Source organism: Dermacentor silvarum, chromosome 11, assembly GCF_013339745.2.
Source record: "Dermacentor silvarum isolate Dsil-2018 chromosome 11, BIME_Dsil_1.4, whole genome shotgun sequence".
NCBI lineage: Eukaryota > Metazoa > Arthropoda > Arachnida > Ixodida > Ixodidae > Dermacentor > Dermacentor silvarum.
Window position 1 is genome coordinate 99,058,029 of NC_051164.1, and position 71,186 is coordinate 99,129,214.

Below are 71,186 nucleotides of genomic sequence, written 5' to 3' on the forward strand. Positions count from 1 at the left end.
TTTTCGCAAATATTCAACTGCCTTCACGTATAAACCGTGCCCGTAGAAAGAATTTACCGCACATGCAAGGTCATTTCTTGCCAAACAACGATTCATTACAGCATTGTACCCATGGCAGCGGGTCAGTGAGTGTGACGTGATGCTGCCGACCACGTGGTCCCGAGTTCCATTCCCGGAGACGGCGGCCGTCACAGCTAAACCCAGCGCTGTGTGCTGAAAGATAAGAAAGAAAAAAGTTCGTTTGAGCGCAAATATAGCGGCTGAAAGATGCGACTACGAATGACCTCGTAGTTTTTTTTTTTTTTTTTTTTTTTTTAACCGTTGCCGGAACAGCTAAAGCCCCTTTAGGAACAGCGTAAACAATTACACGCTGACTATAATCCTGTTAAATATAGCAGCCTGTAGCACTAGACATACGAGCAACCTACATTTTAATCTCCTTGCCGCTCGTGATGTCGACGGTAAGCGGTTGTCGCAATTTTGTGTTGCGAAAAGTTGGAATGCATTGTCACATTGACACTAGACTGGCTAGCATTTTTGTAATTGCTGTTAAAATACTTTTTGTTCGCAAGGATACAATTCCACATGTACTACGTCCTTCATCGTGCTTCGCTTCTATTATTTCTTATTCTGCGTCATTTCTAATGAGATGAGCTGCCAGTGTATGGAAGTAGTGGTCTCCACTAGCCTAGGCTATTGGCCCAACAGTTTTGTGATGTACTATTTTCTTAGAAATCATTAAAAAATCTTACACGTTGTGAGAAAAAAAAAGTGTGCGCGCGCTACTATAGCACAAAAACGTACTGAAGGGAACCACAGAAATTATCGCGTTTTATCGCAGATCTCCTGGGTCTTCGCTAAAACAGCCAACTTTCTTATCTTACGGCACGCGTGCTTTATGCTATTAAGACGCGCATTTACACTCAAAATCGTTTATTTTCTTTGAATTATGGGGTTTGCATGACGTGCCTAAACCACCATCCGATTATGAGACACGCCGAAGTGGGAGACTCTGGATTAATTTGGACCACCTGGGATTCTTTAACGTGCACCTAAATTTAAGCACACGGGTGATTTCTGCATTTCGCCCCCATCGAAATGCGGCCGCCTTGGCCGGGATTCGATCTCTCGATCTAGTGCCCAGCAGCCCAGCACCATAACCACTGAGCAACCACGGTGGGTCACTCGAAAGTGGGTCTTCAAAAGTGAAATAGCGTTGAAATAAAAGGCGAAATAAGTTTAAAGCAGCAAGCACAAGCAGACACGTACGTTCGAAGCGCGAGGCACAGTGAAGTTACCAGGCAACTGTTATGTAATAAATTAAGGTTTGTACTTTTCCATGACGTTTATACTAATAATTCAAATTAAAATAAATTACGACGTTTACACCCGGAAGTTGTTGAGCACAATGAGTGATGGGTGGGGGAGGCTTGTGGTGAGGGAAAAGGCGCTCTTTCCTGCAGCCCTAGAGGAGAGCAGGGCGTTAGTATTGGGCTCAGCACCTGTGGGGAAGGGAGAAGAGAGAGTGAAAGAAAAGGTAGCTTCCTTTCTTCGAGACTGCGCAACCGACGTCATCCAGTGGGCGATTACGCGATTGGGCCCTGAGCTACCCTTTCCCCTATTTTTGTTGTTCCCCTTCCACGAAAGAACGCCTACAAAAGATAGCACCTTTGTCCCGACGCACCAGTGCTCGGTGGCTCCTGTGTTGCGCACGACGTAGTTAAGGCCGCGCGGTTATGAGGCGCCAGGATCAGCGGTGTCAGACAAGCGGCGGCGGAGAACGTTCAGCTTAGGCCGAACATCGTCGCGCGGAGGGCCTACAGTTGCGAGCAATGGTGCCCGGCTTGTCGCGTGGAAGCCATAGGTGCGTCACGTACGCGGAGATAGTCCGAGGCGCCTGCGGTTAAATCAGGCGTCTGGAGGAGACGCTCGAAGCTAGCGACAACGTTCCGGACACGGCCGAGTGCCGTCAGCGTCCCGCCAAAGTGGGCCGGACCGGAGAGCACGCCAAGCTTGCTCTACCGTCCGACAACCACGTGACCAGCTTTCCGTCAACTTGTCCGGTGAGTGTGCAGCTATATGTTGCCGTTGCCGGTCCACGCGGGATCGCCTTTTAACCTGGCCACGTGAAATCTCTGCAGTGTGCTCCCTTCTTGGGCTACGACAGATAGCTCCTTCGTATCCCGACGCACCAGTGCTCGGTGGCTCTTGTGTTGCGCACCCGAGAATTACGGCGTAGTTAAGGCCACGTGGCTATGGGGCGCCAGGACCAGCGGTGTCGGACAAGCGGTGGCCGAGAACGTTCAGCCACGGCCGAACGTCGTCGCGCCGAGGGCCTTCAGATGCGGTCGATGTACCACAGGTTGCGAGCAATGGTGCCAGGCTTGTCACCTGGAAGCCATAGGTGCGTCACGTTCGCGGAGATAGTCCGAGGCGCCTGCGGCTACATCAGGCATCTGGAGGAGACGCTCGAAGGTAGCGACAACGTTTCGGACACGGACAACCACGTGACCAGCTGTCCGCCAACTTCTCCGGTGAGTGTGCAGCTATATGTGTATTACGACTTTGACACTGATTTACATATTGTTACTTCCGTATCCTAACTATTGCAGGCGGGCAAAGCGGACGTATTACAGGTTAGGTTCAGGAATCCGATAGTCGACGGTAATAGTTGATTATTTCTACAGCGCGAGATACGACTGCGAGAGGCCAGAAAAAACGACAAAAAAAAACGACGTGGCTATGGCGGCGCGCCGCTCAGCTCGACGTCGCGGGTTCGTTCCAGGTAGCATTTTCGATGGGGGCAAAATGCAGAAGCGTTTGTGACCTCTTAGTAGTTTAGGTGCGCGTCCACCACTGCGGTGTGCATATCGTGGTTCTGGCAGCGTCGAAAACCTGTCTCGAGCTAAACCAATCCTCCAGAGTGTAATCATCGTTTATGCGCTTAGGTTTAGCGCAGGTTCATGAATGTAACTTTCATAGTTTAGACAAGAGGCGAAGCTTCTCCCTTGGCTCTAATGCAGCCGTGTTTTGTCTATGCGGTCAGGCGAAGTTCGCGTTCAGCAATGTGACTTTCTTAATTTCAGCTATTTTGTTAATTTAAATTAACGGCTGGACCACGCCTTTGAAGCAAACGAAGTGGGCGCTATTTATCGACCGTGAACTGTCGTCCCTAAGCCACTTAGCTTAGCAGGACTGTGGTGCGAGTTAGCCGGTTCATAATCTTGAAGCAAAACATTTACCATCGCGAAGAAAACGAGACGGAAGGCAAGGAACACGAAGAAACAGCTCTCGTATTCGTGCTCCACGTCTTTCGCCTCGTTTTCTTCGCGCTGGTCAGTTTGCTTCAAGACCACATTGCTTCTTCTCAGTTCACTCACCTCAGCGCGAAGGGAGAGTGTCATGACGTCATTCGCCGAGTGACATGTCCACAAACTAGCGACAAGCGTTTGAATGTGACCCCGCGGTCACCTTCAAAAAGAAAGACCATGCACGCATGGAAATATTTCATTTGTAAAATACCGCCGGCTTGAGTGTGGGAATGTAAGGAAAAAAAACTGATCAAACGCAAAATTCAAGAATTAAAATTAAATCATGAGGAATCATCCGAGAATGTAGAAGAGAACAATCCTGGTGTCGACGCAAGTAAAAAGAGCAACCAAAGAAATACAAAAACCACTACGAACAACGTGCTCAATGACACATCTTAAGCAACAGAATTGTGGTACGCATTGTTCCTTGAGTGTTTCTTTTTATTATGTGATACCGATGTTCACATTATATCGCTGTAGAGCCGCTTTGTGATCTCGTGATATCTTTACTTGTGACAACACAACTTCGTTGTATCTATATTGTTATATGTTGGAACATAGCCTCCTCTAAAAGTTATAGAGGAGGCTATGGTTGGAACGATGTTTTGTGTGCCACATATTCAAGAGGCAATAAGTAGCCAGGGCCGTATTCGTGCGCCATCATCGACCCGGCGCCTACTATTCGCCAAATTTTAGGTTAACGTTAGCGCAATAGCATTACCGTTCCGCAAACGAACTTTTCAGCAATTGCAGTTTTAGTATAGGGCGTGGTCGCGTAGTTTACATGCCAGGCGCTATTCCGTTACTCTTTGAATGTCCCATACATAGTGCACCCAAGTGATTCCGTCTTCACCGAGCACTGTGTGCCCATCCGGAAAGTGTGAGAGGCAGCGCAAAGGAAGGCGGGATCGTGTTGTATTTTGAAAGTCCGCGGGCGAAGTTGTTTTATTGTCATTTTTGTCAACTGCTATTGTCACTGAAAAATTGTCACAGGTTGAAGGTGACCAACTACTCGATCAAAAAGGAAGCTGGTGACAAAGTGGCCTTATCGTACGACAAGCTAAGTTAACGGTGAACTCTACTGTTGGGGTGACCAAAAGGATGGCCTGGTGCCCTTTAAGAGCAACCGCTCCCCCTCCTCTCCCTTTCGAAAAAATGAATGAACGTGAAGCTTTCAGGCGAGTTGCTGCGAAGAGTGACACCTAAATGCTTATATAGTTAGTAACTAAGTGCAGAGAAGCCTAGCATATAACTACAAAGGAGAGATGCTTTCTTGGGAGAAATAAAAAAAAAAAGGGGGGGGGGGGACTTTCTTCAACATTCAGGGTCGTCCCCCATTGAATGCACCAATAGAAAATTTCACTGAGGCTATTATTCGGATTATCTTCGTCACTAGTGTAGGAAATTTCTTTAAACACGATACAATGATCTGCAAATAGTCTTATTTGAACATTCGGCTTTACTACATCAACACTGTCATCCACGTACAGGAGGAACAACAAAGGATTCAATACACTTCCCTGTGGTACACCAGATGTGACTGGAGGACAGGCCGAGTGATGCCGAGTAGTTCTGGCTAATATGAACGAGTAGTTCTGGTATGCCGTAGTTTTTTAGCTTAAATATTAGTTTGGAATCAGGTACCTTAACGAAAGATTTACTAAAATCCAGAAAAGTAAATCAATTTGGTGGTTATTTTCAACAGAAGAAAGAAATGTGTGAATGAACGTGACTAGTTGTGTTACTGTAGAATATCCCTTTCTGAAACCATGTTGAGAGTTGATTAGAATTCAGTTCAAAAGACTCATTGAGGGCTTTTGAAGTAATATGCTCAATAAGTTTACAGCAACTTGACGTTAATCAGATCGGGCGCTACGCTGGGACTTGTAAGGACGATTACAAGTTACCCTTCTCCCTAGCCATGCATTTTCTCCTCAAATGGTTACGCAGTACCCTCCCTTTTTCCATTTCCCCAGTGCAGGGTAGCCTACCGGGCTCAGCCTGGTTAACTTCCCTGCCTTTCCCTTATGACTTTTTCTCTCTCTCCTTGTACATGTGAGCCACATTGTTCATGTTGCGAGCCACTTGTTGCACATAAGAGATAACCCGCGTCACATGTTGCTTTCAGCCCACCGGGCAGTCTTCAGACCATCATGTGCCTGTACGCAACCAAGTGCCGGTCCCGTCCCCCCACCATCATCAGGCAGTACGCAACCAGATGCCCGTCCAGTCCTCCGACGTGCATCCGACTGCATACAGCCAGATGCCCGTCCAGTCCTCCGACGTGCATCCGACTGCATACAGCCAGATGCCCGCCATGTCGGTGAGTGTACAACATGCGTACCGCTCTAATGTAACTTTAATGTCTACATATTACAGCCCACGGACGACTTCTCTGGCAGTAGTATACAGAGGGTTAGGCTGATTTGTACACAGTTACAACAGATGTAATGGCTCAAAATAAGCGATGACACAAAAAATGCAAGGTCAGTTCACATAGTCGTGAAGGCGTGGCTGAAATACGGTTCCAAGCCAATTGATCAGCGACATCAATTATGGTCGTGCGATTGAAGCGTACATCTCGCGGGGCAAAACACTAGTTGAGCAAAATTATGCATCGAATACGTCTCCAATGAATACATTTGAAAAAGTGCAGAGAACTCAATTAGAATGGAAAAATGTGAAGTCACAGTCTGTTTGCTTGCATCCACGAATAATTATGAATACGAAACTTTGCGAGTTTCTGAAATTTGCTCGTGGCGATGCGTGCTGAGATATACCGAGATTGTATTACCGTATTTTACACTAATGCCGTCAAAACTCTCTTATGCGTAGCCATACAAAGTAATGGCTGCAAGTATCTCCCCGGTTACTTAAAAGCAAACACCTTCCTTTACTGCTTTTCCTCTGTTAGAATTTCAATATACGCCACCGGGGAGAGGGAGAGGCGCCGGACGTCGCTGGTTGGTTGGAGAGGCAGTGGCGTCTCGCCGGATGTGGGTGAACCTTGTCAGTCGAATGAACAGAAGTTGGAATAGCGACGCGAGGATCTGCATCAGCGGAGGCGGCCATGACCCGCAATAGAACGAGAGCAAACCTTGCGCCAACTACTTTCTCAGATACTTCAATCAGTGGATTCAGAACACTACTCGCTTATTTTGGCACACGTTTTCGATGGTTTCTACACAGCTTTTTTTTTTCTTTCTTTTCCTGTACAGGTAACCAGTGCCGACGACGCCATTCCGACCTTCCCGGGATTTACCTACGAGCAACATCCTGTTGGAGGCGTCGTTTTGGAATCCTGGACCCTGCCGCCGTACAACTGGAGTGACAGTTGTTGTTCTAGATATACACCAGGCCGCGCGGCACCCGATGGCACTAAGTGAAGCGTCATCGGTCCAAAAGCGTAGCAGTTTGGGCAAGCTGGAATGTCGTGACTTTTAGGCTTGCAGCGCACCTCAGAACGAGCGAAAAAAGGAAGGCGCTCTCACCCTGTTCTCCGGTCCTTTCCATTTCCCCTTCCGCCTTCCTTCTTGCTCGTTCTGAGCTGCGCTACAAGCCTAGACGTCATCATTTCAATGTGTGAAACATTCATATAAATTTCATTTCATTGTCTTTTCATTTCGTTCTAAGAATTTCCTTTTACTCAAATCATTGTCATTTCTTATATAATGTTGATTTCATTGTCATTCCGCAGCGTATGAACGCTCATTGTTGGGACATTCATAAAACCTCTGTATAAAGCATTTCCTTTCTTTCAAGATCTGTCATTCTAGGATTCTAGTCAATTATACTGCGATATTGCCACGCGCGAAAAATGTGACAGACCCTGGGTCATGCTGCTGCTACAGCTTCTTGCCCTGTGTCCCTTCATTTCACTTTATTCTGGAAAATAAAATGTCATTACCGGCTTTTTCACCCGATTTGGATTTGCACCTCTCTTCCCTATACTGACCCAATGTCTCCCTAAAAATGACCACGGTCATTCCCGGGATGCACTGTGCTGTTTGTGAACGTCAACTCGTCCTATGGGTACCGCTGTCAACTGTCCCGTATTAGCTGCCTATGCACGTGTTTTGACTAGGGTGCCGGAATAGCGCATCGGAGGCACCGAATGCAGCGGCGACGAGTGTACAAGGCCGCATTTTCAAGCAGACGGCTAAAAGCTTTGTTGCGCTATGCTGCCGCCGCAGATTCGTTTGCGAGTGTTATGAAGGTGCCTCGACTGCCGCACTGAATACGACGACGCCAGTAATAGGGGTCGTATGCATGGCCTCTGAGGTCGGTGCTGAGGCCTGCCCGCAAAGTCACGTAGATGGCATCTGAGGCCATGCAAAATACTCCCATGATCGTTTATGCATACGTGGCGGCGCTGGGAGGTGCTGAAACCTACCTGAAACCCGGCCAGCATTGGTTACTGCATATAAACCTGGGGGAGACATATACAGTAACTCTAGCCGGCACCACTGGCTGCGGCCCTGTTCAAAAAAGAGCCGTTGACGATCGCACACTTTTGTTATCGCTTAATTGGCTTTCCGTTCGTCGTAATGTCACACACGGAAAAAAAAAATAGGCTGGTATCTGCGGTGTCTGGGTCCACTGTAAATCTGTTTCCTTTACCACATACCAAAGAAAGCCTAGCTGCCTATTTACTTTCATTCGTTTTATTCGGGTGTCCTTTGAAGCAGTTTTTCTACGCCTCTAGGACTAGAGCCTTATTTCCGAGGTCCAGTGACCATGAGCTTTCATGTTGTTGAAAACATTCGCATAAGGGTGGCGGACAAAAAAAAAAAAAAATTGGGTGTGTTTGTGGAATGGGGGTTGGGGGCTACCCACGGTAAAATTGAGATCTACGTGAAAGCATTTGTGGTTTCCCCCTTGGTGACGTATTCTCGGACGATCACTTTCGGAGATGTCACTTTCAGTGCCTGCTGACTGGCTGCTTGAGCAAAACCGCTCGAATCGTACATAACGCACCGTGAACTACGTCACGCGTAAGTGACTCGCCGACAGTAGTCATCCGATAATACGTACGGCCCCTTTGTGTGTCGTGTTTTGCTTTTTTGTTTGTCCTGGTCGGTGTCTTACGTCCAGTCATTGGAGTGCGCTGTCAAGTGCGTAATGAAGGACGGCCTGGTGCGCGTAAGAACACCTTGTAAATTAAGCATGGGGAATGTTCCATTCACAGTTCTATGATGCCCAATAAGACGGCATGGTTTCTTCAGCCCTCTGTTTTCGGTGACAACCTAAGAATAAAAGGTTATACGCTGTCCAACCCAAAGTTTGCACACATGCGCCAGCCAATTATATAGCCGGACTCCTGCTTCAAAGGTGAAGGGAAAGGGGAGTGTTTCTGTGGGTGGAACTTGCTCTGAATTTGGAATTTAGCACTACTATAGATTGGACATAGCGACTAATTAACCTCTGCCGGAGCCAACTTCCAATCAGCATGGTAGCCATAACGTAGCTGTCTTAACCGGAGCCTACGATCTCGTCTTCTCCACTCTTGTGCTTAAAATATCTCTTCTATTAACAGCGGATTAAGTCGGCCGTAAGTCTGTTGCGCGTAAACAGAAAATGTGGGCCGATCCTGGCAGTATATAGAGCAGAAAGGGTCCAAGCGCAATGGCACATATACCCCTGTGAACTAGCGAAGCTGAGCCTAAGTCTGGCTATAAGCATGGTAAAGACTAACTTTAGTTATCGATAGCCAATCAATAGCTAAACGATTGATAATCAATAAATCCTGCCAAATGCTGGGGATGACTTCGTAGTGCTTAGCCTAGCCTGTGGCCATTAGTGCTTAGTCTAGCCCAGGTATTAGCCTTGCGATAGCCAATCGATAGATAATCGATAACTTTATTAAAACCAACAAGAGGTGGTGGCTGGGCCTCCCACGTGGGGACGTCGAGGTGTTGCCTCTTCGCCGCCTCGCAGGCTTGCTGGGTCGCCCAGAGTTGGTCGTCGAGGTTGGAGCTAGGCAGGGCAGCGTGCCATCTCGACGAGAGGGTCGTGGAGTTAGTGTCTGGGTATTGTTTTGTACAGTCCCAAAGCATGTGTGCAAGCTAGGCTAATTGTTTTTCTTGGGAACTAAAGAGAAACGTGATTGTGATTAATTGTGCGTCTTGCTCGGCGTGCAATATATAATAACGCCGCGCGCGTTCTGTGAGAACGCGAGAAAACGCCGACGGCGTCGACAGTTCTGCGCGTTGCTGGTACTGCTGCATGCCCAAGTTTATACAGCTCATAAAACTACTATCCTTACTCCGTATAGCTCTCTGCTAATTTGCTATCGCAATTGATGCTTCGCCTTTCGGGTGAAACTGCGACAATTTTGTCTTTCTTTACTTTATTTCCTTCCTTCCTTCCTTCCTTCCTTCCTTCCTTCCTTCCTTCCTTCCTTCTTTCTTTCTTGTCCCTGGTTCATACCTACATGTCCCTGGCTCGCACCCGCATATCCGATGCGGGTATGCGGGTGAGCCACACGTGATTTTATTATCGTTAATCGTGATATAACTGACGAGCATGTGATGTTATTGATGTCGTGACCTATCAGTCATGTCAGTCATCTGCTTTGACACCTGGGCTAAGTCACAACTGGCGGAAAACCGCCACGCACATGGAGCCTGAATACTGATTATGATAGTTTTTTTTCTACACGCAGCAGCAACAAAATAACATCAGTTATTTTGTTGCTGCTGCGTACCTGTTTTTTTATTATTATTTAATACTGTGTTTTGTGTATGTGCTGTGCCGTAACAGTTCACAGTATCGCTTCAAAAGAGTAATTTCACAGCAGGAGGGAACACCACAAAGCAACGTGCACGCGAATTCCAACTTTAGTAAAGACGTACGCGCTAGATATGTGTGCTGCCTTCGGTTACACAGCACTCACGGTTATGCGACTTCAGCAGGGCGAAGCTTATTCTCTCAGGCCTGTGAGCGGAAGGCGCCTGATAATTTATTCAGCCAATAAATTACAGGCCGACCATATTGACCGCCTGGGCGGCAAGTCTACGCGCTGTCCTTCCCCTTCAGCGCCAAGCCATTACGTCCGAGGCACGAACTTGCCGGTTCACGCAAGCGAACCGAAGAAGTGTAGCCTGTATTTAAATCTAATCAGAATGGTTGGAACCATTTTTATCTTATTGCGGCTGTTCGCGCTGCGTTTCAAGCGCCTATTCTATCACAAGCGAGAGGGTAATTGCTTGTTATCACAAATTTTCTGTAGTAAATTGTTATGCGTAAACAAGGCCGTCCTTTGTAAGCAGCGCTGTTCTCAGGCATCTGCCTCCGAATTCAAAATTGACTTTTTGTTTCATACTACCATCCTTGGGTCAGCTTTTCGGCGCTCTTGGGGGGACAAAGGGTGGGCAGGCGCAATCTCTCTCTCTCTCTTTTTTTTTTTTTTTTTTGGGGGGGGGGGGGGTACGGGTAGCTGTTTCAAAACTTAACACTGTCTTTCGCACTTCCGTCAATTCGTCAAATACGGGAGGGATAGTTACAAAAACCGACTATCTCGAGTGCAAATGTTTCGTTCTCGAAGAGCATACTTATTTTTTAGATCTGCAGCTACGGCACTAGCCTGACATTTATTTATGTTCCCTTTTGAGCCATTATCAGATAATGAGGACCGTATCTGCTTTTAAATTGTGCATTTGGGTATCTCTATAGCTGCTGGTTGGTAGTGAAGAAAACTGAAACAAGAACTACTGTTTCTTTATTCAGGTGGGCATGTTCGTTAGTGTGTACTTTTGCATAAAAGTGAATCTGTAAATAAAGTACGGTGTCTAAATTCACGCACCAGCGACGGCTCTCTGTTGGAGTAACGTTGTCTCTTGGCAACAAAAATGAATCTCAAAGAGAATCTCGAAGGCCATGCTTGTGCTGTCTGAATGCGCAAAAGCGATCTGAGAAGCCAGAAATACGTCATGGCCGCCATATTGTTAACATCAACTCGACCGCGCGTGGAATCAAGTCGAGCCGATCCGTAGCCTTTGAAAGTTTTGTTTTGGGAAAACGCGCGTGTGTTCTGTTGGTTGTCTTTACGCGTTGTAGTTAAGCGCGAACCCTGCAGTTTTTGTTGCCGTAGTTTCTTCTCTTTAGAAGAATAGGCACCAGAAATTCTAGGGTGACAACGCCGAGCGTTTGACACAGTAATTTGCGATATTACCAAGGTTGACAAGCGGGACGTCTGTGAAATCCAGACAACCGAAACTCTATGGATCATGGTAAGCAAGCGCTCGCGTCTTTCGTTACCGCATTTGTAGCGTAAATTGCGTAAACCAATTTGACGTTAGGCTTGCCCAGGCAGTTCAGCTTGCTGATGTACTGGAACAGCTGTCTGTCGCTGCTTGCAGACTACACTCCGCTACTCGACATCCCAAAAGAACAAGGGGCCTCTCCGCCACTTAACACCAAAGGAGAATGTGGCTCCGAGATTGTCAACGGCGATCAGGACGGGGTCGCTGCATTTGAACAAGGTACTTACTTTAGTTAGCAGCGGATTTGGTGACTTGCCGGCCTGCTCGTGTTACCGATTAAGCTTTTGTAGCCTGTCAAAACATAATCGCCCCCGTCAATCTGGTTAGAGAACCAATGTGTACGCTGCAAGTGTTCTGTTTACGATGCTGTGTATTATATGACTTAACAAGCAGGCCTATTATTGCTTACGCCAGGCTAGAGGGCACTGTTGCAGTTCGGCCACAGCTCCCGTGTTCCAATTACTTGTGTCTGTAGGTGCGCATGCGCAAATGCTTGCCCCAAAACTCTGTAGAAACATTGTGACCGAGGCAAGGTAGCAAAATGTTGGTTTCCTGTTTTTTAGCTCTGTTAGCTGCACAGGTCATGCCTGTGCAGGTCATCATACCCTCCTGCTTTCTGCGAGTTGCCTTTTCTAACTGTTCTGGCATTATTAAAGTGAAGCGTTCTTAGCCTCTTCCAACTTTGGTGCCGGTTTCTAACGGCTATCGAATTTCTGCCAGTGCACTCCACATGTGCACACTGACACACTTGTTAAGTGTGCTCGCTCAGAAAAAAAGAAAGAAATTACATGTTCGATGGCTGGCTTCAACCCTGGTTGCCCCAACACAGAAGCCCAACGCTTTAACCATTAGGTCGTGGACAAATGCCTGAAAAGTAGAAATGAAGCCCCCTGACGAATTTCTCTCGTGCAGTCCAGCGCTTTCGGATGCCTGCTGCGCTAGCTGCGTGGCGTAGCAACAATTGAATTTTAAGATATGGGCGCACACATCTTTCAGCTGACGATGTCAACAGAAGTTTGTCACTGAAACCTGCAGCATGTCTCTTGTTATGCGCTATGTTGCCTTGCTGGCTCACGAAAGCTTTGCGTACACTCTCTCAGAGTGCGTGGCATCTGCATAATTCTTTGCGTACACATTGTCATACGATGACTACCATCCGACCATAATTGTTATATATTAAAGAAGTGCTGGCACAACATTTATTACTTGTATTTTTTTTCTTTTTGCTAAATTATCGTCAACCCTTGAAACCTATAAAGAATACTGGCATACGTCGGGTCACCCTAAATAATTTGCCATACTGTGTGTTTCTGTGAGCTAGTTTTGATTTAGGTACCGGGAAGGTGGACGCATTCCAACCTTTTGATGCACTTGCTCAATCCGTTCCTGTCATCGCTGAGGCTGCCATGAGGTTGCACGGCCTGAAGAAATGTGCATAGTGCTCTTGCTTATTTTTTGTGCAAAGCTATCATACTTAACCCTAAAGCTACATGGTGTCGACAAATTTATCTGCTAGTCATGACGTCACGAGAGTGTCAGTGACGCCAGGCCAGGAATTTGGAGACCAATTTTTTAATATAGCTACGGCTTTTTTTTATACTGTGCAGAATTTGAAAAAAAATTGGTTGTGGAAGATAACATAATTCTAGTCGTATTGCTCGATTACTCGAGCAGGCAGACAGCACGAGAAATCGATATGCGTAATTGACTAATGATCAAAAACTGACTAATTACATTCCTAACTAATTAATTTACAGCATACATTGCAATTTAGTCATTGTGGCCGGTTTGATTGCAAAACGTAACCCGCCGTGCTTGCTTAGTGGCTGTGGTATTGGGCTGCTAAGCACGAGGTCGCGGGATCAAATCCTGGCAACGGCGGCCACATTCAGATGAGGGCGAAATGTGAAGACACCCGTGTACTTAGATTTAGGTGCATGTTAAAGAACTCCAGGTGGTCCACATTTTTCCGGAGTCCCCCATTACGGCGTGCCTCATGATCAGATTGTGGTTTTCACGCATGAAACACCTTAACTTTTTAATTGCAAATCATACCCACTTGGAACAAATTATGATGATGGCATTGGTTTTTAGATATGTGCCAAGAAACTTGTGATGAAAATGAACTATTGTTCCAGTTACTTTATTAAGAAAGTGCCGTTATGCATTGAAATGTAAAAGTAACTGGAATGCCAATGTATTTCGTCACACTTTGCAAATGCGAATATCGAATATCTTGCGAATATATCTTTTCGAATATGTAGAAAATGGTGTCATCCTGAGAGTTCGTTCCAAGTTTGGCCTTGGGAATGCACCTGTTAAAATATCTAAAGTGCCACATAGCCATAGAATAATTATAAAAAAGTGAATGAGTAAATCATTAGTTGGTTGATTATTCATTTCAATTTCGCATGCAAGTAATGTCTGATTATTTGTGTAATCTAATCCAAAGTTAGAATTGTGCTATCTACCAAAGGCAGTCTTTGAAAATTCTGTACATAGTTTAAAAACAGAACACCTGATATAAGTGTTTCCCAGCCTTCACACTTACTGAGTGTCATCCTTCTACTTATAAGAAGTATGTGGCACAGTTGATAGAACTTCGTAAATATGTGTCAGTGTGCAGCTGTGACCTAGTTGTAGAGCACTCGCCTCGGCTGTGGTAGGTGGTGGGTTCGATTCCCACCGCCGCCGGGCACCCACCGGTTCAAATGGGCACAAGTGTGCCCCGGCCTGGCGTTTGGCTCCCTTCAGGGGTTATACGCTTGGTAAAGAAGCCTGTGCCCTAAATTCCTGTCGAAACCCTTGTGAGCTCAAAAAAAGTGATGTTTGGGCCGCTCCCATCACCGCCATTTCCCATGTGGCATGCCAAATGCACCTGTTAAGGTGGGGACGCCTTCGTGTTGGAGACAAACACCCCTTTCCAAGCATTGAGGTCCCATAATATATTGCCAACCACCAGGCCGGGAGTGTGCTTGTACCTATTTTACTGGTAGGGTACCAGGCGGCAGCACTTGCCTCTGACAGCCACAATGGATGCTCTTTAAGTCTGTGGTTGGACGGCCTAGTTGAAGTCAGCGCTCGTATTGTCTACTTCCTTTGTCCTTCATCCGCGTAAGTGCTGCCCATCCCTAAGAACGTGTCTTTAAGAGCTGTGTACATGATTGGAGGCACGCACCTTTCATTTGTAGGCTTCGTGGGTTGCGAGTGTGTGTTTTTTTTTTTTTTTCTATGCACTTACCTTTCTTGATGAGCCCTGTGTAGTAGGGATGAGCACCCATTTTTTGACAAACATGTCATGTTCTTGGCAGCAGAGGGAGCAGTGAAACCGAAGAAGCGCAAGGTGTCAAGTTCAGTGCGCTGCGACCCGACCGTCATGGAATTGTGTGAAATTCTTTCCGACCTGGTGCGTCTCGAAGCTTTCCTCTGTGAATATGGCCTTGGCATTGCACCACCTCCTCCTCCATCAGAGGCTCTGTGAGTGTGCTCATAATATGTTTTCAAGTGTTATTACAGCTACAGATCTTTACCCATTCCCGTTGCACAGTGCCTGTGATGTTCTGCTGTAGAGCAGGAGGTTGCGGGTTCGATTCCCAGCCCCGACAACCGCATTCTGATGGGGCAGAATGCAAAAATGATCATGTGCTTTGATCTGAGAGCAAGTTGAAGAATCCCTGGTGGATCAAAATTAATCTGGAGCTCTCTGCAGTAGCGTCCCTGGCAAGCAGTTTTGGGATGTTACAACTCCATCATTTAATAGCTATGCCTTTGAACCTGGTTAGTCTACATGATGCTCTACATGATGCTCAGTCGGTTGCATTTGTTTGCGTTGTTGGCCTTTATTAATGTCTGAAAAATGGCGAAACACCATTTTGCATCAGACCATTTTGCATCCGTCATGTACATTGCAGTAGCATTTGCTTATAAACGGTACCTCTTGTAACAGTATTTTTTGCAGTAGTCATTGGCCATGACAGTCAACTTTACTCTTTCTTTCACCGTAGAATCACTTGGTTACTGTGCTGACACCATGGCATTATTTATAAGAGTTAAATCTGACTAAGAGTGACTTTTTGCAAAAGTCCATCACTTGTCGCTGTCGCTCAAAAATCGCAAGCATGTTTTTGCGGCTTGTAAACCTGAAACAAATGGGAGTGCTGCACTCGCAGCAATTTCTATTTAATAGAATTTGCACATAAATACATGAATACAGCAGGTGCACTAATTGATTAAGGCTAGGATTAAAAATAACCCAATAAATCAGTAAACAAAAGCTACCACAACTGCATTTCCTTTGTCTTAATGTCATGGTGCTCTACTGTATGTGCAGGCCATGCCATGGTTGTAACCATTTATTGTGGGATTTTTTTTTTTTTTTTATTGCGACAGCAATTATATGGACACTTCAAGCGGATTTTCGCCGTCGGCGTCGCCGCCCTGAGGATCCATACAAAGTCCAAGGGCGATAAAATCATCGCCGCGCGCCCGCCGTATGTGCGAGTGACAGCGCGCGGGGTACGCGCGCTTTCATGGAGAGCGAACGCACGGCAGAGGCGACTTCCTCCCTTGTGCGAAAGGCCGGGAGGGGGGGGGGGGGGGGGACTTCTACTCTTCTAACAACTGCGTACTTAGCGCCGGAGCGGTTTCTCGCGCGCAGCGTATCTTGAAAGCGATCTCCAGACGGCTCTGACCTTTCGTATGGGCTGTGCTCTCGCCGCTCGCAGCGATAGACCGCGCGAACCTTCGCTCGCTGTGGGCTGCGGCGGCCGCGCTCGCTCGTGCGCGCTGACACCACGCGTGTTATTTCAGTGAGTTTTTTTTGTTTTTTTCTCTCAAGTTTCGGTTGCTATTTTGAACGTGGCGTGTACACCGAGCAGGTGTCTCGGAGACCCATGTCTCAGTGATCGGCGCTACCTCCTGTACCTTCGCGAGAGCTAAGCGGTGCGAAGCTCGTTTCTTGGGCGAACTCCGTTGGCGGAGATCGCCAACGCGGTGGCGTTCGTGTCGACTGTACACGGAGACGACGTCATTGCTGCGCAAATCCAAGCAAGTCGATCCTCTCCAAGCGTAGTATGAGGCAGGGCATTATTAAAGTAGGATTAAAAATAACCCAATAAATCAGTAAACAAAAGCTACCACAACTGCATTTCCTTTGTCTTAATGTCATGGTGCTCTACTGTATGTGCACTGGCCTTGTGGTGTGCTGCATGGGACGGTCAAACGTTTAAACATTAACTATATTCTTGCACATTGTAGATGCAAGAAATTGCAGTTAGTGGGTAAGTGGAGTCAATGTTATTGCAGTTTTGCTGCATTGTTTATGCAGTCTTGCATTGTGGCCAAAATTTTCACCTCTCCTCATTATAATGATTGGGATGCCCAGGCTGACACAGCCAAAGCTCCTGGGTCGACCTTGCAGAGCAACCCAGATCTGGGGCACCTGCTCGGTGCTCAAGTTTAACCCTCTGCTGCCAGATTGCAAAGGCCGCATCACTACTTGCATACGAAAAGGTGTCAAGGGTGGTCGCCCCGCCTATCGCTGCAGTTGCTGTGGAAAGCAGGTGAATGCTGTTCTATGTTTCATCTTGCCACCATTGTGCTGTCCAGTGAAAGCTACATACAGGGTATTTCATTTCAGTTGAGCCAAACTTTAAAAATATGCAAATGCCACATAGCTGGACAGAACCAAGGTAATGTTGTCTGCCATCGCTTGGAGATACATTATTTTTGCATTCAGCCTAATTAGATAATTAGTCTTAATTAATGAATCAACTAACTTATTGTAATTTGATGAAAAGTGTCAATGAGAATATTATAAAGCAACATGAAAAGCTTCCTATACAGCTTTCTGTAACTCAATATGTGCGACATAAAAGTGTTTTTCTGTTTTTCGCAAAATTGCGGCTGCTCGAGGCACTTTGTGTGTATTTGCGGGCTTCTTCCACGCTCGGAAAAACACTTTTATGTAGCACATGTTGAGCAACAGAAAGCCTTATCGGGAGTTTTTCATGTTGCTTTATAATAATCTCATTGACACTTTTCATTGACTTATATTTGAGAAGTTGATAAATTAAGACGAATTATGTAATTACGCGGAATGCAAAAAATAATCTGAGTATCTCCAAGCGATGGAAAACAACATTACCTTGGTTCTGTCCAGCTACGTGACATTTGCATATTTTTAAAGTTTGGCTCTAGTGAAATGAAACACCCTGTACGTATAATATTAGCCAGTAAGGAATGAGAACTGGCCGTGTACCACAGAAATGGGAAGGCCTTGGCAATTGTTAACTGCTAATCTTTCTACGAGACTTCTAATGAGCTGGCTTAGCGTGTGAGGAGAAGGTTAGTAAAGGGTGTGGAGGAAGGAAGACTTAGGAGAGGCCACAGTCAGATTGTCTGCGTAGGAGAAATGGTGGTGGAAGTCTCCTTCTTTACAAAGGAGCACTGGGACTTGTGGGGCCAAACTGCCAAGTTGTCATAGCAACCGCTTGAGGGTCACATTGTTGCGAGAAGTGAGCGAACACAGGCTGTGTTTACAGTTGCGCAATGTTTGACGAGCCTTTGTTCAGCAGAGTGCGCAGAGTTGACCGAATGCATGGATGTTAAGTGCGCGTGGAGCTGGTCCATCATATCTTTCATAAACGAAGTGCAGATGTATTGTCCCCTAATATTCTGTCACTCTGCTCCATTCGTCTTGGCATCCAGATCTCACAGCTGAATGGTCCGGCACCTTGGGATCGCAAGTCTGCTCCGTTACCAGCATCATTCTTCTGCCAGATGGACAGTAGAGGTCGTCCAACCGTGAGGCTTTCCAAACGTGAGATTATATGGATAGTGTACTGCATGGCCAAGGAGCTGACAGCTGCCAAAACGACAGAGCTTGGGTATTCTGTGAGAACACCGACCATCAGCTACTGGAGACGGCTAGTGCGTCAGGCTGTGTCGCGGAGCCTCTCTGATCATCCCCGCATGGGCGGCAGTTCAGAGAGGGTGCAGGTATGGCCACAACATGTTGTTTCTAAATTTGGCTGCGAGTTTTTGTATAGTACTCAGTGGCAGGGAAAGAGTGCTGCAGAGGCTCTTCCCACACAAGTTGGCAGCTTCTGCTCTTTATCTCACCATTCTGAGATTTAGCCCCCTTATGAATTTGCACAGGTATAAAGAGAAGGTGCAGCTTTTCAGCCATAACAGACATGTTGCAATTGAGGCCGAACCACAAGGAGCACGGGATATGTGTCTCACTACGTGTATGCGTTAGCATATGCAGCTCCGAGTTGGTACGCGTGTGAAGTTAAAGTTGACCAGTCACACGATATACACACAGTGTGTGCTTCTTTGTACATAGCACAGTGATGGTAGGTCACACTCAGCAGAACCGTTCGTTATTGGGTTTGAAGAAGGCTTATTCTTAATGTTGGTATGCAGAATGTCTTCAATTTCTTTAAATCAAAATTACTTGTAATACATTGTTTTAAAATTGAGAAACACAGTAAGTTTGTAAGTACACATTTTCAAAGCCAAAACCTACTTGCTTCAATACCTATGCCGAAATTTTATGTGCCAGCCACATGATGCTGGCGTACAGCTTGCCAGTTCTTGTGTAATGCCATATCTGGCATGGTCAGGTAGCTACACCTCCCACATGTCTACCCTTGCAGGACTGTCGTGTGTAGTGCGCAACACAGTGCGGTGGATGGAGGAAGAAAAGAAGCAGACGACAAAGAGTGCGCGCGTGGAGGCGAATTCCATGCTGAATGGGAGACGACGACGTCGAAAAGCATCCAGCACGAGAACATGTTGCGCAAGACAAAATAAAAGGCGAAAAAAAATCCAATCAGAAGAAAACGCGGAGCTTCCAGCGGCCAATCAAGAAAGGACAAATCGGCCAGAGCTAGTTTCCCTTTAGGGAAATCGGCCAGGGCCAGTTTTCCCTTTAGGTAATATCGTGAGAAACTCAATGGCTGTCAGGTTCCGGACCGGAGCCACCAGGGCTTCACCCAATTGGGGTCTGCTGCCATCTTGTTCTTGGGTGTCGCCACTCCACCCGATCATGGACTGCTGCTCGACGCCGGCGAACGCCTCCGCCCGTAGGCAAAGCGCGAGCAGTTGGCCTACGACCCAGAGTTTGTGCCCAACTGCCTGGCCAGAACGCCGCCTCCGACTGCACGTGCTGCCAAGCCGCCTGCGTTCTCTCTCCAAGCCAGAGATGCAGTGCTTTGGTCGCCCGTTCGAAGGTCAACCACATCGACATTTGTTGAGATCAACGTCGTTTCTTTCGTCACGTCGTCTCCGCTTCTCCACGTCGAACTGGTGCACGCACTCACACGCGTGATCTGCCTTAACTTATGTGCTGTTGCTACTTTTATAGCTCATCGTATTTGTTGTTTCTTGTGAATTTTTCATTTTTTTTTTCTTTTTGCACTAGTTCTGTGTGCGTTTTGAAACAAACGGCTTTGTCCTCAATTGGTTTCTCGGATGCTCCGCCTCAGGTCTTCAGACGATAAAGGCTCAGTCTTTATTGTCTGAAGTGATAAAAAAAGAACCTGCATCACAAATTTGTGATGCAGGTTTTTTTTATGGTTCACCCATTGGCACTAAGCGAAATGTGCATTCAGGCACATATCTTGTAAAGAGTACTTCAGGCACGCTGACGTGTCGCTTGGACCTATCGCACAAACAGGTACTCAGCATCTCAGCGGAAATGCTTCCTGCTTCTGCAGACAACAAAGAGGACTGATCTGTTTCCTCATTACTCAAATAGGAAATCAGTCTCTTTGCTAACGACTTTGAGATTACCCTGTGAGATGACCCCACTGTTTTCCTTAGTGGAATCACATTGCGATGTCTCTAACTCCTCAAGTAAGCTATCACACCAAACTTGCCTACACATATCATCAGATGCTGACGTGATTGGTGACTTGCTGTGCAAGTCATGAGTCTCATTCCTTCAGTCTTTACTAGACTCTTCGCCAAGGAGCTCTGTATTGGTATCCTTGTTGAGTACCTCTGTATTCATCATTCCATCTTGGCCTATCTGGCCTTCACGGATGCAGGCAAGCAAGCTCACCCTCTCTTGAGGTGAGCCATCGGAGTGGTCCTCATACCTGATGAGGCCACCTGTCACCACTATAGGCGGTACACCGGAAGAATGGGTGACTGTCTCATCGCTCGCCTTGCACTCTTCGAGGTCATTGGCAATGCGAACTTTTGCCCAGTCCGTCGGGCTTTCTAGAGGTATCTGTGCCTCATTATCTGATGTGCTTTTATCTGCACCAGTTCGCATGCATACCTCCTTGGTGATCTTACCCTCTTCGAGGTCACTGCCCATACGCCCTATTGCCCAGTCTGTCGGGCTTTCTGAATGCATCTTAGCCTCTTTCTTCAATGTGCATTTACTAGCACAGATGTGCATGCGTGCCCCGATTTCATTTGACCTTGCCTGTTCTCTGCTGCTTAAGCTATCCTCAGCCTCCCTGTAACTCTCTCGCTGAGCGCCTAACTGTAACGAAAGACTGTGACGGTGTTCAAGGCAGTCACTGGACACAGACTCTGAAACGCTCCAGCTGCAAGTGCTTTCGGAGCACGCATCAAATGCTTGCCCAGCAGAGCTTACATACGACTCATGCTTGTGAGTCTGTTCCAGTGCACGTGCCCTTTTCGCCGCCACGACCTTGAGGTGCAATTGCGAAACACGTGCCTCCAGTTCATGCAGCTCTTTTTCCGCATCTCATTCCGCAGCCCTTTCCTTGTACTTGCGCTTCCTGCTCCTCGCACCATGCGTCCAACTCCGCTCCCTTGAGCCCCATACGTTCTCATAAGGCCACTAACTCTGGTGTGCTGGTATTTGGCTCAAGCTCATAAATATAACGAGAAAAAACAAACGAACGGCTTTGTCCTGTCGCGGAAGCCAATTTGTGATGCAGGCTCTTTCTTTATTCTTTCAGACGGTTCCCTGAGGCAGAGCCTGCGAGAACCCAATTGAGGACAAAGCCGTTTGTTTCAAAACGCACACAGAACTTTTAATAGAACTAGTGTAAAAAGAAACACAAAACAAACAAACAATGAAAAATTCACAACAAGAAACAACAAATACTATGAGCTATAAAAGTACCGCCAGCATGTAAGTAAGGGGAGATCACACGTGTGAGTGCACGCAACAGTTCGACGTGGAGAAGCGGCATTGGTCTCACCAAAGGTTGATGTGGTTGACAGTTGCACGGGCGACCAGAGCGCGGCAGCTCTGGCTTGGAGTGGGAACGCAGGCGGCTTGGCGGCACGTGCATTTGGAGGCGGCGTTCTGGCCAGGCAGCTGGGCACAAACTCTGGCCCGTAGCCCGACTGCTCGTGCTTTGCCTACGGGTGCAGGAGTTTGCCGGCCTCGGGCAGCAGTCCGTGATTGGATGGAGTGGCGATGCCCGAGAACGGGATGGCAGCAGACCCCGGTCGGGTGAAGTCCTGGTGGCTCGGGTCCGGTGGCCAACCTTCTCCTGGCGTCGCTTCCTGGAACTCCCCCTTCTTTCTGCCAGTGCGCCTCACTTTTCTGTTGCCCTGGCCGATTTGTCCTTTCCTGATTGGCTGCTGGAAGCTCCGTGTTTTCTTCTGATTGGATATTTTTTTTCCTTTTATTTTGTCTTGCACCACGTGTTTTCGTGCCGGATGCTCTTTGACATCGTCTTCCATTGAGCACGGAATTCGCCTCTGTGCATGCACTCTTTGTCGTCTGCTTCTTTTCTTCCTCCATCCACCGCATTGTGTTGCGACCTACACACATGACAAGGACGCATAGGACAGGTGTGTATGGCCTCGCAGACCCGTGATGCATAGCCAGGCACTCGTGATGAGCCCTGTGTGTGTGTGCCAACGACACACTTGGTACCAGATTGGCCGATACCATGAAGACAGCTCCCAGCCCACCTACAGGCAGAGTCAAATGTTTACGTAATGCAGAATCCAAGAAAAAGCAGAATAGTGCTTCCTGAGCCTGGGCACGAAGATTGGATTTCAAATGTGCTATGTGTACTAGTGTATGTGGCCAACACTGTATTGTCCTGTTTTAATGGGTGCAAGCTGAAACTGGGCTGACATTAGCCTTTTTTGCCGAACCTGCTTCTCGGGAACTTTTGACCCTGCCTGTACATGCAAACTAAGCAAGGGGTTAGAAGAGACCTTATTGTGACCATGGTGTCCGAATAATCTCTTCGTCATTGCACTCGTAGAAAAAAACAAGCTTGCGAGATTTTCTACACTTACATATGCTCCTCTAAACGCTTACAAGTTAAACAACACAGTTATAGAGAGAGTGCGAAGTTTCAAATACCTGGGGTGTCTATTTAACTACAGATCCAACTTGGCCTACACACATAGAATACATATCAAAGAAGGCATTTAAGAAGTTAGGACTAATCAGAAGTAGTTTGTATCTTTCGAAATGACAAATGAAGCTTCACACTTACACATCTCTCACCAACTCTTTGTTAGAATATGCATCGAAAATATGGCTCCAAGTACTGTTGCTTTACAGAACTGCATCGAGTACATACAGAGTAATACCCCTGTCACACTGGACGATTTAATGTCATTCGAACTGAATTGCATTAGCATCGAATTACATTATTCATCTGCTACACAGCGATATTTAGTGCCATTCGAATCGAATTACTTCCGCAAAAGAATGAGTTCGAGAAACTCATTCGGCTTCGCACTCGAAGCAAATGTGTACTCTCTACCCCAGAGACAAGGTAAAATATGACATTGAGCGTTCGTAATTTGAGAAGTGTTCATATAAAAAAGGCAATTATTTTGTGTGTTTTAGGGCATCTGTAATTTTAACGAAAGAAAAGCTGTAAGGCAGGCTATCACAAAGTGTTTTTACTCTCCACCTCGGGGACGTCTGGCCGCAGTCGCTTTACGAGTCGGCCATACTGTAAACAAACGGGTGCCTGTGTGCACGTACAAAGCAAGGTACATAGCAACTATCTGCTTCACCTGTTAAAACTGAGCGTCATCGTTCAGCACTGCCATGTCGGTCGTATCGTTTGTGTTCAATTTATCGGCTATGGCTACCAAGCTGGCTAAGCCTTGTCTTGGCTTATTGTGGCCAGACATTCTGAAACAGGAGCTTAAATGCATGTTATTTCAGTGAAGTGACGCCTCATATTTATTTTAAAATAAATGGATTGACTTTTCAAACATTCAACAATACCTTGTTGTACTGTTCTTGCCAATTGTATTGGAAATATCGCTATAGATATCACGACCAAATGACATTATTTTTTTCTGTGTAGCACCACCACGGGTCGAATGGCATTTGCTACATCGAATGTCATTCGAATCTAATGACATTAGAATGTCCAGTGTGACAGGGGTACTAGTTGGTAATTTTTATACTTTCTTCGTAATCACCCATGTGAGTGTATCATTGTTAAAACGCAGCATAAACATTTCCGAACTTAACATTCGACACAAATATTCGTGTTTAACATTGTTTCATTCTTTATATTACGGCAAGAAAACATTTGCAACCAATCGCATTAAGCCGCTACATCACTTTCCGTCAAGGCACAATTATGAACATAGTGTCGCCTATATTTGCTCAAACATTAAAATATCAATGTTCACCTTTAGTGCAATCCAAAACGAGTGGAACGCATTACCAGAAAATATTGTCACTTGCACGAAGTGGCTATCTTTCAAAGGGAACTTCTGAAATATCTGCAGGAATAACGGCTGTTTTTATGTCGGATGTGTTTCTTAACATTGTATAACCCTTCTTTTCTTTCCTGCTGTTTTTACTCGTGTACATTTGAATATGTCATTTGACCTTCATTCTAATACAGTATTTACCGTTTCTTGAATTCATAAGAGTGTTTTTCTTTTATTTTGTATCCTTGTTATTTATATACATTTAGAATTGTGTAATATTTTCTTTCGTGCCTGCTTTAAATATGTATTTACCTTTTGCAAAATGTAGATGTTTTTCTTCCTTTTTCTTTTGCTCAAGCGTTTCTATGAATGGCGTAATAATTTTGTATTGCTCCACCGTATATAATAGACAGTTTTAGTTTAGCGTTAGCGTAATAGCGGGGTTACGGGAAATAGCGTTACCGTTCCACAAACGAACTTTGCAGAAAGAGAGTTTTAGTATAGTGTGATAGCGTAGTTTACGTGCGGGACGCTATTCCATTACGCTTTGAATTTCGCATACATAGGGCACCTAAGTCTATGTGTGTGTGCGTCCGGAAAGTGCGAGAGGCAGCGCAATGGAAGCCAGGAGCGCGTTGTATTTTTACTTCACATGTCCGTCGATCTGCAACGAAACAGACAAACAGTACAAGCTGTCTACCATAGCCTCCGAAATCCTCCCGTCTCAGAGGCCATATGCCGTCGTCGCGCCTTTCTCCCGACTTTAGCAACAGATGGCGCTCGCATCTCAGAAAAAAATTTCTCTGGTTAGGCTTAGGCGCGTTCGAAACGAGAAGCGATCTCGAAAATTCCTCAAGATTAGCCATAACACTCTCGGCGAAGCGGCATGAGACTAAGCAAAAGCCGTTTACGCAGTCATTGTCTACGAACGAAGTGAATTCTACAAAAACAACGCCAAATTCAGTTCGAAGCGGGCGACCGGGACAGCCGCCATGTTTTACGTACACTACGTACACCACGCTAACACGGTAACGTTAACTCTGAGAAATAGCGTGCGCACGGTAAACGGTATGGGGCGGTTAGCGTTCTGCGCATGCGCACTTCGATCCCGCTATTCCGGTACGCCCGCTATTCCGGTAGCCACGCTAAACTAAAACTGTCTAATGCCATCTACGGCCTTCAGGGTACTTAAATGAGTAAAATTAATAAATAAAGCAGAATGAACCATGATTGGGGGTGTTATGTGCAGTAGCTCATAAGGCACACCACGAAATGCCTAGGTAATTTTCTCCACAGACATGCACATTGTTTATACCTCATGTACAAACAAACCCTGCCTTGCAAGGTTTGCACGACGGCAGTGCTTGAGCAAAGTGGAGGCAAGTGTTCGTGAATGCTTTGCAATAATAAAGGGACACTTAATCGGTGTTAAAAGAGCAATTCCTGTAAATTTATAAACCCAAATGTTGCTCGTTGGTATTTGCCAAGCTCACATCTTGATGTATCGCCCCTGACACAACTTCTTTCGTTTAAGCACAGAAGCAAGAAACGATTGCTGGCCTTAAATGAAAATCACGTGTTTCCTTTCATATTATGACATGCTGTGTACAGCAGAGACGGTGAAGGGTATGGAGAATCAGCAGAGATAACTTGCTGGTGCATGCATGCATGCATATTTCGTCTGGAAGGTGTTTGTGGCTGCATTCTTGACCTATCACTGACTCTAGTTCATGACAGTGTGGTACACAAATTCACACAGAGTGGCTACTGTTCACATCATTTGAGTGTGGCATAGCACACCTTTCATTGCAGGGCATTAGGGGACACTAAATGCACATGAAGTCAAGCTAAAATGATCGTTTAGCGCTCTAGAACGTCTAAGGCGCCAATATTATCACAAACAGAGCTTTATTGATCGAGAAATTGAGGTAAATGCAGGACATAATTTGAGACTCCCCTGGGACGTTCAAGTACTAGCCTGATGACACAGCGACTCCTTATTATAATTTTGTCACTAGTGCTCAACCACTCGTAATAAAAAAAGATAATTTTATTGCATTATAAGATGAAAGAAAATGCTACTTGTCCAATTCTATTTGATTTCTCAAAAAAAAAAAGGGCTCATTGACGTTACCTTTGATAACGACGCGGGTGGTCAAAAGGTTTTGTTTGCTCCATTCTGCACCTCCCACGCTTTCAGCAGTTTCGTCATCGCGTAGTGCTTGCGCTGGTTTCGCTTGCTCGCGAAACGCACAAGAACTGCTAGTAGCAGAGAATTCCATGTCTATGTGATGTCGCGGGATTCCGGAACGGTTCAAGCCGCTTGACCAAAAGCAGCTGCAGTTGCAAATCCAACACTCTATCTTTGCACGGTTTTTCCATGGCTGCGCAGTTGGCGTTTCGCGCAGAAAACTGTAGCACCATCTGTTGGGCACAATTTTAATCGGCGATGGCAGTAAGGGGCGGTGATGGCGATTGCAACGTCACCACTCCCTGCTTGGGGGCTAAAGGTATGCAGAACCTTCAGACGCAATTTTCTCGTAAACTAAGTCTTTTTCTTGGCACGAAACAAGTGCTGCGAGGTTTCTGGAATGGTATTATTACAGTCCATGTTGACTTGGTCATTTGCCTTTAATGTCCTTTCAAGGGGATAAGCGATGCAGTGCATATAACGAGATAGTTATTGCCAATTCAAACTTGTGTGTGCAGGTTGGTGTCTTCAAGCTGAAGTTCAAGGGCTCAGACAGGGATCCATTTTTGATCTTGGGTCTACTGGCCGAATCAACGGGTGAACTTCGGCTCTTGCACATTGCCGATAACGACCCCGACTGTGTCGCTCAGATTGTCGCAAAAGGAGTGCTTCCTGAAACCAAAATCTTCTCAAGTGGTGGCAAAGAGTTTAGCCACATTGAAGCAGCTAAAGACGAGGACGGTCCGATGCGTCTAGTCCACAACACTGGCTCCCAGAATGATGGTGCTACCACAAAATCACGCTCAAAGAGGCCGAATTCTTTTTGCAACACCCAGAAGATTCTCTGCCTGTGGAGGCGAGTGCGTTCGAAACTGGTTATGATTGGCAGCTCTAAAGACCCCACTGCACTCCAGGGTTACCTGGACTGGTTTTGGTGGCTGTCATTGAATGGTATCGGGCACTGCAAAGACCCATTCTTACGGCTACTCGAGGCAATAGCGAAGGCTTATGGAGAATAGCGAAGCAAGGCTGTGTAGTCTCTCTGGAACAGCAGTTGTTTGCCTTTGTACATTTCAGGAGCTCCAGCTGTGACTGTTTTAAGTTATGGTTCCCCGCTGTCATAATGTTATTCTGCAGTGGATTCTGTTTTCTGAAATGATCAAGTATAGCATTCTGACTGGCTCTTCAGGCAAAGAGCATGTATGGAAAAAAATTTCTAAAGCTGATTCTGAATGCTCTTGCTAGCCAATAAACCAAGAGCTTATTGAACCTGTCTGTCTTTGCTGGTGTGTGTACCATGAAACCAGAATGAAACATAGATGTGGTAAAAATGAAGATCAAGTGCTTTTCCGGAAGCTGAGATTTGGGGCCACATTGCATTTTCAAGTTGTAGTAAAATGCATGAGGAAGAAATTTGCATGAACAAATTCTATTTTCTGACGTGGCCTGGTGCACTACATTATCTTGTTTACTTTTTAATGCCAATGGGTCTGTGTGCGTCCTCGACTTGGAGAAGGATTCTCCAGAAGGTTGCCACGATTAGGTTTTGGCCATTGGCACTTCATTTTGTACTACTGGGGATTGCAAGAGTAACCTTTCAAGCGTTCATTTGCAGTGATGGGAAAGCTGCTACAATTGCACCAAGCTGCTACATTTTGTTACAGGTGCTACATCCATGCTACAAATGAGCGAAACTGCAACAAGGCTGCGCCAAGGGGTGGCCTCCGAGATTACCTGGCACCGTGCCGCTTAATGTCGGAGGCCCACAACCGAGAAGTCTTGTCGCCGACGCCAAGCGGCAGTTACCTATGCGCAGAGTGCATTTGCATCTCTTGCCATTCAAAACCTAAGCTAATCCAATACAATCCAGTGCATGGGTTGGGCCAGGCTAGAGTGGCGCTGTTTATTACGAAGACAAATTGTACATGCGCTCGGCCCATTCTGCGTTTTCCCTTTGCCGTGTGGCCTTGCATTCGCGCCGGCGGTGTGACCTTTGTGAGCAGAGTATTTTGAGGAGTGCCTTGCAGTTGAACAGAGAGCGCCTTTGTACAAATGCAGAGCAAAGCTCAAATAATGCGAACGTTAGCTAAAAAGTCAGTTTTGCCCGAAAGTCTAAGCATCACTTGTGATAGCAAATTAGTAGACAGCTATGCAAAGTAAGGATATTAGTTTTATTGGCTCTATGCAAACGTTTGCTTACTAACTAAATTAACAAGCGCGGTGTCACGCGTGCACAGGTAAAAATGAACACATCTCACTCGATGACTGTGGAAATTCGCTGTCAAAATTCTGGAGTTGGGAAGCGCGGTAGCAGCGATGAGGGAATTGACCTTCGTGCTGGCTCTCGCTTCACGAACTAAGTGTCGAAAGCACAGCAAATATGAAGCTACCAGCACTTGCCGCATTTTGTGCGCATTGCAGATCGCTTTGAAGATGAAGCCCGCGTGACCGCACACTTTGTCCGGATCGCAGATCGCTTTCAAGATACGGCGGCCGCCGCCAAAGTAGAATGCGCCCTTCCCCTTCCTCCGAAATGTTGCTTTCGACGGAAGACGGCGCGCTTCCTTCCTGATTTCCTCCCATGTGCATGCGAGACTGAGCCGCCATCGTCGGCTGACCCTTGCAAGCTTTCACTCGCAAGCTTTCACAGCGCGCGGCGACAATGTTATCGGGCTTGGACTTTATAAGGAACATAATGGCAACGACAGAAATGCGTTTGTAGTGTCCATATAATTGATATCTCAATATAATTGAGAAGGAAGTGGCTGGGGTAGCACGAACGTTCATAAAGCTGAAGAACTTCTTGGACATTGAGGCTGGCCAGGCAATACTTGCTCAAGCAAGACAAAAAAAGATGAGTTAAAGTACTCGCTTGGATGCTGCAGATAAGGGGAAGAAAGCGTAGTGATGTTTCGTGCAGCTGACATTCATGTTTTGCGTTTTTGTTCCCATCACGTGTCATACTTTGGTGCTCCTTTGATAAACACTTGCATTAATTATGTTGTCAGTGAACTCATGCTCGCACAATATTTAGCACTTCATTTTATTGCAATGCTAAGGCTAGTCATTTATTAAAGGGCACGTATGATACATTTAATAGGTAACCATGTAATAAAAGCAATAAATACTGCTTTCTCCTGTTCTTTTTTGCAACTTGCTACAAAACTGAGGGCAGCTGCTGCAAATTGGCATTTTTTCTGCTACAAAACCTGCTACAAAACGCTGTTGGCCATTCCTATCACTGCATTTGTTACGAAACAGCTCTTAGCGTCTTCAAAACAGACAGCTTGTGCTTATACATGGCCTGACTTCGGAAGATATTTGAAGTTGTTAGAAGAATCGAAGTTCTACCATGGAGGTCTTCAGAGGAAGATATAGCTTGGGTCCAACTCGATTTTCCTGTTCAAATACATAAAAAACGCAGAAATGCTTTTATAAGGCAACCGCTGGGCTGATCTGAATGAAATTTGTTGCATTTGAAAAAGAAAGTTAAATTCTACCACTTGTATGAAGCAGAATTTTTGTTTAAAACCTCATATCATGAAAAAATTGCCAGAAATGAGCAATTAAAAAAATTGAAGCACGAAGTTTACAGTCATAACTCCACCAAAAATATACAGCGTAATTCTATAAACTGAATCTCTTAAACTCCTTAGCAATCAAATAATTAGTAGCTCAAGCTTCTTAGTAGTCAGAAGGTTCAATTGTAAGTGGTTTTGTACATACGTGTGTCAAATAATGTTACGTGTAAGCTTGATTTTTATTTTGCCAAATAGACTCCACGCAAACATTCTAGTTCAGTTGGTTTACAAATGAAAAAAATATTTTATATTCGGAGGGCATCTTTCTTGAATATTCGTAATTCAGTTTACAGCTCATGCATTAAAATTGTTACAGTCCTTACAATGGTTTTGCAAATGTTGTATTCACAAATTAGTGATATATTTGAGAGCTGTGTATAATGCAACAATTTTGTTGCATTAGATATATTTTTAGATATATTAAGAGTAGATATGTTAGATTAGATAGGTTTTTATATATGAGCTCCCAAGCTAGAGTTCTTAAAAGAAAAACACTGAGTCAGTTTAGACGAATAAATTATCCTTCCGACTCTATTTATGGGTTATTGACTTCGGCGCCAATACAACGTTGCCACTACATAAATGTGACATAGCAGATTTCAAAGTACTTTTCACATTGACGCGAAATAAGTTTCTTGCTGTTTTTTTTTTCTGTTTTCTTTAATGTTAGCACTCTTGGCTATAGTGCTCGCCTGCTGCCCTTGAAGCGACCGGGTTGGTCGCTTTTGAGAGGGGAGAAATGACGTGAAATAAGTTGGCACGTGAGGACACTGGCCCCTTGAGGCGAGAATGATGAAGTTCGTGGTTGCGCGTGCACTCTCCGAGGATCAGCCATTGCTAAAGGCAGACGTTTTTTGCCAATCTTTAGCTGGTGAACTGTTTTTAGCTTACACTAGCTGGGTGACAACATTTTAGATGTGGCTCAGTTCTCAAAACAAACTAAGCTCAGTCTTTTGCTCTTTTAAAATACAATGTTGTTGATCTTTACTGATGAGATTTAACTAGGCCTGAGAAGACATCATCAAAACCCACGTCACGGCAGACTGGTTTGAGAACTTCAAGGTGGCGTCGCAATCAATCTTATCCCTTTGCATCTTTTCAAGCATACCATGCTTCTTCTCTTTATAAGAGTGACCTCGTTTGGTATTCTTGAAGAGTAGTTTAAAAAGTATGGCTGAAATAATTTTTCTGCTTAGCATACCTCGAAAGGACTTAATTTGCTCTCCTAACTCTGCATGCGTGATATGCAGACACATGCTTCCACAATGGACAAAATACAGGAGAGAAGTCCTGGTGAGCTATTCATAGGCTTCCTTGCTGAAATAAACGTAAAGCATCCACACTAAACTGGATGCTTTTTCAAGAGCGATTCCCTGACCTTTGAATTAAAATTTCCATTTCCATGATGCTACATGGTCAGCAGGGACTAAGAATTCACAAGGATCCTGTTTAGTCCGAGTGGTTCCAGCATGAGGCAGTCGTGACTTGCTGCATTCAATCAGTCGTTCCCTAGTTCTGCTGCAGAACATGATAACAGTTTAAATATTGCTTCAGTATCTATAGTTTAACAATGATGGAATGAAAAAAAGCTCACTTGAAGGCACCTGGCACACGCTAAAGAAGCTTTGGGTTGTCCGCGCAAGAGTAACCGAAAGTGATTCACAGTGGTCCACCGCGGCATTTCGTACAGTCCAGGTAAATGCACCTTTCAGGTATTGAACTCAGTCATTCAATCAGATCACGCCCTGGTTAGGTTCAGCAAGTAACTGAACCTAACAAGTGAAAATGGGAACAGTGATAACCTTACGGTAATGACAAGAATAATGGTTCTGAATGTAAAGAGTTTTCGCTGGTCAAGTACTGCTGCTAAGCAACATTACTTTTAGAATGGTTGATTTCTCCCGCTGCCCCCCACAATTTATTTGTCACATTTTGAAAGTGTACAGCGTGACGCAGCGAAGCAAAATGGCAAGTGCCAAGGCAGTTGCAGCCGTTGGAACGGCCATCAGGGGCGCTGCTCCATAGTAGACTGGTCTGCGAGTGAAGGTCTCCCGATAGGACTTGTAGCGCTGGTCACCAATGGTCACTCTGCAGCCGCGAACCCTTTGGCAGTTGGGGCTGTTGTAACGCGTGCAGCAGGTGGACTCCACTCGTGTCCAGAGGCTGTTGTAGCCATGCTGGATGAGGCAACAGGTGTCAATATCCCAGCAGTATGTCCCAGTGGGGCAGTTGTCTGTGAACGAATGCAGAAGAATGTTCCTAATTAATACTTGCTAAATTGTTCCTTTTACTCTGTGTCTTTCAGTGCAATTAGAGGCACAGAGTAAAGTTTGGGAAGGAAATCGCGCAGCGTTGCGCTATGTGCAGCTATATTCCGAACTTATTAATCGTTAGTGAACAAGGGAAGCCTCAGCATGGTGCTAACGTTTTCATGAGAGAACTTGTTTACACAGAAGCCTAGACATGTTAACTACAAGTTAGACAGCCACCTTGTTAAACATTGGCGCTGTGTTGAGGCTTTTCTTGTTTGCCTGCTGTTGATCAATTCAAATCTGCACCTTCCTGTGACCCCTCGTGCTTGTTCTGACATTCTTGTCTTGACAGGCAATGCTGGTTCGGAGCATTGACTTTTTTAATGCAAAGGTTTTTGGTCTGCCTGAGTCATGCAAAAGACCTGCATACTGAGCCTCTTACCAGTGAGGTAGACAAAGGTATGAAAGGTCTGCTTGATGCTTCAAGCCATGCCTTTCCACTCACATTGTCGAACAGTAAATCATTGAAGAAAATGTTTGTGTTTGTAACTACCGTACTATAGCGTAATGGTATTGGGCTGGTAAGCACGAGGTCGCGGGATCAAATCTCGGCCGCGGCGGCCGCATTGGGGGCGACATGCGAAACACCCGTGTACTTAGATTCAGGTGCACGTTAAGGAACCCCAGCTGGTCCAAATTATTCCAGAGTTCCCCCACTACGGCGTGCCTCATAATCGGATGGTGGTTTTTGGCACGTAAAACACCAGAATATAATTTGTTCTTACCCGATCGTAGGAAGTTGTTCTGCGAGAGCGCGAATCCTTGGTCCGGCACGCCGTAGCGTCCCGTGGCGTACGAAGTGGAGTGGTAGCCGCGCGTGCCCGTCGCGTAGTTGGTGATGGGCTGGGCCCGCGAGCTGGAAGAGTGGGAAGTGTAGACGGGCCTCTCGTCGCCGGCGATCCGGACGCAGTTGCGGTACCGCATGTCGCACCGGTAGCCGTACGGACAGCACTTGTCCGGGTCCCGGCAGCAGTCGTCGCGCACGGGCCGCGACAGGTCGTGCTTCCAGCCGAAGCCTGCGCGACGGGCGTTGGAAGGGAGCAGCAGTGTGTGATTTTACGACACACCTTCCCTATATTTGTTGAAAAGGGCACCGAAGAATAATAGTAAAGGGACTTTGAAAAAGTTGTCGCAGTTTCACCTGAAAGGCGAAGCATCAATTGCGATAGCAAATTTGTAGAGAGCTATACGGAGTAAGGATAGTAGTTTTATCCGCTGTACAAACTTGGACATGCAGCAGCACCGGCAACACACAGCACTGTTGTCGACGCCGTCGGCGTTTTGCCCGCGTTCGCACAAAACGCGTGCGGCGTTGGTGACTGTTGCCGGAGCCTCTGATATAAATAGGCACTTGGTGCCGATGATAAGTGGTTCTTGAGGGAAAGGGAAAGGTTGACGCTATCTAAACGTCGCCTCCCTTCCCTCCTCCACCCCCCCCTCCCCCACGGCCTCTCGCGCGTTGGAAGAAGGCGCGTTTGCTCTACATATATGGTGATTGTAAAGGAGGAAAGAGACGCCTACTTCTGCAGCCCTTAAGCGAGCACGGCGCAGAACGCGCGTTTGTTCTCCGCTGTGCGTTCACTCCCCGTGAAAGCGCGCGCCCCTCGCGCCCTTTCACTCGCACATACAGCGTTCGGCGCGCGGCGACGATTTCATCTCCATTGACGTCATACGGAACCTCACGGCGACGGCGACGGCAGAAATCTGCTTTTGAGTGTCCATATAATTGCTATCGCAATAAAATGCCGTTTACCAACGTAGGTCCTGAACGGCTTCCCGGTTTTGCCCCACTGACTTAGCCCGCTAAGTTTAGCACTCCTGTGGGAGAGGGAAAAACGGTGAGTAGCACGACACGAGTGCGTTGAAACGTAGTTAAGACAGAAGCCCTCGCATTTCCAACTCTCCCCCCTTGTAGATAACCATAGGTTTACAAGTCAAGCTATATGACACAATTTCTGCGTTCCCATACATACATACATACATACATACATACATACATACATACATACATACATACATACATACATACATACATACATACATACATACATACATACATACATACATACATACATGTAAATATACACACAAATGTAAATGTGTGTGTTTGTGTGCGCGCGGGAACGCCGAAATCGTTTTTCGCGGCGACCACTGCACTGCACTTGATGAGATTTCTTGCATTTAAAAGAAAAAAAAATCTACAGTAACATTAACAGGCGTAATTTTTAAACTTTAGGCTTGCAGGCTGTCAATTATTCTACAATGACTTGAAAATTGCAAAGCTGAAAAAAAAAAACGCGTATAAAGTTTACAACTATGTAGCTCAGCAATAAAAGACGATATCACAATTCTATAATATATATACACGAGTAATTAGGCATCTAAGGCGGACAAATATACTGATGTATTATGTGCCGGTCTCAAATATTTACCACTAATTTGCGAGCAGGACATTTGCGTCGCAAACATTGCAACAATTTTACGTGAGCTGTATGTTTATGTATTCGTCCGCTTTAGATGCTCGAACCGATGCAGCTTGCAAAACTGCGTTATCTGTTTTTTGCATGGAGTTACAGATTTGTAAACTTCGTGTTTTTTAAGCTTACGATTTATTTTTATTTATTGTAGAAGATTGCAGGCTCTTAATTAAAATTCTGCTTCCTATAGTCGTTATAACTTAACGTCCTCTCTCAAATGCAATAAATTTTGTTCAAATCGATTTATCGGTTGTCTTATAAAAGCATTTCTTACGGGTATTTCAATAGGGCAATCGGAATTGGCCCCGATCTTAAGCTTCCTCCTGTAAGCTTCCTTGTGACTTCGAAGGCGAGACATCGTCTAGTCACTGTCATAACCTTAGCCATGTTTATCCGAATGGCGCAATGGTTAATTGACGATGTTGGTTGGCGCGCGGACTTGCAGGGTCATTTGTTTTAAGCACACAAGTGAAAGTTGCATGCTACAGTATTCGTAATTTTATTACATTGATAACAAGATAAACAGAACACATATACATGAAGAGAGGCAAGATAAAGTATCTCCTACGATTAATATTGTGTCCACCTTCTTGTCAGAATTTGCCAGTATACCACTACTTTAACACTCGTTTTTGCATATACATAGGCTGATAATTATACGCACATTGTACAATCGTCGCCAGGCCAAGGACTGCCCACGTGGCGTAGCTTGGTACCTTCATCGTCACTGCAATGTCGGAAATGATTTACAGCAGGCGTCAGATGTTTATGGACCGCAGGATCTGAAGAAACCTTGAATTATCCACCAGTTTGTTACCGTATAGCCAGTAAAACCGTAGAACATCGCGTTCCCGTATAGTTGTACAGACTGAAAATACGAATACCAGCCTTTGAAAGTATTCAGCTTTTTTTGTGTGTGATCCTGCGCTTTGTAAACTTTCAGGAACATGCAGTTGCCAGTCAGCGCTGTGTCTTGTCTCTTCTCGTGCCTTATAGCTTGCGTCGTCGGGCTCCGAATTAGCCATGGTTCCCCACCAACTCGCCCATTTTTCGCTTTTGATAAACAGGAGAACCTGTGGCCAACACATCTGTAGCTCAAGCATGTACTATCGACCAAAAAAAGTTCACGGACCAAGGGATCTGACAAAAAGCTGAATATCTCCGCAGCCTCAAAACGCATTCTGGTATTCCTATTTCCAGCCACTACTGGTTTATGCGAACAACATTGTGATGTACGGTTTTACTGGCTACTTTTAAAGGCTGCTCGGATATTTAGCGTTTTCTGAGATCCCGTGGTCCGTAAGCATTTTTGGTCGATATATAGTACTTTGCTTAGCTTTATATCAATGGCTGATGATGCACGGTTGCGGGGATCGTCTACGCGAAGAAATTATTCAGAGGGCAAGTGTCTTCGGACTACCACCGGGGTCATGAGCTATGATCACGCGCGAAGAGCTGCTCTGCCTGAACTTGTTCCCACTAGACTTGTTCTGCCAGCGCCCTATGGTTTTGGTTTCCCCGCAACCCTCGGTAAGATACGTTCAGATAATTGATTTGCATGCACGTACTTACCTATACTGAGTCGTTTTACGTTCTGTGTGCAGATAACTGGTGTCTTCGGCGATTGAAGTAGTCTCTCGCAGAGGGCCTTCCTATGGGAGGCCGTCTAAACCGGGTCAAAACCGAACCGCCGGCGTCGTTGTATCACCAGACAATGTGACCCATCCGAGGCCATGGGACTCTCAGCGCAGTGTGTACTGGGCGGTGTACACACACAAGCGGCCGGTGACACGCGTCAGCAGATCGAGATGCGCGCGCGAGGCTGCTTCATATGTGACGGCGATCAAACAATGGTCTCGCCCGAGCGACGACGGCCCTGCTCGCGTAAGCCGCCCCTCCGGAACTCGCCTTGGCTCCTGATTTGGACGCAGGATCAGCTCGGAATTAGTTGGCGTGTAAGTGACATGTTTGGGGCGTAGATTGCGAGAACTGGCCGTTTTAGAATGTTAACGAGCGAAGGGATTAAAAAAATCAGTAATTGAAACTTCCCTATTAAATGGTTTGGAACACACTTCTACTCCTTGACTGATTTGTTATGGATCGCAGAATGGAAGAAGCACAATATCTCGCCGGCTTCTGCAGTAGTGTTAGGTTGTTAAATGAGTGAAGGATGACTGTTGCTGAAGTAAAACATTTCGGCTATTCAGCTATTCATATTAAAACGCGGCACAGCCAATTAATTGCAATGAAAAAAAATTAAAATAAATTACTGGCGAATAGATAAATTATATCACATTCCTCATAGTCGGACGTATGGACTGTATGGTGTAATAGTTCAGCGGAAATCCGCTAGGTGGAGATAAGTAATTAAAAAGAAACTGAGACATCCACCCAAATGTAGCAATTCGCTACTATGGAAACCCAACCGGGTTCCTCGAAAGAAAGCCTCGCAGTTGAAGAAAAATTCGTCCTGGTCCGGGACTCGAACCCGGGACCACCGCCTTTCCGGGGCAGCCGCTCTACCATCTGAGCTAACCAGGCGGCTAGCAGATGGCAGGGCGAAGTTTCTCTTTAATTACTTATCTCCACCTAGCGGATTTCCGCTGAACTATTACACCATACACTTGCCTTTGCTTCGAGTTGTCGACAAATTCGACTTCGCCCTGCCATCTGCTAGCCGCCTGGTTAGCTCAGATGGTAGAGCGGCTGCCCCGGAAAGGCGGTGGTCCCGGGTTCGAGTCCCGGACCAGGACGAATTTTTCTTCAACTGCGAGGCTTTCTTTCGAGGAACCCGGTTGGGTTTCCATAGTAGCGAATTGCTACATTTGGGTGGATGTCTCAGTTTCTCTTTAAGTATGGACTGTATATGCGGGTCTTCTAGTGTTCACAAACATTTCACTGACATTTCGCAGGTAGTCACATTGGACAAAAGAATAAAGAGGGTTAAAAAAGATAGAACAAAATTCATATTTCGCACAGTTATGCCATACAACACGATAAACAGCTGGATAACTGGACGAGGCAGACAATACTTGCAGGAGAACTTGAAATGTTCAACTAGTTGACGATGTCTGACTTTGTTTGAGCTGTTTATATATATATATATATATATATATATATATAGTGTTCGGCTTGTGTAACTCTAATAGCTTTCACAGATTGCTACTAGGTAATTGTAAACGAGGTGCAAGCCTTAATCAAGCGTTGAGGTGGCTTCTTGCGCCCCACAACATCGCTCTTGTAATTTTTTTTCTCTTGACGCTGAAATAAAAGGACTAATCCCAATGATATATCACACTTCGGAGAAATTCGAAGGATTGTACCAGTTCTGAGGTACGCGCCCCCGAATTGTGCGACTAAATGCATTGCAACAACTTGATTTGGACGAGTTGGCCCGTCTTGAGTATAACTTGAAGCAGCGCTAAAAAGACGAGGACAGGAATCGAAAACAAGCACATCAAACAGTTTCACGTTCGCCCTGTCGTGTTCGTTTTCGATTGCTCTCCTCGCCTTCGCGCTGCTTAAATTTATCCTCAAAATGCATTCCTTTTCCAGTTCAATTTGCCCTACACTGCTTAAGAAGGCGTTTTGTTTAAAAATGGAACAGTACATTTTGCCACAAGTTTGACGGTGCTTAACTCGAAACTGGTGTTAGCTTTAAAATTCGTCCCACATGGGTGAACCTGCCTTGAGGACAACCGGTTTCAATCCATCAATCGTAACATGTGCCCTAAAGTTAATAAATGTAATTAGTGAGAATTTTTTTAGATTAGTCAACTGCTCACATTAATTGTGCGCGCGAATAATGTCCGTCTCTTCCAGTAAAATACTTCAATTAGTACACGCGCACCTTCCGCAGCAAACTTAAAATAAATTGTTCAGAAAATTATGGCAGAAACCATCGTCGATGATTGCGTAGCATTCGATTACCTAACATTCGATTACGTAGCATTCGATGATTACGCAAATGCGAAGCATTTCTCCTCTGCACTTGGCGCAAAATCCGAACAAACTCGCGTCTTCACGGGAAAGATAATCGCTCAAAATTCATGGAAATGGGTTCGGACGTGGGTCCTAAGTGAAGGAAATACTAAAGGAGGATGTAGAAGTCGTAGTCATGAGCATGACTCAGCAAAATTACGATGACTCAGCAAAAAAAAAAAGATTAACACTCAAAAACCACAGAAATGGGTTCGCACGTGGGTACTAAGTGAAGGAAACACCAAGGGATGGTGGTAGAAGCCATAGTCATGAGTATGACTCAGCAAAAATGGCAGTGACTCAAAGAAAAAAGATAAACACTCAAAAACCAATGGAATGGGTTCGGATGTGGTACTAAGTGAAGGAAATGAAAATTTGTCGCCACCGATAATTCGAACGTAAGCAGGCGCTATCCACGTGTCCCCCCATTCAAATGCCCCCTTCCACCCTGTATTCCTTCCTACGCGAGCACCGGTTGAGTCTAAGGGACTTTAGTCGCGTCGGCCGGCGAGCGCGTTCGTGTCACGGCGCCAATTGTCTACGGCCGTAGACTGCGCAGGCGCCGATGCGTCTAGTGCCAGTCATGCGAAATCTTGCGAGGCATATACCCGCGAAAATGATCGTCCGAGATTACGGCCCCAGAAACACGGCACGCGTTACCACTGGCGTCATGACGCAGCCATTCAGCAATCACGTTCCCGTCGCGTATGAACACGGCCATGACGCGGTCCACGGTGGTGACGCCGCCAAAGGCTGCTGGAAATTCCCACTGCGCACGTTTCTTCTGCACACGTTTGTGGCCTGTGGCTGCCGTGGTTTATTTGGTTGTGGCGTCGGCAGAATTTCTTTTTGTGGACAGCGTCGAGTTCAGTTTTGGCAGGACCGTCTGGTTGGACTGACTGCCGGCTCGACGGGCTCCAGACAGCGCAGCTTCCGCCAGTCCTCTCCGCGGGCAGACTAATTACACGGCGGCTCAAGGTAAGTGCACATCTCTTCGACACAGTGTCGTCCGTGCTGCGACATGGAGGGGAATACTAAGGTAGAAAACTATGTAAGCATTGGCGCGGCATATGTCATGACATTCTTTAGTGTTCTGCATTGCGGTCATCGAAGTTCGGGACTTTTCACGAGAGACCTCGAATCATTGGTTGCCCACAAACCATTGGCTTCCGCGTGTGAATGCGTAATTAATGCACGAGCGGCGCGTCCTCTCGCTTTGTGTCCCCTTTAGTCAGTATCCATCCTCATTAGTCGAGTGTTTACCAGGGCGTCCCATATTGCTTGCTATCTCCCTTTTAGTACAGGCTTAGGCATTTCTGGCCTAGGTGTAACGCCTCCTTTCTACATGTGGCGTATAGAGCACGGCGAAAGCGGACGGGCTGTAGAATCTTTTGCGCCGCGGCGCGCTTAATGTTATCGCGGAAAATTGGTCGTTTTTCACTGTACTACGGATGGCAGTTAACAACCGCGCACACAGTAGGCTTAAACTGCGCATTGCCGCCCTGTATTGGGAAAGGTGTTTTCTGGCTTCGCATGCAATTTTTCGACCGACTCGCCGAACCGTGTCCTAGGTAACCTTATCCAAGCCGTTAGTGTTCTCTGACGACCGAACACTGTAGATCCTAAAATGGCATCTTGCACGGTGCCTTTTCGTTGGCCAGCTTGGCTTACTTTAGCTAGGATAGGCCATATAATGCTACGCATTAAAATGCGACACGTGGCATGCCAGTTTGCGCAACTTAAGCGCAACGCGATTGTAGTGCCCTCAAACGTGCCGCGCGTGTGAATGAAGTGTTTCTAGCTTGCAGCTCTATTATCGGCACGGAAGGCGGCAGCACGGCCGCCATTATCCGCCCTGTTGCCTCTGATCCGCTGTCGAGAAGACGCGTATTTTGAGATTTGCGCCGGGAAGCTAAAGTTTTGATAAATGAAATTTTGCATGAACGCAGCAGTGCAGCTGCAATTTCGCGAAGGGGTGGCGGTGGTCGACGCAAGGGCTGTCATGTCAGCTTGTTGATTGGCGGAAGGAATATCGCGGGAGCATCACAGGAAGGACCTTTTCGTAAATTTTGGTCCGACGAGCCGCGCCGACCGGCCATACGGAAATGGCGACCGAGAGGCATGTGTACGCCGCATTTCCCCCGTCGTTTGGGGCATGAAAAACATTGCACATCCTTTGCGACTTTTCGCACTTTTCACTGCTGTGTTCGTATTGTAATTAAGATGAATAACTTATGACTACTGCATTGGTAATTTATATAAATACATACATGCGCAAGGCGGCACCTTAACGTTTATCACATGGTGTGAGTCAGCAGCGAAGTGAACAAGAGATCGCAGATCTGGCGCTTGCGTCGTGCGAGCGGCTACCTGTGGCGCGCGCATCGCTATGTGATAATCGAACGCTTATATCAGCCAAGTTGGGCTGAGTCACTTGCGTTTCGTGACATAGCGACAACGCGCCTTATCACGTGTGCTCGTCACCACTGGTTGGTCGCTTATGCTGTCCAGGCAGAAACCAACCGCGTTCGTGCCGATAGATGGGATGACGCATTCATTTTCTCGGTGACAGGCATCCTAGCTACAGCTAATAAAGCAGACGGAAGCGAGAGGCGTTTTCGACGAAATAATCGTACGCTTTGAGCTAGCTGCTTTATTTAGTTTTACTGAGGAGGAAAACTTTATCAAGAGCGTTAGTTTCGTTGCCTCAGTTTGTTTCTTAGGCTAAACGTCGTATGCGTCACGTTACAAAAGATCGGAGCCATCAGCGCCATTTTATACGCATCGCGCCTACGTCACACCCCGAAAAAGCTGGAATGTCCAGAAAAGAGCCTGTGTTGTGCTGCCGCTTGGAATGTGCTTGGACATTTCGCGTAGTTTTATCTGAAAATCACCTATCAATAATTCAGCCCCGGCGCAGGACTGATTACATCACCTGTGACTAGTGGTGGAGACCTCTCCGCATTGACACCAAAGGTTGTCAGAACGCAGCCAATCATACTAATTTGTGTTTATCTATAGTGTGAAATCGCTAAAGAAAGTCCCGGTACGAGTCAATGATTCAGAGCCTGAATTTTCAACGAGACCGAATGTAAAGTCATCTCATTCAGAGATGACTTTACATTTGGTTCCCCCCCCCCTTTTTTTTTTTTTGTTTCTTTTTCTGCCTTACATCGTGCTATAACGTTTGCTGAATTGCGCACTTATCCATTATTTTATCGTGTGCTTCAACCTGTGCACCATATTTCTTATTTCCGCATTGCTTGGTATTCTCTTTTGTACTGCGATTATGTGCTCAAATTTTATTTACCATGTATTGTACTTTTTTTTCATCTGGTTGCGTATGCACTGTTGTGATGTTGACGTACATCCCTCTTACATAATCCCCTACGGGCCTGTAAGGTATTTAAACAAGTGCTTAGTTGTCCTCGGGTTTTTTCCCTTAATGCCAGGCGAGACAGGAACCTACCTAGGTACCGCAGTGCCAAGAATGACGCAGAGTGCTTCGCATTTAAAAAAAAAAACGTGCGGGCGTGTGACTTGAGCGTGTGCTCTTCACCTGGCCGGTTTCGAAATACTCAGGTGTTCGATAAGTTGGGCCACGCAAGCAACTTTCGAACCACCGGAGTAAATGCGCTAGCTCTGCGCCTTTACTGTAGAGCCATTCCTCCTCATACTTTCGTAGTCAATTAACTTATAGCGTAGAATCATGGGCATCTATTTACATCGGTTAATTATACCTTGCTCTTTTACGACAATTACAAGGACGCGCACTAAAGCACAAGTCCTCATCGTCTGAATCTCCCCACAATTAACCTGTGACGAACTGCGCGTCATGCCACTTACAACATTACGGGACTAAGTTGTCGGCTAATACACAAGTCTCTCATAACTTCCCCCTATCTTTCAGTTTACTCACCCTTGCGCGAAATACAAAGCATGCATCGAACGGTAATCTTAATTTGCCTGCCTGCTCCGATGCCCGCGGTGGGGGGTTGGTTTGCTGGCGCGAAAATATGTAATGCATACCAGTACAAGTAAAATGGCAAGAAACTTTAGGATTTGCAAGTGGCTTTATATTGGCAACTCGGAAGTTCATTGTATAATGTTCTCTTTGCATGCCATTTGTGTGTTGTGTATATTCTGCTCATTATACTTTTTTTACAATACAGATTTTTTATAAATAGCTATTTTATTTTAAGACCAAAAATAAAGTGCCCTGCTCCATAGCTTGGACGCTGCTCTTTAATTCGAATCCCCTCTACGGCAGTTGCTTCAAGTCTTCACTTTTATTTTTCAGCTTTAGAGCCAGAATTATGCAACTGCAGATTGCAATCAAATTTGGTGATGAACTTTTTTATAGGTCTACGAATCCAAACTAAGCAAAATGAAAAATGCGTTCTTGCGAAAATTACGATTTTAGCCCCACTTATCACTCCCCCCCACCCCCTAGCAGTCTTTTAGAAAAAAAAAAGATATACGTTACCCAACGATCTGTTCAATGTGTCAGTTCAATAGAATGATGTAATATTTGTTTTACGCTTTTCCAAGGGATGCTAAGCTCACAGTTAAGCAGGTCCAGTAGTCAGACTCTTGAATGAATCCCTGGAAGCTTGTCTCCAAACGCGGTAGTGTCCACGGACGCCTCACAGAAATACAAGAGATTGGCAATTGCCATTTGCTCTGAATCCCTCATCCTGATTATGCTCCAATTATTGTGGCCAAAGCGATGACCATTTGCTTGGCCCTGTACAAAATTCGCAACGATGTGCCACTAGTCAGCTAGGGTTGCGGCAGCAGTGCATGTACGGACAACTTTCGTGCGATCTGTGCAGCAATCTTTGACGTCCGTGGCACGTAGGTGTGGCTAAAGTACCACACATACGCGTGGCTACTGTGGCTAAAACAGTTGAATTCAATAACTACAAAAAATACCTAATGGTTTGAGCCAGAAACAAGCGCTAATTGGGATTGAAGTGGGCGTTCTGAGCTGCATGGGGCGCTGCCGTGTTGCTGCGTAATCATGTTTAAGGTGGCTATTAAAGTTACCAGTGGTAACCACCTCATTAATTGGCGGTATACGACGTGCATGCGCAAAGGGCCTAACATCTTGCGGATCACTGTATCGTATCATGTCTTATGGACGAATAACTCTAATCCCGCCAGTAATCAGACTGTTAAGCCTGGAAATATATCCCGCTGCGCAACATATTACCTGTGCACACCTCGTACCTTCGGTAGTGCTGAAAATCACTTGTGAGATAAGTATAGTGATCGTCGACTGTGGGGACATTCCTTGCTTGCGTTCGTAACGTACAAAAGATGGAAAGTTCTCCATCTTTTTCGTTACTCGAGGCTCAGTTTGATTTCGTGCGAACTTTGGTGTGCAGAACTTTGACTGAAGATGGAACATGAAAGTGGATCATAGCCGACTGATCCTGGGTTTGTGGCTCAGTGGCTACATTCGTCAACTGAGGAAGAGGCTGCGGCTTTGGCTATCAAAGACATCACTCGGGTCCAATGTTTTTGCTTTGGGTAGTCAAAACACCATCGTTCCGAACCATGTTTGCTGCCCTCTGCCGCTTCTACCCACTGACCAATCTCTTGTCCGTGTGGCCACTGCTTGCAGGGCCATTTCTGCACGCTGCAAGGGAGCCCCTGTGATAGGGAACTGCGAGTTCCTCCTCAGTTTCCACCGCCGTGTCCTCCTGCCTTGTCCAGAGTCTTCGTGGACTCCAGGCTCGCGGGTGTATTCAAGTCATCCTGCCCCTGTCACGTCAAAGATCGGAACTCCGAGACCTGCCTCCCATCCCAGGTTCCGGTTCCACGTCTCCAGCATGCCTGGACCCAGCATGGGCCGAAACCTGTCCGACCTCACGAATACGACGCAAGACTGCTAGGTGAAGTTGGAGCGTCTAGAGAACCTGGTGCCCGGCTTCCACTACACGACGCGGTCGACCCGCACCTTGGACGGAAAGGAGCGTCAGTGTGCACGAATGGGGCAGGTACTGCGGCGGCTATGGATGACGAGTAGATTAGGAGCCACGTGCTGAAGTTGATGCGCGGGCGAGGTGACGAGCATCGTGTGGTCGTGCGAAGTTCGGGCTACACTGTCACTCGAAGGGACCTGAAAACTGTGCTCGGTACGAACTGGCTGCGTGACATCGTCATTGACTTCTGCATGGGGCTTGTGGCCGAGCGTGCCAAACAAGTTCCAGACGGTCTCCGCGTTCATGTGCTGACGACGAACTTCTTCAGCGGGCTGACAGACCGGGCCTACGACGCCGTGAGCCGCTGGACGGACACGGTCGATCAACTTGGTGCTCGTGCCCATCCACGACCTCGACCACTGGTCAATCGCCGTTCTGAATATAACAAACCGTGCGTTTGAGTTATACGATTCGATGGGTCGTGAAAACGAACTGTTATCAGGAGTTGATGACATACTTGAAGAGCACAAACAATCGGAAGTGTTCGCTTACGCCAGAAGTAAAATTGGAATGCCAATACGCTAACAACCTTCCGCAGCAGACAAACTCTTACGAATGTGGTGTACTTGTGTCCCTCTATGCGGAGTGCTTCGCGAGAGGCCCACCGTTCAATTTTTTCGACCCGTGACATTCAGCGATTACGTTGTAGAATTGCCTTTGAGATCTTGTCGGGCGAAGTTGATGGATCACTGTCGCTTCTTCTGAAGACAAACTGGTGCGTTACATGCAAGACACGTTGCAGAGTGCAGCCTCCACGCATGTGACTGTTTTTTGCGCGAACTTTAGTTTCTTAATTGCTTATCTATATTGTTTTATTGTATGTTTTTATTGGTCTTATCGGTGGCTTACGTGTTTCCACGTGTGCATTTGTGTGGTATGTATTTAGTTCCTTAAAAATACACTTCTCTTGAAAGTCCGAGCTTGTCTTCGTTTGTCTGTCCTTCGTCTGCTGCGGCGCTGTTGAAATATGGTGAATCCCGCTGCTTTTTGCGAAATGATACGAATGTTAATATGAAAGATCGAGGAGCAGTTCGAATCTCTCCGCCGTTCAGGCAGGGACCGGATGGTATCCTACAAGGAAATTCTACAATTCTACCGCCAGGGCAGGAGGCATTACCCTGCCGCTCACAAAAACTTACATAAAAAGCAATCAGTTACCTGGCGCCTTTTACAGACGCACACTTTCCCAAACCCAGTGACGTACAGTCACCTCTATCCTGGGCTATATACAGATTTCAAATTATGCGCAGGTAGAGCCGATCTTCATCACATCATGTGGGCATGTCCCCTGATAAGGTACAAAAAACCCACTAGCTTATTGCCTCCCCTTCCCATCACTACCCTAGAGCAGTGGGAGACTGCACTGCTCAGCTCAGACCTGGATCTCCAACTCCGGGTCGTCCAGATGGCCGAAGACGCCGCCAAAGCACAAGGCCTGGCCGCCGCCTGAGGAAGAAGAGGACGGGCCCTCCCACTCCCCTCCTTCCTAAACTCCATCTCGGACAAAATAAAGTTTATACTACTACGCCTTCTGCCAGTCCAAAAAAGGTTCGTCGACGAGCGGCACATATGCCCCCACATACTCGGTCACTCAAGTTGGTCCGTCGGTTGGCTTCAAACACTGTTCCTTCAGCACAGCAGCCTGATGTTCTAACCATTCGACCATGGGCTTATACAGTGACCCAGGTTGGCGGGAAAGCTGTTAGTTACGTACTAAGATCTTACGTACTAATACGTAATCTTAGTACGTAATCTTACGTACTAAGATACTTGGCCGCCGGAAAGCGTGTTAAGCACCCCAATAGTGCTAACGAATTGAAAGGTGCACATGCTTTTTCCACGTGTAACGATGTAAAGATTACTTTAATGTAACCGCAAGCATTTCCTAAAGCTTGTCAAACAAGACCCGAAGGTCTTGACGCGCTGCCTAGGACGAGGCATGGGACCTAAAGCGCTTCTCCTCCCAATGGTGTTTTAGACCCGCGTTTTCGGCCCGATTCCCCAATGAGCCTGAACGATTGGACATTCATTATTGGATGTTCAGGCTATGAGTCAGCAATACCAATTTTCACTGCGGTGGCGTGTACGTGGCCAAAATGAGAAACGCCACAAACTCTGCTAGACCCAGCGCCAGCGGGAGATGCGCTGATAGTGATGACGGCAAATCCTCCCGAATAATTAAAAAAAATCATGGTCGACTATCCTTAAACCTGACTCGTGCCGAGTGTGGTGGACACTTGGAAGAATTGGCGTTGGTAACGCACAAGTAGACAGAGAAAATGGCGAAGGAAAGACGGAGATTAACCAAGAGATATATCCGGTTGGCTACCCTGTACCGGGGAAGGGGCGAAATGAGCATGGAAGATGAGAGGGAAAGAACAAGACTAAGATGCAGATCCAACGCATTGTTAGAATATAAATTACGCGAAGAAACGAGGTAGCAGCCGTAGAGTGGATGACACGAGACAGAGTTAGCCGTCTGTGTTATGCAGATATAGGCGACGTATGCTTGTCGAGGAAATAGTGTTGAAAGCGCAAATTTTTTTAACTCTGTGCAAGACAACAACCAGTACCCTCAAAGTAGGAGTAAGAGCAAACGAAACCTTTGCTTTAAAAGGTGAAACTGGAAACACAATAGTGTGTAAATATAACGAAGGTTTGCTTACCTTACGGAAGCTTTGAAACCTATTGTGGGAGTAAGTGAGAACGGCTTCTCTTTATGTAACTATATGTTGCTTCATAAATCTGCCAGGCGTTCGGCGACGCGCCTCTATTGCCGGGTTCGAGCTCCGTCTACAAGAACCAAGACGACGCGACTTGCATCGTTCGGCCACCCACCGCGGTGGCTTAGGGCCTATGCATGGTGTAGTGCTGCTAAGAACGAGGTCGCGGGATCAAATCACGGCGGCCGCATTTCGATGGAGGCGAAGCGCAAAAACGCCCCTGTCCCGTGCGTTCCAGGCACGTTAAAGAACCCTCTGGTGGTCAAAATTAATCCGGAGTCCGTGCCTAGTAATTCTGGCCCTGAAAACTGCAATTCCCGATCAGTAAGGAGAGTAGCATGTGTGATTATAACGCGTAAAACCCCAGGATTCGATTGCATCGTTAGGTCACAACTCTTGTGATTACGCTCGAGTAAATTGATGGCCACATAAACGTTCCGAACTCTGAACCATTTAAACAGCATGCTCTGAACGTTGCCAGAGCGTACGCCCTCCCGAGAATTAGCGCGTTGGAGCGTACCGAACGCTCCAGTGGAAGACTCTGGCATGTGGCGTTGAGTGTTGTTGAAAACCGGGTAGGCCCCAAATAAATGCTTTCTGGCCCTGAAAACTGCAATTCCTGATCAGTAAGGAGAGTAGCATTGTCAATTAACATTCATCGCTGCAGAAGTCGCCGATTCGGCGAGAAACTGAATACGCTCGACTCTCTCGAGTTTATTAACGACAGTCGTCTCCGCACGGCGCGCATCCTCTGACGGTCGGCTTCTCCGCGTGACAAACACGCGATGCTGGAAGTTGGTGTCGTACTTGCGGAACTGTTCGAGAGATGGCAGGATGTGTTCCGATGTCGGCACCACCTGACGCGTGAGTAATGCCGCGCTACAGGAACTTGTTCAAGAGGAAATTGGGGTAGCCCAGTTTCCAAGTGGGCCTATCCCGTAGCTAGTGCAGTCCACTCAGGGCCACACAGGGCTCGCACCACTCACACAGGGCTCACACAGGGCCCACACCACTCGGGGCCACACAGGGCCGAACTGGGCATGTGGAGCTGTAGCCACGGGTAATGTGCAGCTGAATTTTAGTTGACTTTCAATCTTGCTATAAAATACATTGTCTCGCTTATAAATATGAAAACTACATCTTATAATCTATAAGCAACCGTTCGCGACACAACCTGTACGGTATTAATACGGTACAACCGTTCTCTACAAATCACGAATGCTTCGAATTTCCTCGACACCAAACACGTGGAGTGCGTCGATGTTTTATTGCGATAGCAATTATATGGACACTTCAACCGGATTTCTGCCGTCGGCGTCGCCGTCGTCGTCGCCGTCGCCGTGAGGTTCCGTATAGATAAAATCTTCACTGCGCGCCGTATGCCCGAGCGGAAGCGTGCTGGGACGCGCGCTATCACGGAGAGCGAACGCACTCAATCTCCCACGCGCAAGCAACGAAGCGGGAAGCCAGCGCCGGAGAGCGGGGGGGCACTTTTCCTCTGCCAACAACCGCGCTCGTCGCTCGCCGCACCGTCTCTTATCTCCACACGGCTCTGACCTTTATGCTCTATGCGTTCGCCGCTCAGTTTCTGTTGAAGCGATAGACCACACGTACCTTCGCCCGCTGCTGGGCCGTATATATGCGCTTGCTGCCAGCGTTTTGACAGTCATTTTCTGCAGTCATTCAGTGTGATCTATTCATGTTTGTTTGTGCGCGCTCACACCACGCTTGTTCATTCAGTTAGTAATAGTCGGGCCACATTTTCCAACGCACGCTACACATGTAATGCTGCCCGGATCGGCAGTGCAGCGCTACAGGTGTGTCCCTTCGCACGCGCGCTGCCCACGGGAAGCGCTTCTCATCAACACCACCGTTTCACACGCGCCTTCTCGTGGTCATCGAGTCTCTCTTCATGTCGGTCTACTTACGCCGCAGCACACCTGCTTACTTAATCAGCTCATGTTTACTACAATTCATATTGCTACCAAAGCCGCTCACCTTACTTCGTATGACATTGCTGTGTTGCTATCGCATTCATTGCTTCGCCCTTAGGGCGAAACTGTGACATTTTTTTTATTGCGATAGCAATTATATGGACACTTCAATCGGATAAAATCCAAGGGCGATAAAATCGTCGCCGCGCGCCGTATGTGCGAGTGAAAGCGCGCGGGGGACGCGCGCTATCACGGAGAGCGAACGCACGGCGGAGAGCATGACTTCCGTCGCGCGAAAGGCCGTGGGGGTATGGGAGGGAGGGAGGGCGACGCTGTGCTGCGGCACCAATGCGTATCTGCAGCACCAAATGCACGGTTATCGGGGCGATCCTCTTGTCGGCCCTGTCTGGCCAGATTGTCCCGTATACCTGCTGCTGAATTCGGTGCACTGGATTGGCGAAGGCCTCGGATTCGCGTTGGGTCCGCTCACGCAGAAGTGCTATTTGGACAGCATGGTCGAACGTCAGTTTGTCACCCTCGAGCAGCAGTCTCTCCCGGAGCCGCGGGCACGTGACACCGGCTACAAACTTCTCACTCATGTTTTCGTCGGCTTGAGTGGCGAAATCGCAAGGAGCCGCTAACTCGCGAAGTGCGATAGCGAAGTCCGCGATGGGCTGGCTCCCCCTGCAGTTGGCGACGCTCACGGAATCGATGGCGTTGCAAGCGAATGTTGCAAGGGACGGCGAAGTGCCTTGTTAGCATCTCGAGGGCCACGTCGTACTCGTCGGTTGCTGTAACTTGGTTTGCAGCGTACTCGGCGGAAGGGCGTCGAAAATTCGCTGCGGTCGAGGCATCTCTCCTTTATGCCTCTCTCACTTTCTGTCCTTCGGTCCCAAGACAGTGCACCAAAAGAGTTCGGCGTCGCTGTGCGGATAGTTCGGTCGCTCCGGACGCCAGTAGAATTGTCTCAAATAGGCGTATACATCGGGTCCATGGCACAGCTGGCGTGCCAGGGGTGTCAATGAATGGGGGCGGTGGCGAAATCCCGGTGAAAAACATCCTCGTCGCCAGATTGTCGTGTCGCAGGCCCAGTGACACGGAGTGAGCACGCTACACCACTGTGGTCTCCATGCCGATCACACCCTTTATTCTGGCGAACGTAACTTATATACAAGAGCGCTGTGGCGCCCTCTTTCGCATGTGACCTGCGTCACGTGGGCAGTGCCATCTGTTGCGAAGGCACGACACATGTTCTTGAAGAAACGCCACTCACCCGAATGGCTCTCGAGCGGTTCTGCCTAACACGGGGGCCAGGACGGCCTTAAACAACCCCTTGCGGTCTTGTGGTAGCCGATGTCTCCCTGGGGAGCTTGTGGAAGTGTCAGTGCCTTTGTCAGGTTGTCAAGTGGACGACTTTCCCTTCGTGCCTCCTCCTTTGGGTGCTCGCCTTTGCGTCTGCTCAGAGCGTAGAGGGCTGACGCTTTCTCGGGGCCGAAGGCGATTACCTGTACACGGGAAAGCGCGCGGGCATGCTTCGCACAGTTGAGCGGTTGAATTCCAAGCCGATCATAGCAGGAGACAAGATTCATGCTATATAACACGGACATTGCAAACATGTCTGCCGATATTCTGCGCCATAAGACACACGACAAACAGCTTGTTTCAGAAGAAAATGACACGAACCAAATATTGGTATCTATAAATACCTTATTATCTCAAATAAAACTCAAATTCTGTGCTGCCTTCGCACTATAATATGTGCCTCCATAGGCACAAGAAGGTAGCGTGCAATAAACGCACGAGAAAATCAAACCTCCTGCTTTATGTGGACATAGTAATAAGCGCGCATACTGTTAGGGCTGCGTTGACAAACATGCAGTTGACTGCGCAAAGGCCCCAAAGTTTGCCATTGTTGCAGCCTCTCTAGAAAGCGTGGTTGTCTTAATGGACGCGTGAAAAAATCCGTTATCGAAAAATCTCTATGCATCCAGGTCGATGATGCCGGTTTGACGAGCCGGGTGTGCTCTCGAAGAACATGAAGTCCTGCGCAGAATCAAAAAACCACGTCGTGTTACTGCGTTTACTCTAATCAAAGCGGTCGAGGGCTTTTTTACACGATATCAGAGATACAGATAAGGCACCGACTTATAGCGTGTCACACGGAGCACTTTATTGCGATCAAGCCTGCTTCGGATCGAATCTATCGATTGCGAGTGGCTCCCTTCTTCAACCGGCGGAAGCAAACCAATCAGGATGGGAAAACTTGATTTCGGTCGGGCTGCATCGCGATTAAATGTGCCCCATATTACAGCGGTGCTAGAAACTAGCACTTATTCATTATTCACATGTCTTATCTACAAAATGCAACATCTAACCCGCTTAAAGAAGAGTACTGACAAGCGTTTTCCTACGCACCAGTTTCGCTTTCGTTTCCTACGAGGTGTACATGTGTTGTGACTCATGACGCACGAGGTAGTCACGTGGGACCAGGACATCGCGACATTTTATCACTCGCTGCCGCTCTCTCGGTCGTTGGCTATGCTGCTACTTATAGCGAATGTTGCACCATACTCGCTGACCGAGTGAGCTCGAGCAAGCGCCGAAACATGACGATCGGATTCACTTCGCAGCCACAGCCTTTTCCTTCCTCAGCTATATAAAGTTCTTCAACCATAAAGAGTGTTCTAGGAAATATCGCAGTATGTTGCAATGCAGTCGAACTCGTGTCAAATAGTCTAACCTCAAAAGAAACCCAATCGAATCATTTTAACAAGTCATCCGTTTTCGTAATAGTGCGAGAGTATTTATATTCCCCGTAACACGAAAATCCGGCGTCGTCGGCGTCGTCACCGAGCGATCGTACCAAAAATGGCCGACCGCGCAAAGAGTAAAAGCACGTCAAAAATGCTCGGACTAGCGTCAAATTTCTCAGGGAGGTTCCTGTAAACAACGTAAATCAATGGCTTTGAAAATAAAATTTGGCAAATTTCGGTAAATGTGTTATCTAGTGCGTGCGTTATTGCACACGTCACGTGGGGACGTGTGGCCTAGTGCGTGACGTCATTGGGCACGTGACGGCGCAGCCAATGGTGGGGAGGAGGTTTGGCCGCTAAGCCGCTGAACGATCCCTCGAATTATGGGCTGCCGCCGGCATCGAACTCATGACCTCGAGCCCAGCAGCACGACACCAGGCTACGGTGAACTTCTCGCGGGCAAGCGAGCGCGTTGAGACGCTTGTCGCGTCTCCATTTGGCCTTACTCTGAGGCGCAGTGAACGTAGGCGAGAGCTTGCGAGGGCAAGGAACGCACGAAAAAAAAAAAAAAAATCACGAAAGGGGCCATAATACTTTCGCATTCCTACACGCAAGCACTCTTAAGTGTCTCTCAATCTTTGTCCTCTGAGGATGCGTTCGGCCATTCTATTGGCTCAGCGCTGAAATTCTTGCCGGTATGTTCTTTCTTTCCGTGTAGTACTATCGTAACCGTGCCCGCTGTATCGTTCACTGGAATATCTTTGATAAGGTGACAGTCGAGATTGCATATTTTCGTGTAAAACACAATACCAGATTTCAGTATCCCGAACAAGTGGGGAAAAAAAAATGTCGCAGTTTCGCCCGAAATGCGAAGCATCAATTGCGATAGCAAATTAGTAGAGAGCTATTCGGAGTAGGGGATAGTAGTTTTATCGGCTGCATAAACTTGGACACATTCGCTTACTAACTGAACTAACTAACTGAACTAACACATGCGATAGCGTCGGATTGTGATTTGAATATGCGAGAAAAAAAGCCCGATAAGCAGCCAGGAATCTTTGAATGCTATCGCGTCCCACTAATAAAGGCGAAGCTTAAGCGTCCTCTAGTTCTGGAGGTGTTTCGCTGTACTTTAGTTCTAGGCAACATTGAGGTTCCTGTTGAAAACCGAGCCTTTCTGACTTTCGATCGGGCCCCATGTCGCAGAAAATACTGTGTCGGCGTCAACGGCGTCCAATAACGCGATCGCGTTACACTCTTGAAGGCGAAGCTTAATCGTATTGAAAGTTTTTTTTTTTTTTAGATTACACACACTTTCGCCAGGTTTCGCGCAAATTACGGCCGAACGCGTTCCTGCCACTGTGCCAATTAAGGACGGCGAGTCCTAGGCACTGTGCCAGGAACGCCGTCCCCCCCTTCACGCCGACGTGTATTGTGCTATAGCCACTCGAAACATCGCGAAAGTTATTGTCCCCTCGGAAGTGAACTATCGACAATGCTGCCGCTGCAGGGCGATACCCGTTTGCGAGCAGTGTTGTTGGAGTGCGTTCGTTCGCCCGCTGTAAAGCACCATTGATCTGGTCAAAGTGTGTGTGTCTGCTTGCCCCCGTCCACTCGCCGTTACCCGCCGCGGCCACTGATTGGCTGTGGCGTGCCGCTTCTGTGCACGAGGTCGCCTGTTCGATTCACCGCATATCGGTGTAGGCTAAATGTAAGAGCGCTCGTGTACTCAGCTTTCACTGCAAGGCAAGAATCCCCAGGTTGTCGAAATTGGTAGCCCCCCCCCCGCGCCTGGAATGCAGAATCAATCAATCAACCACTCACAATTAAAAACACCGCACCGAGCAGCACGGCCTTGATCTTCACGTCCAAATCCATGGGGAACGTGATCGCGAAGTTGTCGGCGTCAGTGAAGGCCTCCTGATACACTCCGCTCCAGATCTTCGTTATCGCGCCCAGCTTGCTGACGCCGTCCCTGGCTAAGATATCGAAGACCACGTCATTGAAACAGATGGATGATTTGCAAAAGGGGCCATTGATGAGCAGGACAACGTTCTTTTCGCTGTCGAGGACCGAATAGTTCGGGTATATCATTGTGCACTCCATCCGGAGGGACCCCATCGTGGCACCGGAAGCATCCTGCACGTCCATTTCCTGCGGAGCCCAAGAAAAAGGATAAGAATAATAGTAATTATTTATTTAATGTGCACAAATGTAACCGTGAGGTGCGAGAGCTGGCGCACGCTATTGCTAAATAATTTGAGTAAAAACAAGGAGAAAAGATAAGCAAAAAGTTGGAACTGGGAATTATACGTGAAACGAACAGATTAAACATTCAACGATTCTTCTTCTTGGCCTAATAATAATAATAATAATAATAATAATAATAATAATAATAATAATAATAATAATAATAATAATAATAATAATAATAATAATAATCAATTAACGTGCCCAGGAACAACCTGATGGTTCAGGTAATGGCGCATGGGAGAACTGGTATAACATAAACGCAGATATACCGGGTGATCGTTTTTAAATTTTCCAGAATTTCAAAAATACACGCCTGCGGGAGATGGCATAATTCTTGTCTTCGAACTGGATTATTCGAAGAGGCGCGCACATGAATAAGTGCCGATTTCACGTACAACTAATGAACGAAAGCTCACTAATTGTTTTTCATTACTTTATGGCGCATATTGCAGTTTACGATTTGTAGGCGCTGACTTTGCAAGACGTATCCACTTGAAATAAATCTCCAGATGACATCAGTTTCGAGATGTGACTGGTTTGGGACGACATACATGGGCATTCCAGTTACTATTGTGCTTCGAAGCATAGCACAACGTTTTGTTAAAAAGGAAGTGGTACAAGAGTGCATTTTTACGGCATATTGGTCATGCATATCTCCACACTGGTGTGATTCGGCATGTTTATCCCAAGTTTATACGCCTTGCAAACTCACTGGCTACAATTTGTAAATTGTGAATTGTGTCAAACTAATCAAAAAGATAATTGAGTTTTTGAAATAATTGAATCTGTTTTGATTTCACGTGCATATTAAGACCTCCTCGGAATAATCCAGCTCAAAGACAAGAATTATGCTTTCTGCAACACGCGTTTTCTAAAAATTATATAAAGCGCTTAAAATGATCCCAGCCTCTCATCAATATACACATCGACAAGCAGGAATAAAAGTGCACATTCTATACAATTGCGGTTTACAATTTAAAACATACATATTGTAACAAAACATATTATACCAGGTATATTATGTACATTATACATATGTACATTATACAAAACATGTATATTATACATATACAAAGGATTGGTTCAGATTTCTGGAAGTCTGGTCACCAAGCCACGGCACCCTTCACACGGAACAAGGCGGACACATTGACACCGATCAACAAGAACAGAGTACGTACGGTCTGCCACATAACATACAAGAACTGTCATTTCTGGAAATAAGTCGTGAAACGGATTCGAGTGCTGCTCAGAAAGTGCGCAAATGTCTGTGCATGGTGTCAATTTCGTTGTAGGCCTGCAGAATCCTGGCCAATAGATTCCTTGAGGCTCCGGAGAAAGATACATGAAGAGTCTAGAAACACTAGTTATTTTCTGGGGGAATTTTTATACTAACCTTATCCAATATTTCTCTACAGTCAATCGGACCATTTGCAACCTTGAATAAGAAAGTTAAGTCAGCTTCCGTGCGTCTGTAGTTCAGGTATTCTAGACCAAGCGAGGACTGAGAGCGAAGCTGTTGTTCACGGCCGACCTCTCTAGTGCCCCGATAACGATGCAGAGCGACAAACTTTCTCTCAACTCTTGCCTACTCGACCTTTGTTAGACGGGCAAGCGCTGTTCCAAGCGACAGCGGCATATTCCAGCAGATGTGTATACAGCTCTATACACCTGGAATTATAACTGCCTCAAGGCCGTGCTTTGTGATACATTGTATGTGGGGCGAGAATTTGAGGCTGGAATCAAAGATGGTTCCAAAATCAGTAACTTCGCACTCCCGACAAGTGTGGTTTTGTCCAGGTGGTAAGGGAAACGGAACTCGTCTGTTTTGCATGTGTATAACACTACTTTCGTCTTTCGGTCGCTTAGCACCAGTTTGTTTGCAGGCAACAATCGCAAATGCGGATGCGTCTTGTTGAAGTAGAGTGCAGTCACAAATGCTGCAAATGTGTTTTGACATGTTTGTCTTCCGCATAAAGTAAGAAAGCATAGTTTTTTATGACGTTGGATGCATCATGTACAAAGAGAAGATAAGCGTTCCCAGGACAGAGCCCTGTGGCAAACCACTGGTTGTACGTGCTTGAGGACTGTCCGTTGGAGGTGACATAGCATTGTCGGCCTGACAGCCAGTCCCGAAGCAGAGGTATTAAAGGCAGAAACCGGTTGCGTAGAGTTTTGGGAGCAACAGGGTGACAAATTGACTCTTGTTCTCGACCTTTCAGATGCACAGGCCATAAAGCTGACAACGTTTGTTGTTGAACGACCTGCTATATAATATGTTGACTACATATTAGGTTGCTCTGTACGCGGTATGGTTTTGTGTGCAGGACAAAGATTATCGAGCCTGCGCATAGGAGAGCTATCGGTCTGTAGTTTTGTACTGCTATTTTCGAGCCAGATTTGTGAATGGGAATGACACGAGATATTTTCCATGGTATATGAAATGTTCGTGTATTGAGGCAAGAAAGGATTCGACCAAGCACATCGCTAAATTAAGTAAAGCCGTAGGAATACCATCTGGGCCACATGACAGCGACAGTCTTGCGCTGCGAATGTTCTTCACTAATTGACGCAGTGGTTAGTGTATCACCACTCAGGAACGGAAGGTCGGACAAAGGGGGCCCACTGCCCCTGATGAAAACTTCATGAAAGCGTTGTGCAAACGAATCTGAGACGTACTCGATGGTTTCACGATTGCTCGTTAACGGAGGGATAGTATCCGTTTTACTTGATGTTGACCTCAATTGCACATATTTCCATAAATATCTAGGTTTTTTAGAAACATCCTTTTCGACGGAGCTAATGTAGCTATTGTGACCATGGTCATGCAGATTTTTACTGAAATATGTAAAGTGTGAAGTGTCGCACGCATGCGCAAAGTGGACCATATACGACTGAAATCTGACAGAGGTTCTTCTTTGCCAAAACATGAGTGCTCTGACCTTCTAAACAAATGTTTTCTTTGTCCTTTATTCATAACGTATTATCTACCGTTCCACCGTTTATTCCTCCGGTTTTTCTTCAAATGGAACGTACTATTACTGTTGACTGGGTCGGGATACGAAACCTTATCCGTCATGCAAAAGTGTCGTCATCCGCTGGTGTTGATGTTATTAACTACAAATTTCTTAAAGGCACTAAAACATATTCTTCTATCATACTGTCTTCTGTTTTCACTCATTCACTCAGTCATTTCAGATGAACATGCTACCAGGCGACTGGAAGGTGGGCAAGGTGATTTCGGTGCACAAGTCGGGTGACGTCTTTTCGCCCCCAAACTACAGAGCCATACCTATAACATTAATACCTTGTAAACTTGTAGAGGACGTAATTTATTGCCATCTAGTTCCGTTTGTAGACCACTAACCAGTTTTCTTTTTTTTTTTCAGCATGGTTTTTCGAAAGCACCATTCTTGTGAAACACAATGGATAGCATTTACTAATGACTTGTTAGCAGCTTTAGACTACTCACTAGATGTATATTGCATTCTTTTTCGACTTTGCCAAAGCCTTTGACACTGCAACTACTGCTCCTCAAACTTAACACGCTTAACATTGCTGTCAATTTTATAAAATGGATAGTGTTTTTTACACAATCGCACACACATGTGATAGCTAATGAACATAATTCCCATTATTGTTCAGTGGCGTCAGGAGTTCCTCAGGGTTCCGTGCTCGGACCCCTTTTCCTCATTTACATCAACGATATCCCCACTTCAGTTCTCTCTAATATAAGATTATTTGCTGACGACTGCGTACTTTACAGGAAAATTATCAACTTATCTGACGCCTACATATTGCAATCTGATCTCAATAACATTTCTCGCTGATGCGACACTTGGCAAATGAAACTGACCACTAACAAGTGTAAATCAATGAAGTTAACGTGGTGTGCTAACGATCCTAATCCCCGGTCTTATATTATTAATGGTTCCCTTCTAACTACGGTGACTTCGTACAATTTAAGTACCTAAGTGTTCCCATCACTAATGACCTTTCGTGAACTTGCATGTCCAATACATTACCAACAACGCAATCGCATGCTTGGTTTTCTTCGCCGAAACATTTGCAAAGCTCCAGTATCCTTAAAATTGCTACTATACAAGACTCTAGTCCGATCCAAGGGTAGAATATGCTTCGTATGGCTGGGATCCCCCAACTAGATCAATAATCACGTCGCAGGAATCGCTTCAAAATTCTTCTGCACGCTTCATTGCGTATTTAAAAAAATAATATTATTTCAATGAAAACTTGAAACAACTCCTGCTCACCGCCCCATCATTGTGTATCATCGCGCGTTTTCTTTTCTTTTTTTTTTCTTTCATGGGTTTTACGCGCCAAAACCAGTTCCGATTATCAGGCACGCTGTAATGGAGGGCTCCGGATTGATTTTGACCCCCTGCATGGGGTTCTTTAACGTGCACTACAACGCCAAGCACACGGGCATTTTTGCATTTCGCCTCCATCGAAATGCGCGCGTTGACCATAATCTCAAAGTTGGGGCCGTAATAAACGTCATTACAAATCTTTTGTTCCAAAAACCAGCATCGACTGGAATCACCTGCCTACCTCCGTCGTCTCCATCGCTGCAGCTGCATCCTTCAAAACTGCAACTGAAGAAAATTTCTAACCATGTGTATATATAGATTGTTCACACTTCAACTCCTCTCTGTAACGCATCACGGCCTTGAGAGTAACTGAATGAATGAATGAATGAATGAATGAATGAATGAATGAATGAATGAATGAATGAATGAATGAATGAATGAATGAATGCTGATGTTTTGTATCACGCCGAAGACGAGGGTCATGCCGGCACTCTATGATAAGAGCGTGCTCTGGAACAAGAGCGCCGCGTGCCGCGATTCCCTTTCACCGGTCATTGGTGCTTATCTTTTTCTGTTGCAGTTACATAGCATTCCCTCCTGCAGAATGCCAGTGAAATGTTGAACTTGATAATTTCAATTAACTGACTTTGATGTAGGGGACCGGTCTGTCTTAGAACAATGGAGATGACAACTGACGTAATACCCAGCGGCCAAATTATATTGCTGGAAGCCCGACCCTTCTGACGCATGTTATTTGAAGCCATGCCTGAGTGTTGTCACAGTTGAAAGACAAGAGTGACCCGCCGTGGTTGCTTAGTAGCTATGGTGTTGGGCTGCCGAGTACGAGGTCGCGGGATCGAATCCTTGGTGCGTGCATTCGTGCGTGTACATGAAACTCTGGGACACGCTGTATTTTAGTACACTGCGGATGAATTTTAAGCGCCTGTGGATTTTCGACGTGCTCCTAAAATAAGTACGCGAATGTTTGTGCATTTCGCGCTTATGAAAATGCGGCCACCACAGTGGGGATCGAACCCGCCTCCCTTGGACCAATAGCACTAAGCTATATCCACTAAGCGACCGCGCATTGTGCTACACGCATAACGTAGCATGAAAGAGCATAGCATGGCTTGACGTAACGTTCCATAAACAAATTATGTGAATCGTAGGGACTACAATCGAAGTAGGCGAAGTTGTCTATGCTGTTTGCTTTGATTGACGATAATTGGCGGTGTTGTTGACGGCGAATGTTCATTTCTTGAGCGTTTAGTGCAATTCTAGAGTGGTCGGTTGGTGCTAAATGTAACCTTGCGTGCACCGGCCACTCCTGTTTGTCAGCGTAGTACACAAAACACACAGCGAGACGTGCTTGCTTCAGGCGTAGTTGCGCGCCACTGTTCAATGCCTGCGAGAAGTTTGGACTGTCATTTCCTCACACGGCACATCGCATCTTGTCAGCAACTGTATTTGAATTATGGGGCTGTATACATGCGAAAATTAACCACAATATATTATGAAGCACGCCGTAGCGCCGGGCTCCATATGGATATTGACCCACGGGGGTTCTTTTACGTGCGACTAAATCTAAGTACACGAACGCTTTTGTATTTCTCCTCTCTCGAAATGCGGCTGCTGCGGCCGCGACCTCGAGCAACGCCGCAGCCGCAAAGCTTCTGCGGCGGGCTCAGAAGTATCGATTCGACGTGCGGGCGCTTCTGTATAGTGTCGCCTAGGTGCTACGGTGCTTTAATGCGGCTTTACGTACGTAGGCACGCGCTGCGTCAATTGTCTGCTTGAAAAATCTGCACTGTGTTTATTTTTCAGAAATTGCTGCGTCGATTGCGCCACATCTTGCGCCAAACCACTGAGCTGCGCCAACTTGCGGTAAAACACTAACTTCGACTGAAATCGCTAAATTTTGCGGGATCTTCTTGTTCATTGGCAACCACACAGCCACATGTTGGCTAGCATTTATAGCCCTAGAAGCCAGGCTAAAGCCATCCGTTTCAGCATCGACTTTCTTTTGGAGTGTGGGTGCGTTTGGTGGCGCATTGTAACTAGGCCGCAGGAAAACGAAAATCCGTTGTGCTATATACAATGCATTACGAATGTTTCATATAAGTATTACGTGTTTGCGTAATATGCGGACTCGGTAAAGGTTATTCGAAGTGGCGCTATTTTTATGGGGAAGTGGGGAAAGAAATCCGCGCTCTCAGCTGAATGAAGTCGTATGGTCTGTTGTTATACATTCCAGGGCTCGCTTGTTCGACCAGTTGTTAAATCTGCGTCGATTAACGGCGAACACGAAGCGTGTATACCCCGAATATATATTTCGCACAGGCACCACGTCCGGTTATGGGGATGGTAGCGTGGCACGCTGACAAACGAGCTGCTTGTTTTCGTGAAACTTCTTGACCAATGACAACAGTAATTAACTAAAATTTGCACTCCGGGTACTCTATATTCTGCGTAGCCACACCATACAAAATCAGGATTTTGCGGGCGCAAAAACGCAAACCGACGATGTAAGGTTTGCGCAAACCGAGGATGTAAGCTCGAACTAGACCCAAAGAAATCTTCGGGACCAGACGACGTCCCCAATATTTTTTTCTTAGGCGACATGCAGAATGGTGCAGCAAATACCTTGGTTTGGTTTCCCGCAAATCTCTCGCCGTATCAAAACTTCCAGACGATTTGAAAAAAGCTAAAATAACACAGATTCCCAAAGCAAGAAATAGCGGTGACCCTTCAAACTTCAGACCAATATCGTTAACCAGCACGTCATGCAAAATATTCGACCATATAATCTTTAAAAATTTAACCGTTTTCTTGGAGAAAAACGACATTTTGTCATCTTGCCAGCACGGGTTCCGTGGCAGATTATCGACTATAATGCAGCTAACAGAGGTTGTTCATGATTTAGCACTGTCTATTAACAACTTCGCGCAAACAGATATTGTACTGCTATAGACTTTTCTAAGGCCTTTGGTTCCTTATCTCACAGCAAATTAATTGCAACGCTCCGAAATATCATTGGAGATATATTATTAACACGTTAGATTGACGGCTTCTTAACTGACCGTTCCCAATATGTCCTGTTTGAGCAAGTACCATCAGAAACCCTGCCTGTCACAACCGGAGTACCACAAGGCTCCGTTCTGGGGCCTTTGTTATTTCTTTGTTTTTATTAATGATATCACAGACAATATCTCTTGCAACATTAAGCTCTTCGCCGACGACTGCATTATTTAGAAAGAAATTAAGTCATTTAGATCACCTTGCATTAACTGATTCCTTAAACCATATGTCTAACTGGTGCGACGCGTGGCAAATGTCCATTAACTACCCCCCCCCCCCCCCGAAAAAAAAAAAACAGTATGTATGACGATAGCCTGAAACAAAGAAGCTATCAAATATGATTACAGCATTAAAGGCACTAGGTTTCAAAAAGTGAACGAACAAAAATATTTAGGTGTCACGATTGCTTGAAACCTCAGATGGGATGCGCATATTTCTAATCTTACTTCAGTTGCTCTGCGCAAGCTGTTTTATCTTTGCAGATGCCTCCGGCTGGCCCCTCAATCTACCATGCTTTTAGCCTATACTACCTATGTTAGACCGGTATTAGAATGCGCTAACACAGTATGGTTTTCTTATACAGGCACTAACATTAAAAAAAACTAGAAATTGTACAAAGGAATGCTGCAAGATTCATCTGCAAGAAATATAAGCGCACTGATCCTCCCACGAATATGTTAACAAGCTCTGGCCTCCAAACACTGGCAATTAGAGCAAAACAAGCGCGCCTAAAATTTTTCAGCTACTTCACAACTTTTACAAAATTGACACATCATTGTATATCCGTCCATCAGAATCCCGCGTAACCCGGCACAAACATTCACACACACTGAAAGAGTACTCTTACCACAACAACATTTTCAAGAACTCTTTTTTCCCATTTGCTATCACGAATGGAATTGTTTACATTCCTCGGTTGCTAATGCGCACTCATTATCGGACTTTGCCTCAAAAATGGTAAGTATGTTAATGCAGTAGCGCTCTCACCTATAGCGATATTTCGCCATCATTGGAAGCATATTAGTGGCCGAGTGTTTTCAGGTTTGCCGTTATTTGCCTGTGTACGTACCACTCCATTTCATGTATAACTTCTGTTATCTGTTGCTACTAGTTACTTTGTCATATCTGAGGATAAAAATGTGCTTTGTATATTATTTCTATTACAAGTGTGTGTATAAGCTATAAAGTGTATTGTCCATAGAATTTCAGCTCGGTATTCATTCCTAATTATAATTAAGGAAACTTATTTTGTATACCTTTTAATCTTATACTTTTATTTATTTATTTACAGAGTACCTACATCGCCATAAAGGCATTACGTAGGGGGGAACAAAACATAACCAGTAATACAGAAAAGCTTTTGCACAGATATTAGTCACAAACAGAAGCACTACAATAGTATTTAGAGAGAGACACAAGTAATGTCAAACAAACAGGTTTTGAAGATATATGGCAAATACATTTGTTTTACAAGAGCACCATCACAGCATAGAATAGAATAATTCGTTATTTGACACATTTACTATATCATTTGATAAAGTATTCCATTGTCGAATTGATTTGGGGAAAAAAGAGTAGTAAAATGTGTTTGTTTTGCAGTTATAGGCTGAGATCTTTTTGTTGTTATCACAGCGAGTCGATATGTAATCTGGTTCCAGAAGATAGATATGGCGATCGATACCTGTCTCACTGTTATATATTCGGTGTAATAGTTTGAGCCTTAACTTCTGCCTACGCATGTGTAGTAGATCCCATCCTAAAGTGGCCTTCATTTCGGAAACGCTAGAGTACGGGCTGTAATTATTGCAAACAAACCTTACTGCTTGGTTCTGTAGTTTTTCCAGTCTATTAATGAGGTAATCTTGATAGGGATCCCATATTACACAAGCATAATCAAGTATTGTTCTGACATGTAAGAAGTATAAAGTTTCTTTAACTTCGCGCGTTGCCTGTTTGAAATTTCTGCGAATAAAATGTAACATTCTACTAGCTTTTGCTATGACAGTGTCAATCTGTTTATGCCAAGTGAGTGATTCGGTGAAATAGACTCCTAGATACTTGTATTCCGACCGTATTTCGATAAGCGTGCCATTGATGTTATATCGGTGCTGAAATTTGGATAATTTTCTGGAAAAACTTATGCTACTGCACTTTTTTATATTTAAGTTCATTTTCCATTTATTACACCAGTTCGCTACCTTGTCTAAATCTGTTTGCAAAGTGTCTATGTCATATTCAGTAGTAATTTCTCTGTAAATCACACAGTCATCGGCAAATAGTTTTATAGGTGATGTAATTAGTTCGACAATGTCATTTATGTAGATTAAAAACAACAAGGGGCCCAGTACGCTTCCCTGAGGAACGCCCGAAGAAACTGTTATTGGTGAAGATGCGGCGTTGTTTAGGACGACAAACTGGGTTCTTCCGTTTAGGTAGTTTCGTATCCAATTTTGAACGTTTTTGTTTATATTTATTGCAGCAAGCTTTACATCTAAGAGTTTATGGGACACAGTATCAAAAGCTTTTTGAAAATCAATAAAAACCGCGTCTACCTGACTATTGTTATCAATGGCTTTGGATAAGAAGTGCTGAAATTCTATTAGTTGTGTGTTGCAGGAATAACCTTTTCGGAATCCGTGCTGGGAAGACGTAAAGAAAGCGTTTGAGTCAAGAAATGCAGATATGTTACTATATAAAATGTGTTCGAATATTTTGCAACATATCGACGTTAGTGAAATCGGCCTATAGTTTTCTCTGAGTTTTCTATCGCCCGATTTAAAAACTGGTGTCACGCTTGCCGTTTTCCAATCTTGGGGAATGAGGCCTGTTTCGAGGGAAAGCTTATAGATGATCGTTAAATACGGAGCAATGATGCTATGACACTCTTTAAGGACCACTGGGGATATTCCATCAGGTCCAGTTGCTTTTGTTTCATCTAAATGCCGTAATAAAGAATCGACGCCACTAACATCAAATTCAATGTCTGGCATCATATCGCCCTGATTGGCGTTGTTCAAAAGCGAAGTCTCTCTAGTAGACACTAGCGAAAACACAGATTGGAAGTACTGGTTAAAGGATTCCGCCCTCTGATAGTCTGACGTCACAGTTTTGCCATCAATAGTTAAAGATGGTATGGATATGTCTTCTTTTCGGTTTTGTTTTACGTATTTCCAAAACGATTTTGGGTTTTCTCTCAAGTCTTTATTTAATTTAACAAAGAAGGTATCTTTCGCAGACTTAATTGTTGCTTTCAATAGATATTTATCTCTTGCAAGCGTTTCCGATTTGCCAGACTGGTGTCGGCAGAAAACGTTTTATACGTTTGTCTTGCTTTCCTTATAAGTTTACGTATTTCTACGTTAAACCAGGCTTTTTGTTTTTTTCGTTGCCGCAGGTACCTGCATGGAACATGAATTTCGACTAATTGAAGTATTTTGTCCCGGAATGACGACCACAAAGTTAACGGACAGCGTGCGTTTAAAAGATACTGGAAAGTAGGAAAGAAATTTTCAAGTTCGGTCCTAATAGCGGCATAGTCTCCTCTGTCGTAGCTGTACACTTTTCTTTGCGGAATTTGCGGCATCCGTACTCGCTGTATGTTAAGTTCTATGACAACTGCCCTGTGGTCACTAATCCTTAGACACATATAGAACAACGGTTTTGCGTGCGAGCTACTAGAAACGCTTCTGGTCTAGCTCAAAAGTAAGTTACGAATGGCATTCTTAAACGCGCAATTGGAATGACTGCGAACAATCCCTAGACACATAAATACGGTTGCGTGAGAGCCACTAGAACGCTTCTGGTCTAGTTCAAATTAAATTACGAAGTGAAATTTTTCAACGGGCAATTGGACTACATGCATAACATTCCCTAGACACACATAAACTACGGGGGAGTGCGTGAGAGCCCACTAGAAGCGCTTCTGGTCTAGTTCAAAAGTAAATTACGAAGTGAATTCTTCAACGCGCAATTGGACTGGATGCATAAACAATCCCTAGACACATATGGAGAAACTACAATTGCGTGAGGGCCACTAGAAACGCTTCTGGTCTAGTTCAAAAGTAAATTACAAGATTCTTCACGCGCACTGAAATGCATAAACAATCCCTAGACACATAAAGACGAAAACTACGGTTGCGTGAGAGCCACTAGAAACGCTTCTGGTCTAGTTCAAAAGTATAATTACGAAGTGACATTCTAACGCGCGAACTCAACGCAAATTGGATGGATGCAAAAAATCCCTAGTATATGAAACTACGAGAGCCACTGAACCCTTCTGCTTCTGGTCTATTCAAAGTAAATTACGACGTTTCTTTAAATTGGACTGGTAAACAATCACAAGCACACAATCAGAGAAACCACGGGAGTCCAGCCACTAGACACATTTCTGGTAAGTCGAAGTGAAATTGTCAACGGCAGTACTGACACATAAACAATCCCTAGACACATATAGAGAAACTACAATTGCGTGAGAGCCACTGAACGCTTCTGGTCTAGTTCAAAAGTAAAATACGAAGTGGCATTCTTTGGAGTGAATCAATCCCTAGACACAATATAGAGAAACTACGGTTTCGAATGACAGCCACTAGAAACGCTTCTGGTATAGTTCAAAAGTAAATTACGAAGTGAAATTGTTCAACGGCAATTGGACTGGATTCATGACTGGATAAACTACGGTGCCCACTAGAATTCTCCTCTAGTTCAAAAGTAAATTACGAGATAACGCGCACTGGATGCATAAACAATCCCTAGATATTGCGTGAGAAAAAGTAAATACTACATTCTTCAACGCAATTGTTGCGTGAACACATCCCTAGAGCTAGAAACGCTTTTGGTCTAGTTCAAAAGTAAATTACGAAGTGAATTCTTCAACGCGCAATTGGACTGATGCATAAACCAATCCTAGACACATATAGAGAAACTACGTTGCGTGAACAATCCCTAGAGAGCCACTAGAAACGCTTGTGGTCTGGTCTAGTTCAAAAGTAAATTTACGAAGTGGCATTCTTCAACGCGCAATTGGACTGACTGCATAACAATCCCTAGACACATATAAGAAACACGGTTGCGTGAGAGCACTAGCACTTCAGGTCTAGTTCAAAAGTAAATTACGAAGTGACATTGTTCAACGCGCATGCAGTGACTGCGTGAGCAATCCCTAGACACCATAGAGAAACTACGGGTGCGTGAAGCCACTTCAAACACTTCTGCTCTAGTTCAAAAGTAAATCACGATGTGACATTGTTCAACGCGCAATTGGCTGACTGCATAAACAATCCTGAGACACATATAGGTACGGTTGCGTGAGAGCCACTAGGAACGCTTCTGGTCTAGTTCAAAAGTAATTACGAGTGAAATTGTTTCAACGCGCAATTGGACTGATGCATAAGATCCTAGACACATATAGAGAAACTATGGTTGCGTGAGAGCCCTGGAAACGCTTCTGGTCTAGTTCAAAAGTATTACGAAGTGACATTCTTTAACGCTAAATTGGACTGACTGTATAAACAATGTCTAGACACAATAGAGGAACTACGGGTGCGTGAAAGCCACTTCAAACACTTCTGCTCTAATTCAAAAGTAAATCACGATGTGAAAGAAACGCTTTGGTCTAGTTCAAATGTAAATTACGAAGTTCTTCAACGCGCAATTGACCAATATAGAACTGACCACTGCATAAACAATCCCTAGACACATATATGAGAAACTACGGTTTGCGTGAGAGCCACTAGAAACGCTTCTGGTCTATTCTGGTAGTAGTTGAAAAGTAAATTACGAAGTGACATTCGCAACGCTAAATTGGAGTGCTGCATAAACAACCCTAGACACATATAGAGAAACTACGGTTGCGTGAGAGCCACTAGAAACGCTTCTGGTCTAGTTCAAAAGTGAATTACGAAGTCAACATTCTTCAACGCTAAATTGGACTGACTGTATAAACTAGACAACACAATAAGTCTAGAACTACTACGGGTGCGTGAAAGCCACTTCAAACACTTCTGCTTTAGTTCAAAAGCAAACCACGATGTGTAATTCTTCAACACGCAATTGGACTTACTGCGTAAACAATCCTTAGACACATATAGAGAAACTACGGTTTGCGTGCGAGCTACTAGAAACGCTTCTGGTCTAGTTCAAAAGTAAGTTACCAAGTGGCGTTCTTAAACGCGCAATTGGAATGACTGCATGAACAATCCCTAGACACATAAATACGGTTGCGTGAGAGCCACTAGCAACGCTTCTGGTCTAGTTCAAAATTAAATTACGAAGTGAAATTGTTCAACGCGCAATTGGACTGGATGCATAAAATATCTCTAGACACATATAGAGAAACTATGGTTGCGTGAGAGCCACTGGAAACGCTTCTGGTCTAGTTCAATAGTGAATTACGAAGTGACATTCTTTAACGCTAAATTGGACTGACTGTATAACCAATGTCTAGACACAATAGAGGAACTACGGGTGCGTGAAAGCCACTTCAAACACTTCTACTCTAGTTCAAAAGTAAATCACGATGTGAAATTCTTCAACGCGCAATTGGACTCACTGCATAAACAATCCTTAGACACATATAGAGAAACTACGGTTGCGTGAAAGCCACTACAAACGCTTCTGGTCTAGTTCTAAACGGAGTGACGCGAAATTGGATGCATTCCCTAGACACATGTGAAACTGCGGTTGCGTGAGAGCCGCTAGAAACGCTTTTGGTCTAGTTCAAATGCGAAGTGGCATTCTTCAATGCGCAATTGGAGTGACTGAAAAATAATCTCTAGACATTCTACGGTTGCGTAAAAGCCACTAGAACGCTTCTGGTCTCGTTCACGAAGTGGTTCAACGCGCAATTGGACTGGAGCATAAGATATCCCTAGACAAATATAGCTAGCGTGAGAGCCACTGGAAACGCTTCTGGTCTAGGTGAATTACGAAGTGACATGCTAAATTGGACTGATGCTAAACCAATGTCTAGACATAATAGAGAAATACGGGTGCGTGAAAGACTTCAAACACTTCTACTCTAGTTCAAAAGTAAATCACGATGTGAAATTCTTCAACGCGCAATTGGACTCACTGCGCTAGAGAAACTAGGGTGCGTGACAGCCACTATAAATGCGTCTTGGTCTAAAAACTAAAATACGAAGTGGCATTCTTCAACGCGCAATGACTGGACACATAGAGAAACTACGGGTGCATGACAGCCACTAGAAACGCTTCTGGTATGTTCAAAAGTATTACGAAGTGAAATGTTCAACGGGCAATGGACTGCATGCATGACACATATAGAAAACTACGGGTGAGTGAGGGCCACTGACGTTCTGCTCTAGTTCAAAAGTAGATTACGAAATGAATATCTTCAACGCGCAATACTGGATGCATAAACAATCTATAGAGGAGAACTACAATTGCGTGAGTAGAAACGCTTCTGGTCTAGATCAAAAGAAATACAAGTGACATTATTCAACGCTAGGAGTGACTGCATAAACAATCCCTAGACAGAAACTACGGTTGCCTGAGAGCCACTTGGTCTAGTTCAAAAGTAAATTACGAAGTGACATTCTTCAATGCTAAATTGGACTGACTGTGTAAACAATCACAAGGAGAAACTACGGGAGTATGACAGCCACTAGAAACGCTGCACGAAGTGAAATTGTTCAACGGGCAATTGGACTGCATGCATAAACAATCCCTAGACACAGATAAACTACGGGTGCCTGAGAGCCACTATATACATGCACTATATAGTGCATGCACTAATCACATGCACTAAATCATGGCAATGACTAATGAGGTGTACTATGAAATTAAGAATGCACTGACAAAGAATGACACGATATTTAAAATATTTAAGATGTAGTAGTTGGAAAGAGCACTACTGCCTAAACAGAGCCCTTGAATCACAAGGGCCGGAGGCATGTGCTTATACAAAACTACCATCACAGCGACATCCTCTGGAGAGAGGATGCGCTATGAATTTGTTGGGCTTACAACATCACTACCACGTCATTTAAGAAAGCGAGGACTGCTTTAGTGCTAAACAGTGGTTCCTCACCAAGAACATACTGGGATGCAGATGGACATGATAACGGTAAGCTAAGGGAAATGTTTTTTTTCTATTTGCTTCGGCATCCCGACACTACAGGAGAACGGGAGGACGGTTAGCCTCTTACCACATCCTACCACAGGTTGGTGGTTCATCCCCGTTAACAAAAAACTATGGGTGCCAAATGTATGACCTATTCTGAGACGACAGAATAGGACATCAGTTCGTCGTGTTTCGTTACGGGGGGCCAGAAACCTAAACTGTGGCTTCATCAAGTGAAGCTTATTATTTGTTTGTGCATCCCACAGACGTTGCCAATGGCTTCGCAATTTCTTACGGAAGAAATGTTTCAAATCTGTTGCAGAAACAGCAGCTGTAGGATTAGTAGCGTGCGATGTTATGACGTAGCCATTCGGTCAGCTAGCACATTACCCTCAATGCTTCTATGGCCAGGCACCCAGCATATAATGATATGCTGGTTAGATACATATGCTCTACACAGTACGGAATAGAGCTCAATGAGTGTAGGATTTTTCTGTTTACAGGGTGACTTTAAAGCGTTACGACACTTAGAGAGTCTGTAATATTGATTGATTTTTGAAGTTAAGATTTCCTTATGTCCTCACAGCTGACAATAAAGCAATATGCCTCAGCCGTAAAGATACTTGCTTCCGGGTGGAGTACACCGGATTCCGAGAAGGATGGGCCGACGGCTGCATACGACACCCCGTCACGTGACTTAGAAGCGTCTGATAAAACTCGTGCATGTGTACTTGGACTGGAGTTCAAGGAAATGCATTTGATATGTGCCTCTGGTGCGTGCTAGTGACCTCCACGAATGATGTGTCACACTCTATGAGCTGCCACTGCCATGGCGGTTAACAGTTTCGCTGGAGCCATAAGACAGTGTTCAAGCAACGGAACACCCATTTCCTCACTAAGATTCCGCACACGCAAAGAGAACGGTTTTCTCGATGCCGGTCGATTTTGAAAGAGTGTGGCAGGGTCATGTCGTTTATGGTTGAATAAGAGGGATGTTCAATGTTCGCGTGGACTCTAATGAAAATATGTAAAACTATTGTATGAAACGCTGGCAGATGAAGTGACCACTGATTCGACTCTACGTAGAGGCTGTGGATCGGACTTGTTCGGAAAGCACCGGTCGCGAGGCGGATGCCAGATGGGAACAGGTCTAGAATTTTTAATGCACTTGGCATTGCGGAAATTATAATTATAGCCCCGTAATCAAGGCGTGAATCGCGACAAGGACTGTTGTACAAGTTCAGTAGGCATTTTCGGTCACTACCCCATGTTGCGCGCGACAAAATTT

The 71,186-nt window shown here is 45.6% G+C and overlaps 3 protein-coding genes and 1 long non-coding RNA gene across 15 annotated transcripts; 2 read left to right on the forward strand and 2 right to left on the reverse strand.

Moving 5' to 3' along the window:
• Positions 1-1,665: 1,665 nt before the first annotated feature.
• Positions 1,666-7,229, forward strand: LOC119433175 (uncharacterized). Of its 4 annotated transcripts, XM_049658680.1 has the most exons (6): positions 1,666-2,063; positions 2,142-2,534; positions 4,802-4,886; positions 5,440-5,525; positions 5,571-5,634; positions 6,530-7,229. In XM_049658680.1, exons 2-6 carry the CDS (start codon positions 2,256-2,258, stop codon positions 6,640-6,642), a joined length of 627 nt encoding a protein of 208 aa, XP_049514637.1. In that variant the 5' UTR covers positions 1,666-2,063; positions 2,142-2,255; the 3' UTR covers positions 6,643-7,229. The 4 variants fall into 4 exon arrangements, with proteins under 4 accessions (XP_049514637.1, XP_037556238.1, XP_049514638.1 ...); XM_037700310.2 differs by having other exon boundaries at positions 5,440-5,634; XM_049658681.1 differs by lacking the exon at positions 4,802-4,886 and having other exon boundaries at positions 1,667-2,063.
• Positions 7,230-11,293: 4,064 nt separating this feature from the next.
• LOC119434027 (uncharacterized) lies at positions 11,294-27,680 on the forward strand. 9 transcript variants are annotated; one of them, XM_037701329.2, is made up of 6 exons: positions 11,295-11,542; positions 11,612-11,794; positions 14,890-15,052; positions 16,959-17,136; positions 18,284-18,574; positions 26,930-27,680. In XM_037701329.2, exons 1-6 carry the CDS (start codon positions 11,533-11,535, stop codon positions 27,428-27,430), a joined length of 1,326 nt encoding a protein of 441 aa, XP_037557257.2. In that variant the 5' UTR covers positions 11,295-11,532; the 3' UTR covers positions 27,431-27,680. The 9 variants fall into 9 exon arrangements, with proteins under 9 accessions (XP_049514440.1, XP_037557257.2, XP_049514435.1 ...); XM_049658478.1 differs by having other exon boundaries at positions 11,296-11,542; positions 14,887-15,052; XM_037701328.2 differs by having other exon boundaries at positions 11,297-11,542; positions 11,622-11,794; positions 14,887-15,052.
• A 1,769-nt stretch (positions 27,681-29,449) lies between these two features.
• On the reverse strand, positions 29,450-36,524 carry LOC119433077 (uncharacterized). The gene is made up of 4 exons (XM_037700220.2): positions 36,354-36,524; positions 35,446-35,508; positions 33,030-33,320; positions 29,450-32,225 (listed from the first exon to the last, which is right to left on the reverse strand). Exons 2-4 carry the CDS (start codon positions 35,501-35,503, stop codon positions 31,918-31,920), a joined length of 657 nt encoding a protein of 218 aa, XP_037556148.1. The 5' UTR covers positions 35,504-35,508; positions 36,354-36,524; the 3' UTR covers positions 29,450-31,917.
• Positions 36,525-39,540: 3,016 nt separating this feature from the next.
• LOC125941597 (uncharacterized) lies at positions 39,541-44,531 on the reverse strand. Its single transcript, XR_007464466.1, has 2 exons — positions 44,383-44,531; positions 39,541-39,706 (listed from the first exon to the last, which is right to left on the reverse strand). It is a non-coding gene; the product is annotated as an uncharacterized LOC125941597 (long non-coding RNA).
• Positions 44,532-71,186: the final 26,655 nt, after the last annotated feature.

Bases quoted from the DNA above. Each gene is read 5' to 3' on its own strand.
- LOC119433175 (XM_037700310.2), top strand. From the start codon at position 2,256: ATGGGGCGCCAGGACCAGCGGTGTCGGACAAGCGGTGGCCGAGAACGT. The intron at 2,535-4,801 runs GTGAGTGTGCAG...ATCCACGTACAG, and splicing joins GCTGTCCGCCAACTTCTCCG to GAGGAACAACAAAGGATTCA. The intron at 5,635-6,529 runs GTGAGTGTACAA...TTTCCTGTACAG, and splicing joins GCCAGATGCCCGCCATGTCG to GTAACCAGTGCCGACGACGC.
- LOC119434027 (XM_049658478.1), top strand. The intron at 15,053-16,958 runs GTGAGTGTGCTC...TGGGATGCCCAG, and splicing joins CCTCCTCCATCAGAGGCTCT to GCTGACACAGCCAAAGCTCC. The intron at 17,137-18,283 runs GTGAATGCTGTT...CTTGGCATCCAG, and splicing joins GCAGTTGCTGTGGAAAGCAG to ATCTCACAGCTGAATGGTCC.
- LOC119433077 (XM_037700220.2), bottom strand. From the start codon at position 35,503: ATGAAGGTACCAAGCTACGCCACGTGGGCAGTCCTTGGCCTGGCGACG. The intron at 33,321-35,445 runs GTGCGTATAATT...CCCGTCGCGCAG, and splicing joins CCTGGCGACGATTGTACAAT to GCTTCGGCTGGAAGCACGAC. The intron at 32,226-33,029 runs GTAAGAACAAAT...ATTCGTTCACAG, and splicing joins GAACAACTTCCTACGATCGG to ACAACTGCCCCACTGGGACA.